Raw genomic sequence first — 72,089 nt, 5'->3', positions numbered from 1 at the left:
TGGTGCCCATGGGGCTGGATCTGGTGCTGGATCTGGAGCCCTTGGTGCTGGATCTGGAGCCTTTGGTGCTGGATCTGGAGCCTTTGGTGCTGGATCTGGTGCCCATGGGGCTGGATCTGGTGCTGGATCTGGAGCCTTTGGTGCTGGAGCTGGTGCCCATGGTCCTGGATCTGGTGCTGGATCTGGAGCCTTTGGTGCTGGATCTGGAGCCCATGGTCCTGGATCTGGTGCTGGTTTTGGAGCCCATGGTCCTGGATCTGGTGCCCATGGTCCTGGATCTGGTGCTGGATCTGGAGCCTTTGGTGCTGGTGCCCATGGAGCTGGATCTGGTGCTGGATCTGGAGCCTTTGGTGCTGGATCTGGAGCCTTTGGTGCTGGATCTGGAGCCTTTGGTGCTGGATCTGGAGCCTTTGGTGCTGGATCTGGTGCCCATGGTGCTGGAGCTGGTGCTGGATCTGGTGCTGGTTTTGGAGCCCATGGTGGTTCCAGATCTCACTTTGGTGCTGGTTCAGCTACTGGCTCTGGAACTCAAGTTGGTTCCAGCACAGGATTTGGATCTGGTACTGGGTTCGGTGCCCTTGGAGGTTCCAGTACTGGGTTCGGTGCCCTTGGGGGTTCCAGTACTGGCTTTGGCACTGGAATCGGTGGCCTTCCAGGTCTTGGAACTGGAGGCTTCAAGGGAGCTGTTAGTCACTTCAGCAGCGGACACACCAGTACGGGTCCTGGAAGCCTCGCTGCTGGTAGCTCTTTCAGACACGGTTCTTCAGGCTTCAGCTCTCAAGCGTTCTCATCGTCGTTCGCATCATCTGGAAGCTTCAGTACCGGCGGAACAGGTTAGTCTCGCTATCATATTACTATCACTAGTCCTTGCTGTCAACGTTGCTATTAAAATTATTATTACATGATTTTTCAAGCAATTTAGTGCATATAGTTCTTCCATTTCACACTACACTATAATGTATTGTGTTCTTCTCTCCGACTCTTGAATCATGGCACTGTACAGATTCTCTCTTCTACAGACTTAATACCTTTGGTGTTAAGTCTGTAGAAGTTAAGTTTCACTTATGGGGAACGCTAATATCTGAAATGATGCTATTCTGCTAATGTTCTCGAATGATTTTCGAAACCAGTTGTCTAGAGTATTAGGGAGACTTATTACGACTTTGATGCCTCTATCTCAAGGGTTTAGCTGCTTCTTTGGTAAATTTTTCGCTTCCCTTGTTGTGGTGTTGCATATGTCTTACATAGTTGTGTTCCATCTAAGGTACATTCCCTTCCTCGCAATCGATGAATACCCTCTAACCAAACCGGTGTGTTACATTCTCACAAACGACTAACAAACTTTGTGTGTTTCTTTGTCAGTAACGCTTGACGTCGTCTAACAAACCTAGAGTAAACAAACGATTGACTGTTACAAACGTTTGATTCTCACAAATACTATCACAAACGTTTGACATTCTTTGTGAACAGTTGCTATATATTTCCTCAAGCACACATATCGTCCAGCAACAACACCCATTCGCTAAAACTGTTTTACAGCCTCTAACACACACACATGTGATGCACCTTCTCTGTATACCATCTAACATGTTTCCCATCCCACCTCATTACTTACGTGTCAATGTTCTAGTACATAATTATATTTCTCATCTTCAGTTTTCACTGACCACTCTTCCCTCTGGCCCACAGTTCACGCCGGCTTCTGCCCCAACGTTACTGACAAGTGTCCTAGCAAACATGCAAAGAAGGCCACCAAATGCCTTAATGACGACACGTGCGCACTTACTGAGAAGTGCTGCTTCGACGCCTGCCTCCAGAACGGGCCGGTTGACCACTTCGTCTGCAAGCCGGCACTTACCAAGGCCCCCGCATGGTAGCAGCATGGTGGCGGCGATGGCAGTGGTGGTAATGGATGCTTGTGATGCCATATTTTAGTAAGGACTCGTGGGTAGTGGCACTTCGTAATTGCAGCTCCAGATTGCAGTGTTTATGATGATTGATGATGGTTCGCTGGAGAAAAGATACTCCTGAAGGTATAAAAGGGATAAGAAGGAGTCATCTTCTCTCAAATCTGATGATCCCATTACTCGTCAGGACGGAAACTAAACTGATAACTAAATTACTTCATCAACAAGCGAAATTTCAGGTCTGAAATCCGATTTAATAGTCAAGATTTGGTCATGTATTTGACTGTAAATTCGATATCCATGTTATTACGAATTACAGGTACCAAGCTTGTTTCCACAAAATTGTGGTAAACCAAACTGTTCGTGAATGATGCCATAATTTATCTGCCCTCCGTGACATTATATAATAAAAAAATAAGTATATTTATTGTTATTATTTTTGTAATAACTTGTATTCCCCTCAATTAGTACTAACACTGAGAAAGTGCATAATTTCCTGAATGAATGCTAGCAGAATGCACAAGAAAAACATCTGTTTTTGATATCCTAATTAAAAACCGAGCCACAGGTGAGATATTTATATCATGATACTACATGTATATTAAAAATCTTTCTTGCTCGAAGAATGAGCAATTTTAGTGGCTTTGGATATCGTGGTTAGTTTTTATTTGTCATCTTCCCATGAATACCGTGTGAAGTCATTCAGATAACGAAATATGATCACTGTAGTAGGCTGTAGTCCCATAAGACCGAAAAAGAAGTAGGGCTGTTGGTCCATACCTGATAGGCACAGATTACATCAAATTATTTTCACTGATGGTTCTCGGTATCGTAATTTCTAACTTCCAAGTAGATGACGTTACATGGAACTTTAGTACGCTCGCCAGAGACCCCACTGACTAGCTAATGGTTTCTTATATAAATAATTTTAACGAAAACTTGTCTAACATTTCTTTATGACTTCTTTCTTGACAGTTTAGCTTTAAAAACCAAGTTTATTTCCAAATTTTAATACCTTTCATTCATATGTAGTCTTCAGGCAAGAATCCCGTTGTTCCACTTATACGAAAATAATTAACCAATTCAAATTCAGATTAAATTATTAGTGTTTGAATTTATATTTAGGTTAGTTTACATAAACTAACATTTAATTATAGACCTAAGAGGAATAGTAATTGAATAACTCCATATTCTTAATACATCTTCAAAGAAATTATTCCTGAATCCGGGAATTACGTTTCTCTTCACACTGTATGTGTGTCTTGAGAATATAGATATACAGTGTGAAGAGAAAGGTAGTTCCCGAATTCAGGAATAATTTCTTTGAAGATGTATTAAGAATATGGAGTTATTCAATTACTATTAGTTCCTCTTAGGTCTATAATTCAATGTTTATATTATATATATATATTATATATATAGTATATATATCCATACTATAGATTAGGGGCCCAAGTGATACAGCGTAACCCAGGTGAGGTCTCATTAGCGCCAGGTAAATTGAAGGGGAATACAAATTTTACATTCCACTTAGTCTCAGAACCACTTATGTGGAGGAACAATAACTCTATATAGAGCCAAATATTGTGTTCACTCAATGAACTCCTCTTTATTGTCTTCGCCTCCTTCCCTTATCACAATCGACTTGAGAATGGTCCAGGACGGACCGAAACGTCGTCGTCCCTTAAATATCTAGTGTGTGGTCTGGTCAACATACTTCAGCCACGTTATTGTGACTCCTCGCCTGCACTGAGTTCACTCTATGTCGAAAATAAACTGTTGTAGATGTTCTAAATTTCCAAAAATCGATGCGAAACGATCCTTTGCTATTGAAGATCTGACATTAGACAAATTTATTGGGTTGATCAATTTTTTTGTTGCATTCGCTTCCTAAGTTACAGGTTATCGTTTCTGTACCATTATGTCATCACTCGTTAACAGTGAACACACTGTAGTGAAAATTAAACAAGAGTTAAGAATGGGGATGACTATTCAGGTCAACAATCTGTCACACTAGCAATAAATATGAATAAAAAGAGAAACGCTAAAAGAGAGTAGGGTAAGTAAAGATAAATCTTACTGGTTACCAGAGAGAAAACTATTAAAAACTGAAGAAATCAAACTATTATCAACTCAAGAAATCAAACTATTATCAACTCAAGAAATCAAACTATTATCAACTCAAGAAATCAAACTATTATCAACTCAAGAAATCAAACTATTATCAACTCAAGAAATCAAACTATTATCAACTCAAGAAATCAAACTATTATCAACTCAAGAAATCAAACTATTATCAACTCAAGGTGTCCTCAGGGCCTGACGAAGTATATACCAATGTTCTTAAAATAATTATAAAAGAGCTTAGTAAGCCCTCATTTTTTTTAAATATTTTATACTGAAGTCGTTATATACAACACAAATTACGAAACATCGAATATGAATTAGATAACACAAAATCAGTATATAGGAAATGGAAGTAATATTAAAGAGAAATTGTAAACACACAACTGAAGACAAGACAAAAATCACTGATTTACGAATCAAATACAAATGAAGGAGGAGAGGAAGATGGTCCTGGACAAGAAAGAAGATTCACCCACACGTCACGAAGACCTGAACCTTCACGCTCCAAGTAACTGTTAACATATGAGCTGTGTGTGAGAACATCACGTTTCTGGGTACAACCAGAGAGAGAGGGAAAGAGGAAGAGAGGACAGCAAGAGGGTCAAGGGAAAACAGGAACACCTCCCACCACGAAGGACAGAGTGAGGAGGAGGAGGATCAGGAAAATCCCACAGTCAAGGTCCGCCTTCCCCTGTGGTTAGGGAAAGCCTAATGGCAGACGTGATGGTGGTTGGTGGGTCTTCCAATTGAGGTGTAGTGTCAAGGGTGTGTGAGTGAGTGTAAGTGCGTGAGGGCATCGAATGGGTTAGGGCGAGTTTTGTAAATGAAAAATCATTCTGTTTATGATTGTGGGTGTGTCAAGAATTTCCATGGACATCGTTGTACATTGTATGAAGGGTATTTGAGGACATCAAAGAAAGGTTGAGCAAGTCTGTACGAAAGACTGTTTTTGGGGATATCAAACAAGACAATCGACTTGAGAATGGTCCAGGACGGACCGAAACGTCGTCGTCCCTTCAACTTCTAGTGAGTGGTCTGGTCAACATACTTCAGCCACGTTATTGTCACTCATCGCCTGCATATCAAACACAAGGTTATCTTGCGATGATTTCGGGGTTTTAGTGTCCCCGCGGCCCGGTCCTCGACCAGGCCTCCACCCCCAGGAAGCACCCCTTGACAGCTGACTAACACCCAGGTACCTATTTTAGTGCTAGGTAACAGGGGCATAGCGTGAATGAAACTCCGCCCATTGTTTCTCTCCGGCGCCCGGGATCGAACCCGGGACCACAGGATCACAAGTCCAGTGTGCTGGACACACTGGAAATGGGTAAATGTGAGAAATAAAACCCATATTTCGAGATTTGTCCGGAGTGTGGATAGGTGAGTGTATGAGGGTGTTCTGTATACAGGGTGTGGTACAGAGTACGGCTGTACCGCTATTAAAATATTCAGGTTTGCGACAGCACGAGTGTATTGTTATAAAGATTTTCAAGGGAAGGGAATTATGAGGGGAGAGCATAAGACCAATACGACTAAATATCACTGTAAAGGTGTCAGGATCAAGATTTGCGATGGGACGGGGGAAAGTAATGCTTCCCAACCAGTGCTTGGGAACTGGGAAAAATTAGGCTGTTTTCAGGTACTTCTTTTCCACAGCTCATGAAACTGAGGAAAGGGTCCTGAAAGACATTGTTAATAGGAACGTTATCCCTTACAGACAAAAATAAGAAAATACAATTGACAAGAAGTTGAAGGGACGACGACGTTTCGGTCCATCCTGGACCATTCTCGACTTGCGAATGGTCCAGGACGGACCGAAACGTCGTCGTCCCTTCAACTTTTAGTGTGTGGTCTGGTCAACAATTGACAATATACTATAAAACTAAAAAATGGTCAACCTACTCATGAAAAACTCCCCAGACACCGAACAGAACGCCTTTAAGGAAACCAACGTCGTCTATGCCTTCAAATGCCCACTTGGGGACTGTAAGCCCCAAAGAACTCAGTATATAGGCAAGACGACAACGTCTCTTTCTAGGCGATTAACAATGCATAAGCAACAGGGGCTCCATCAAGGAAAATATAATCTCTTCTCACAACCAGACCATCACCAGGGAAATCTTAACAAACAACACAGAAGTCATCGATAGATACAGAGATAGCAGAAGGCTCGACATCAGCTAGGCACTACACATCAAAAAGTCAACACCAGCAATCAACAGCCAATTAACGCATAACTACATTCTACCAATTTCAAGTCCCCGTATGGGCCAATAGGCCCTCGGCAGTTACTTTCATTCTTATGTACCCACCTCACCCAAAACGAATATAATAGTAAGATGTAGGTTAAATATATCATACACAGTGTATTAAGTGTATCATAAGTGTAGTGTTAAGTGAAAATAAGTCTTTGAGAATGTAGGAAGCCCTTACGAAACGCTTCTAGGCGTTAGACCAAAAATAAAAATGAATTTTGGAGAGTTGATATTTCAATTACCCTCGACAGTGCAGAAAAACACAAGAAATATTGAGAAAATTCGTGTTAAAATTATTATTATTACCTTTTCGGTCATATTCAACAACATATGTTTACAAGAAAGACTGCTACCAAAACATACGAATTTTATTATTATTATTGTGTGTATATAATATAATATAATATAATATATATATTATATATTATATATATATGGTTACTGTCAGAGGTAAAATCCCTCACTGCGACGTCACATAGATAATAACGTCACAGCTGAACATGTAAAAACAGGGAGGGAAAACAGGTTTTTTTTAGAACAAAGACCGTGAATGGGTGAGAGAGGGTGGGGGAGTAATGGGTGTGAGAGGGTGTAACAGTGTGTGTGTGAGAAGGTAACAAGGTGTGTAAGGGTGAAAAGTGTTACATAACGTAAGCACGAAATGAAATTTATCGAATTTATCAGCTACAGCCCCGTTCCTGTGCCAGGTAAGTCCACTACGGGCTCACCATAGCCCGTGCTACTTTGAAACATTTTGTTGCGAGTAGCTGAATCTAAAAACACCACCACCACCATGGAATTATTGTGTGGAAGAGGCGATCTGGAAACCAAGGTACAGAGGAGATAATGAGAAAGAGGACAGACGAGGAGGGGATAAGAGAGGAGGGGGGAAGAAGAGAGGAAAACTGAAGAGGCACAAGATGAATCAGCAAGACGGGAGAGCTCAAGGCTGTTCCCGGACCACCTGTGATTGTAATGAGGACCGGATCGTTAGGAAGATGCTGTAAGATAGTCGGCTTTTCTTAACACACCCATAAGAGGGTTTGGAAGTGCAGAGGAAGGCTGTGGCACAGGTTTGGGATAGAAGTTGAGGAGTCAGAGTTAGAGGTATCGAAGATGAGGGCGGGGCCACTTTATCACAGGTAAGGGAGAGAGAATTTTCTCGAGAGGGTGAGGGAGATTCCACAGTAGTAATGGGGATGGAGGTATCACTGGGTGAATGTGGGAAGACCTAGCAAGTGATTGGTAGGCAAGGTACCACAGGGGATGGGATGGAAAGGCACCACAGAGGGTGGGGTGGAAAGGTACCATAGTGGATGGGGTGGAAAGGCACGACAGGGGATGGGGTGGAAAGGCACCACAGGCAGTGGGATACAAAGGCACCACAGGGGATGGGGTGGAAAGGCACCACAGGCAGTGGGATGCAAAGGTACCACAGGGGGTGGGTATGGAAGGTTACAGAGGGAGAGGGTCGGGGATGTAGGATAGAGTTGAGGATAGACACTCGGAAGTGGTAATATATTTCACATATAATCGAGGTGGCTAGTTCTCAAAATGGCGATATTTTAGTTGAAGAAAGACTGACTTAAACTGTCTCAATACTCTAAGTATCCATATCACCAGTCACTTGAGTTGAGGACAAACTCGAGGTACATCCAGAGACTTATTCCTTGTCTCGTACTCACAATGATCAGGGTTCTGTCTTGAAATAAATTCTTAATATACAATAATAATTATTCCCATCAAAAGGACAACTTTCCTATACAGAAGAGGCTATAAGCGACATGGATTTGTTACTTCACCAGATGACAGTGTCAACTAGTAATTTGCAGGTCGATGCCAGATAGATAAATAGACTCCGGATCTCCCACTCTCTATCTCTCTCTAAGGTGACATAAATTAATAAAATTTCCCCTTCCATCCTGATAATATGTGCTGCTACCAGTGTCTGCCTGATTTTTCCCCTGCCACATCCTAATAATCCCCATCACATCTCACTGATCCCAATCACACCCAAAATACTCCCATTATTCCCTTAATACCCCATCCCTCCCCATCACTCCCCCCTTACTCATTATACACACCTTTGTGTTCATCATAACCTCATGCTCTTCACTTCCATACTCCCTAACATCCCCATTCTCCTTGTGAGATCCCCATTTCCCCCCACAACCTCATTACAACTCCCTTACCCAATTTCAACATCCCATTCACAGCTTTTGGTCTCGACAAGACTAGTTTTTGCTCCCAGTTTATATCCGTTCAGCCGTGATGTCATATGTGTGACGTCGTATAGAGTGACGTCTATATAATATGTATATATACATTTTATACTTGAGCAGCAGGCGTTCCATTAAGCATATTTAGTTATATATGACTACATTGCTGGCGTTATTAATCTCAGATTATAAGCTTTCTATACTTCAAACTATTTTCCAACACTCGGGGTTATGAAGAGCAATGAAGCTCCCGAAAATCATGATAAAGAAACTAATGATAAATGAAGGGAATATTTTTTCCAACGTTTCGTAACACACTCTGGATAGATCTTCACAAAGGCATGAATATGTAGGATGCAAATGTTTCGCAAATACACATGTGAGAGACGTGAAGTTGTGAGGGTGATATAAATTGAATTACCTATGGTGAAGTAATCACACATAGATAAATAAATAAGGAATGAGGTTGGAAGTCAATAAAACAATTAATAAGACGTTTATCTCGGTCTAATTGCTTAGTTGGGAAGGGATAATTAACGTATAGTTCGGGTGAGACGTATATAGAATAGTTGGGGAATGGAAACTAGGATAGGATAGTTGAATAGCGAAGTCAGATAGTGAAGCTGAAGCCAGAGTTGATTTGGGAGGGCCTGAGAGGGCAATTTTCTCGGGAATTCCAGGTCATTTCAGGTCATGTTCATGGCTTCGGTTCACTGAGAAGCGTACGGTGTGGAGGCTACGTGAACATGTAGATAGATAGCGAGAGAGAGAGAGAGAGAGAGAGAGAGAGAGAGAGAGAGAGAGAGAGAGAGAGAGAGAGAGAGAGAGAGAGAGAGAGAGAGAGAGAGAGAGAAACAGTCTACTACAGAATGATTGATAGACAGAAGAGAATGTGAGAGATAAAGATAGAGAGAAGACAGGGAAACAGAGAGAGAGAGTGAGAAAGAGAGAGAGAGAGAGAGAGAGAGAGAGAGAGAGAGAGAGAGAGAGAGAGAGAGAGAGAGAGAGAGAGACTGGTATGCTCTGTGGACAATGACATTAGTAATATATAATGAACTATAGTGATTTTTTTCCCCTTTCCAGTTAAAGGTAAACCTATACAAAATAAAAAAGATTCGAACCAAATCCTTTATATCAAATAAAAAAATGAATATCAACCATTACGACTGCTCCCAAAACAAATATATAATATACTTTGCAACAATCTTTCTTGCAAAAACGCATTTTTCTATGATACTGGAAGGCAAAATTACATTAATGATTCTGGCAGATCCAGTCTTCGTGTCTGCTCGAACTGGAAAAGTTTTCTAAGCAATCATATATTGTAGGAATAGTTAATTTAGTATTTGTTAATTTCATCTTTCTAAATGTCTTGTAAATTTCTAAATTTCTAAATGTGTTGTATTCAGTCGCTCGATACAATATGATTACGGCCATTCTTAAAGGCAAACTAAAATTCTAAATTTGGTAAAAAAAGGGGGACATGAAGCTCTGTAAGGTGTTTAGATTATTAACATTTGACCAAACACCTTAACCAATTTGGGAACAGAGATGAAGCCAGATTCATATTGGGGCTCTTGACTGTAATGGGAATCCCTTGTTTCACTTGCTCGTAAAATGGCTCATAAGAGGTAAGGAAATTTTTAAGAGAAAGGGCTAAACTATTACCACTTTATTAGCACTTGGTAGGGATATAAGGGTAAGGATTTAGGACAGGACTGAGAGAAGGAACGGTGCCTAACCAATTGGACAGTCTAGGATTGAACGCTGTCTTGCAAGGAGTTAGGTGGTTCGTCCTAACAATCGACTTGAGAATGGTCCAGGACGGACCGAAACGTCGTCGTCCCTTCAATTTCTAGTGTGTGGTCTGGTCAACATACTTCAGCCACGTTATTGTGACTCATCGCCTGCAGCATTTGAGTATGTACTGTAACAACCCGTTCTCGCACATGCTTATAGTCAATATTGGCTTATTTAATAAGTGCATATGTGACATACTAGTTGATTGTGAATTTTAGTTTACCTTGAAAAGCTTCATAGAAAACACCGACCTTACCTAACCTTCTTAGTATGTTAAGATAAGCATATTATTGCTTCGTAATTACAATTATTACTTAACCTATTATAGGTATAGGCTAAGTAATAATTGTAATTACGAAGCAATAAGATGCTTATCTTAGCATACTAAGAAGGTTAGGTAAGGTCGGTGTTTTCTATGAAGCTTTTCAAGGTAATCTAAAATATTCACAATCAATTATTAAAATTATAATTTATTAAATTAAATTAATTATTTATTAAATAAGCCAATATTGACTATAAGCAAGTGCGAGAACGGGTTGACTGTAAAAGGGAAGAGTTAACAGCCACAAAGCCAGGACTAAGGTTTATATTAGTTATGTTGTGAATTAACATTTTTCAGTCACATTAGTTTAACTTTTCATCTGCAAAATTGATTTTTTTTACAATTACAAATTGTTTTACAATGTATAGCTAACCCGAGATTACGTAAATTTTTTAAGATCATGTTGGCAAATATTTGTATTTGATGTAAGTGGATGAAACATTATTTCTGTTTTCAAATTTGGGGTTTCCAAAGCCACATTCTTAATTTTTCAACATGCTATGAATTAAAAATCCGTGTTTTCCCACAAATAAAGTTTTCTTAAATATTAGAATTGTATGAATAGTTAGGCCTAGGTTAGACAAGGGATCAAGGGTGTTTTTAAAATGTTTATATATGCAGTAGGTGTGTGAACCATGTAAAGAGGTGTAACTCAAAGTTAGGAATCGAGTGATGCACTATGAGAAAATTTGAACATGTTATTAGAGCTCATTAAAGTAATTTTTCATTCAGAAACGAAGGATTTGGGAGTTAGATTAATGAAAATTTGGTTATTGTTGATGAGGACGGGCTTAATTTATGAGCACTGGCTGTGTTTCTAGGGACACGTTGATGATAATATATGTAGAACATAGGTGAAGAATTTAGAGAAGTGCATTTCGAAAACAGAATCCTGGTTAAAATCTTCATTCAATAACAAATTCGAACAGGACACAGCTGCTTAATTTACAACATCTTGGTAGTAATGTGAGCCTCCTTGTGTAGGCAAACAGATATCCTGCAGTTTAATTTATTAGTTTCTTTTATTATTATTTTTCCTTTTCCATCGGAATTGATGAGTCAAAATATCACAAAATACCAGTAGATTTATTATAATAAATTCCTAAATTAACCGAAAATGGCGTGAATGAATTTGAGAGCCAATAGTTAAATTCACATATTTTTTATCTACATAGTCCCGGAACTATTGGCTAATATCTTTGTTGTCTTCAAAGGAACGATGCAGTTTAGATCCGGGTTGAAATCGGACCAACACTCCTGCCTCTCTTTATGGGGTTCCAGGCGCTGCTCTCCACCCTTTCTTCTGCTGTTGCTTATTCCTCATTCTTATCTTCCTCCTGTTCTTAGATTTCTCATTATGCATTCAGTGTTCAAATTGGATTTTTTTTTTCGTTCCTTGATGTGTTGTGTTTTGCCTTAGTTGTTCCTTCTCACAGTTTTTCGCATTCATCATTCAAGCGAGACGGACGAGTAAATCACTGCTTTGGGGTGTTGCCTTGATGGGGAAGTGTGTGTGTGTGTGTGTGTGTGTGTGTGTGTGTGTGTGTGTGTGTGTGTGTGTGTGTGTGTGTGTGTGTGTGTGTGTGTGTGTGTGAAAAAAAGTTAACAGTAGATTGACTCACAATCGAGAGGCGGACCGAAAGAGCTGAGCTCAACTAGGTGAATACAACTAGATGAACACACACACACACACACACACACACACACACACACACACACACATTTGTTCCACGCTCTAAAACTCACTACCCCATCTCATACCCTCATACGTTCTGCCCATCTACCCCTACCCTCCACCCCATCCCCCCATGCCTCCCTCTTCCCCTAATAGTACAAGTCACGCGCGGTCACTTAAAAGGAACTAAATAACAGGGGAGAAGGATGATAGGGAGGAATGGGGCAGGAGATGAGGGATAAAGGGGGGGGGAGGGAGAGAGAACAGAGGAGAAGAACAGGTGGATAACTAGAACAGTGGCCTATTGGATAACTAGAACAGTGACCTATTGGATAACTAGAACAGTGACCTATTGGATAACTAGAACAGTGACCTATTGGATAACTAGAACAGTGACCTATTGGATAACTAGAACAGTGACCTATTGGATAACTAGAACAGTGACCTATTGGATAACTAGAACAGTGACCTATTGGATAACTAGAACAGTGACCTATTGGATAACTAGAACAGTGGCCTATTGGATAACTAGAACAGTGACCTATTTGATAACTAGAACAGTGACCTATTGGATAGCTAGAACAGTGGCCTATTGGATAGCTAGAACAGTGACCTATTGGATAACTAGAACAGTGACCTATTGGATAACTAGAACAGTGACCTATTGGATAACTAGAACAGTGACCTATTGGATAACTAGAACAGTGGCCTATTGGATAACTAGAACAGTGGCCTATTGGATAACTAGAACAGTGACCTATTGGATAACTAGAACAGTGGCCTATTGGATAACTAGAACAGTGGCCTATTGGATAACTAGTCCAGTGACGTAATTCATAACGTTAACTAGCTTCATAATATTACTGGCTTTGGTAATAACATACATATGTAGTTTACTATAAAAAAGTACTTTTTATGCTATTATGTGATTTTTTTGTAAATATTTAGATAATTTATATACTAATATCTTTGCTCACTAAATTTGCGCGGTCGATCTGAGAGTAATTCAGTAATGGACGGTTTATCAGCTAATAATTCGGTATGTTACATTATTATATTTACCACAGATGTGGTTATACATTTAGCATGATAACTAGCCTAGGGGAGCCGGTCGGCCGAGCGGACAGCACACTGGACTTGTGATCCTGTGGTCCCGGGTTCGATCCCGGGCGCCGGTGAGAAACAATGGGCAGAGTTTCTTTCACCCTATGCCCCCTGTTACCTAGCAGTCAAATAGGTACCTGGGTGTTAGTCAGCTGTCACGGGGCTGCTTCCTGGGGGTGGAGGCCTGGTCGAGGACCGGGCCGCGGGGACACTAAAGCCCCGAAATCATCTCAAGATAACCTCAAGATAACCTATGTTAATTGTGTCCTTAATGGGGAAAGTTAATGTCAACCATCAAGCAGTTGTGCGGAATTGAATGGTTCTTTATCCAGTCGTCCAATTATCGACGGTCATTTAGTCAGTAATTCGGTAGTTAGACGGGCCTTTAGCCTGTGGTTCGATAATTAACGTTTTTTCAGTAAGTAATCCGGTTATGAGCGTCCATTCAGCTATTAGTCCGGTAATGGACGTCCTTTTAATTCAGGAGTAATGTAACAGGGACAACCTTTCTCCCAATGGTCCGATTATGTGGCCATTTATTCACTGGTTCGGTAAGAGGGGCCCTTTAACCAATGGTCCGGTAAAGAGACCCTCTATACATGTGCCCGAGAATAGTGTCCTTCAGACATTGGGTCCGGTAATGGGACCTCTTAGCAGGTGGCCGGTTAAGGAGCCTGGCTTTAAGCAAAGTCATGGACAACGAGGTGCAGCCAACCCTCCTTGACCTGAAACCTATGCAGGTCAAAATTACAAAAATAATCGGTGATAATCCGGATTTGCCCAGCAGGTGGATGGCTGTGTCCTGGCCCTCTGGCGGTGGGTGTTGCCCAGCAGGTGGATGGCTGTGTCCTGGCCCTCTGGCGGTGGGTGTTGCCCAGCAGGTGGATGGCTGTGTCCTGGCCCTCTGGCGGTGGGTGTTGCCCAGCAGGTGGATGGCTGTGTCCTGGCCCTCTGGCGGTGGGTGTTGCCCAGCAGGTGGATGGCTGTGTCCTGGCCCTCTGGCGGTGGGTGTAATAACTTAGTAATGGAGAGCCTTTATCATAGGAACATAAGGAATTATCAACGGAAAGCGCCAAGCCATTACGACTATATGGTACTGGGAAGGGGTCAGGATAAGGATTTGGGATGGGACGAGGAGAAGGAATGGTGCCCCGACCACTTGTGGACGGTCGGGGATTGAACGCCGATCTGTATAAAGCGAGACAGTCGCTCTACCGTCCAGCCCAAGTGGTTGGGTAAGGATAATTGGAACTTTAGAAAGCCTAACCCAACCACTTGGGCTAGACGGAAGAGCGACGGTAGAGTTTCATGCAGGTCGGCGTTCAATCCCTGACTGTGCGAGTAGTTGGACACTATTCCACACACAGAGATCACACTAACGTGATGCATCAAATGAACAAATCCACAAGGGCCGTGACGAGGATTCGAACCTGCGTCCGGGAGCATCCCAGCCTTAATCGACTGAGCTACGACAGGGTTAAAAGGGTTGAAACCGAAGTTCTACTGAACTTACTGGATCCCGTAGTAAGTTCCAGTAAGTTCAGTAGAACTTCGGTTTCAACCCTTTTAACCCTGTCGTAGCTCAGTCGATTAAGGCTGGGATGCTCCCGGACGCAGGTTCGAATCCTCGTCACGGCCCTTGTGGATTTGTTCATTGGACACTATTCCTTTCCCCTGTCCCATCCCAAATCCTTATCCTGACCCCTTCCATGTGGTATACAGTCGTAATAGCCTTGTGTTTTCTCTTGATAGTTCCCTCTCGTCTAGAAAGCCTATAAGCCAAAACGATTCCGCTCCTAATTAAATCCACAGACAAATAATAAGAAAACTTTCCTTATTACGACCACTCAATAGCTCGGTCGATTGAGCTTCGGCCTCACACTCGTGGGCTCCAGGGTTCGAGTCTCCTACAACCCAGCTGAATGGAATATCCACTGAAACTCATATATTCGTTTAACTTACGTTCGAAACAATAAAACTGAGGGTTGACATATGTGGGGGGAATTCATTCAAAGATGATGATCAATTACATGTAAGATACTGCGGGAAGGGACTAGTTACATAGTTTTCCTTTCACCTAATGCCTCTCTTTACCAAACAATAGGTGCTCGGATGTTACGTAAATGATGTGGAGTTGTTTCCTGGGAAGATGAACGCATGGACATCACATCTTCAGTTGCGTCACTGGAGATGTGACCATGGGAAGGGGTCAGTAGTTCGACATTGGAGTGACTTCAATAAACTACTGAAGTATATTTATAAACACAGACTTCTTATTTCTCGACAAATCGAATTAATCTATTAGAATTTTTAAGTAGAAACATACTACTTCAGTGCTCAGAAAGGCATTTAGGCTATAAAGCTTCTTCTGTAGTAAATAACTCAATCCTTCTGACTCTCTTCATAACCTGAGTAAGTACAAATTTATATAGAAAAAATGTGATCACCCAGATACACTGATACATATCTCAGAATTAAGACCCTTAATATGTGATGCATTGATATAAATAGTTGCAATTGAAAATTTAGTCTTGCTATTTATTTTTTTTGGTTACATATCGAATTTCTTAGATACAGTCACAAAAGAATGTAAAATGTCGAAAGCAGAGGAGTTAGTTATCTAGTATAGATTAATATTTTTCTTCTAAATGAATGAGCTTTCTTCAGTCTCTTAAAAAAAAAAAATTATATAAATTTTTACTTTTTAGTCTTATGACCGTATCGGTACTCTCAAATTTTATTAAATATAATGTAATCACATGTCATTCATATCCTTTAAAAGTTTATTATTCAGAATTAAGAATAAGGTCATCACTTGTGTACATGATCAAATAAGTTAATTACCATAATAAACGGTAACCATTGTTTTCAAGGTAATGTCAGATTTATATAAAAAATAATATGAAGAAAAACTGTAAAAGTGTTCTACTAGAACCAACATTTTACACTATGAAACACACTGTTCTTGCCCTGAAGAACAATGTAAAAACTATTAAATTCAGAACAAAATACGTGAAATGTTTGAGGTTGACACCATGGACAGCTAAATAAACAATGATAGATGCTTCAGCATCATCCTCCTCCATCTCTTAACCCCAATAGACCTCGAGTGACTTGCTCTCAAAGGGTGTTGTAAGACGATCTGCGCGCATATATTCCCGGAACCGGTCCGCTAACCGGAGTGTTCGCTGAAATGGTCTGGAAAATCCGACATCCTGCTACCATTCAACCCAGGAGAGGGGCTATATAAGCTCTGGTTGAGCCCAGCGAGTGCACAGTTGACCAGCGGCTTCATCTGGACCACCAGACCGGTCCGTTGTACCATTGTTGTGGACCTGAAGCTGTCATAAACAGTGGTACTTAAAGTACCTCTGAATTTTTGGTTTTGAATCTAGAGACCTTCCGGCTTCTGATTGGGGGAAGAGTCTTGCTGGCTAACTAGAAAGTCGACATCAGCATAGCATCATCAGTGAGTGATTTTGATTCTCCTTTTCATTTAGAAGTTCATTATTCGGTAATTTTTTTTTTTTGTCTCATTACTAATGAGGCAATGACCTCTAGCATAGTTTGAGAGAGGAATGATTATTACTGCCTTTGGGCAGTAATTTAACTACATTTATTATTTAAATACATTACGTATTTAAATACACTTAAATACATAAAGCTAAATACATTAGCTGTATTTAAGCATTTAGCTGCATTTGTTAAGATTTCTTTCTCATAGGTAATTAGTTCTTTAACACTCTTAAAGGAGTCTAATAACCGAGTTACCTTCATCTTATCTGCATCAAAGCCACGTTTAGAGCAAAAAGATCAAAGCTGGATTACAAACAGGGTTTTTAAAGCATTCCATTTATTGTACACACACACACGTTAGAAAGAACTTTTTCAGTGTCAGAGTAGTTCACAAGTGGAATGCATTAGGCAGTGATGTAGTGGAAGCTGACTCCATACACAGTTTCAAATGTAGATATGACAGAGCCCAGTAGGCTCAGGAATCTTTATATCAGTTAACTGACGGTTGAGTGACGGGACCAAAGAGCCATAGCTCAACCCCCGCAAGCACAACTAAGTGAGTACAACTAGGTGAATACACACACACACACACACACACACACACACACACACACACACACACACACACACACACACACACACACACACACACACACACATTGTAGCACATCAACACTTAGCAATAATGATAATATATTTCTTCAGTGCGATCAACGGTTGTAATGTTGGTGTTCCTGGTGGGTTCCTGCTGCGCAGACTGGCCGGCCAAGAAGGTGTACGCTGGATCCAGGTCGTCTGCGTCTGCCCAGGCCCAAGCCCAGGCAGCAGCCTCTGCCTCCAGCTTCTCGTCATCGTCTGCTTTCAGCTCTGCTGGCTCCTCAGGGTAGGTACAAAATGTCTGCTTATGTCTGCCCGAACTCATGCAAAAATATGCGTGTATACGTACAGTTGAGAGGCGGGACCAAAGAGCCAAAGCTCAACCCCCGCAATTAACATGAAATATTGACCAGGAAAATATGCAGGCGATGAGTCACAATAACGTGGCTGAAGTATGTTGACCAGACCACACTAGAAGTTGAAGGGACGACGACGACGTTTCGGTCCGTCCTGGACCATTCTCAAGTCGATTGAGTCCAGGACGGACCGAAACGTCGTCGTCTCTTCAACTTCTAGTGTGTGGTCTGGTCAACGACCAGGAAAATACTTTCCTATGACCGTGCCTTAAGATTTTGCACAAATTTATGCTTAATTATTGAATGTTTCTGCTAATCAACATTTATTTTACAGATCTGGTCATGGATCCTCCGGAGGCTTCGGAACCAAAGGAGGCTTTGGTGCTGGTGGTTCTGGAAGCCTAGGATCTTCAGGAGGCTTTGGTTCTGGTGGTTCTGGAAGCCATGGTTCTTCGGGTAGTTTTGGCTTCGGTGGCTCTGGGTCGAAAGGTAGTCACGGTTCTGGATCCATAGGCCTCTTAGTTTCTAGTGGTACCGGAGGATTGGGTTCTTCAGGCGGCTTCGGAGCTGGTGGTTCAGGTGGTGGCTTTGGGGCAGGTGGTTCCGGAGGCTTTGGATCTGCAGGTGGTTTTGGTGCTGGTGGTTCAGGAAGTCATGGATCTAAAGTGAGCTTCGGTTCAGGGGGTTCTGGAGGCTTTGGATCTTCAGGAGGCTTTGGTTCTGGTGGTTCTGGAACCCATGTGACTAAAGTTAGTTTCACTTCAGGTGGCGCTGGCGGTTCAGGAAGCCATGGATCAGCAGGAGGCTTCGGTGCTGGTGGTTCTGGAAGCCATGGATCTGCCGGTGGCTTTGGAGCAGGCGGTGCTGGAGGCTTTGGATCAGCAGGAGGCTTCGGTGCTGGTGGTGCAGGAGGCTTTGGTTCTGGTGGTTCTGGAAGCCATGGGTCTAAAGTGAGCTTCGGTTCAGGGGGTTCTGGAAGCCATGGATCTGCTGGCGGCTTTGGTTCTGGTGGTGCTGGAGGCTTTGGATCAGCAGGAGGCTTTGGTGCTGGTGGATCAGGAAGCCATGGATCCGCAGGTGGCTTTGGTTCTGGTGGTGCTGGAACAAAGGTGACTAAAGTTAGTTTCACTTCAGGTGGCGCTGGGGGTTCTGGAAGCCATGGATCTGCCGGTGGCTTTGGAGCAGGCGGTGCTGGAGGCTTTGGTTCAGGTGGTGCTGGAAGCCATGGATCTGGCTTCGGTTCAGGTGGTGCTGGAAGCCTAGGATCTGCTGGTGGCTTTGGTTCTGGAACCCAGGTGACTAAAGTTAGTTTCACTTCAGGTGGCGCTGGTGGTTCTGGAAGCCCTGGATCAGCAGGTGGTTTCGGTGCTGGCGGTGCTGGAAGCTTCGGTGCTGGCGGTTCTGGAGGCCATGGGTCTAAAGTGAGCTTCGGTTCTGGTGGTTCTGGAAGTCTTGGATCAGCCGGTGGCTTCGGTGCTGGTGGTTCAGGAGGCTTTGGATCTGCTGGTGGCTTTGGAGCTGGCGGTTCTGGAGGCCATGGGTCTAAAGTGAGCTTCGGTTCAGGTGGTTCTGGAAGCCTAGGATCTTCAGGAGGCTTCGGTGCTGGCGGTTCCGGAGGCCTTGGATCAGCCGGTGGCTTCGGTGCTGGTGGTTCAGGAGGCTTTGGATCTGCTGGTGGCTTTGGAGCTGGCGGTTCTGGAGGCCATGGGTCTAAAGTGAGCTTCGGTTCAGGTGGTTCTGGAAGCCTAGGATCCTCAGGAGGCTTCGGTGCTGGCGGTTCCGGAGGCTTTGGATCTGCTGGTGGCTTTGGTTCTGGTGGTTCTGGAAGCCTAGGATCTTCAGGAGGCTTCGGTGCTGGTGGTTCCGGAGGCTTTGGATCTGCTGGTAGCTTTGGTTCCAGCAGTGCCGGAAGCCACGCCTCATCTGGAGCCTTTAGCTCCAGTAGCTCCAGCAGCCATGCTGGAAGTTCCAGCAGTGCTAGCAGTCATGCTGGAAGCTCGGCTTCGGCCCAAGGGTCCTCAGGTAAGATTAGGGACGAGATTTAATTGTGTAACAAAAACTGAAATGAGATGCAAATATATTGCAAATATCTGAAGAATTTTATTCACTAGAGTTCATTTTCTCTTTCCTCCTTTCCAGGGCTCCCTGGCGGGTGTTCCTCGTGTTCCGGAGGCTACAACAAGAAGTGGTAAACTACAAGACGGTGCTACTTTGAACTCTACACAGGTTTACACAGTTGTAAACCTGTAAACCAAGCAACACTCTGGATATAAAAACATGAAGACTGTTTCTAAGCTTTAGAAAACAGGTGCTTGCCGTTGTAGAACTAATGGTCTCTGAATTACTGTTCCAGGAGTTATTTCAGACGAATAACTTTACTCTGACGTCTGAAGACAGTCATTCAGTCGCCCTATTTATGTGAAAAATAAGCTATACCTAGATCTTTGAGAATTTCAAGCAAAATGGTAATAAAGATGTTTTGAACAACATTTAAAACAAAATGTATAATTTATGTATTTGCATTTTTCCAAGCTCTTCATCCTTGTACTCTGCTTATATATACTGTCCCGACTCTAATTGTTTACGTGTAAACATTGCTTGAATTCCTTAAGTGTCGAAATAAATGAGAGGCTCTAAAAAATTGTGATTTTAATAACATTAAAAAAATAGTCGGGAACTCTTGAGTTTATTCAACAAATATATAGTGTCCTCACGTAAGTAAATTGCTCAGACTCAGCTTGATTGATACCGGAGTGAGTTGTTTACAACAAACACAACATCTACACACGTGAGCTGCAACAAACCTTCACATTAATATATGTTCTTTTGCAACAAACACCGTAAGAAAACATCTAAGTTAAAACACCTGTTTTATGGCCCAAAAAATCAGCAAGTAAACACCTGTGTGAGTTACAGCAACAAACAGCCCTTGGAACACCTGCGTCGGATAAAGAAGAAATGGAGTAGAGCCACAATGTCTCTAAGAAAACTTGTTTACTAAACTTGATTGCCTAACTTGTGGGCAAAACGTCTTCTTTTAAATACAGACTTCATAAATCTACGTCAGTGAACTTAAATGTATTTTTTAGTGCATTTCCCCCAAAAAAATCTATCTAAATTCTTATTCATCAGAAAAGGGTATATTCTAGTATAGATAAAGAAGTATATCAAGTATTTACACACAATTATACATCGTAATGTATACACTAAAACGAAAAACATATCCTATATATATACACGAATATACTCGTTAATGTATATATTTCCTATGGATATATAAAATATTATGCTTATGTGCTATTGTTTAGCGCAATTGAGTTTAACATTTTATATCCAGTCATTTTTATAATGAAATTTTACCATAAGTGAAAACAATTTTAAATATTTTAGCCAAATTTACATGCAGTTTCAAAAATACCTTGGATATATAAATTATTATGCTTCAGTGGCGTTTTTTATCGTAATTGAAGCCGATTGGACATATTTGAAGATATAAATCGAATCATTTTATAAGGAAACTTGTAATTACAATACTGGAATAGCCAACAGTAAGCCATACCAACCTCTTTCTATCTCAGGTTATTAACACTTATAGTTCCCTAGAGGAAGTGTGACTAAGTCTGAGGTCGAGATAATCTTCCTTAATGTTCAGAAAATTGTCTCTAGTTTAAGATAAGTATCCGCATCCGGCTCCTCCTTGTCGAAGACGGAGGAGCCGGACACTTGACAGTGTCCGGCTCCTCTTCAAAATATAAACTCGACCCTCTTCAAAATTTAACAATAATGATATCATTAAAGCTTGAAATATAATTGAATCCAAAATCTTTAACCAGAAGTATTTTTTACACTATAGAAATATCAGCTGACAATTGCATCCATAGGTACGTATAACGAATTGAGTTCAACGTTCAGGGATATGCAGGTTTAATGATAACAGATTACGTGGAATTTTGTCCCTGTGGCAGGAGGCTTGGACGATTCGAATTTGTTTATCGAAAAATATCTAGGCACTTAGTTGTAAAGAGATTTGCAGGCTGTGTCCCAGGGAAAACTATGACTTCCGGTTTTAGTTTTCTAGAAAGCTCTCTAGAGTGTTATAGAAAACTCCTCACTCCTGAAGGACTCGAACCCAGACAGCCAGGGTTCCATGCATAGCTTATCCAGCGTATCGCGTATTTAGCCCGCTAGACCACACTGACTGTTCAAAAGGATTGGAAATCGTCAGACCCTTAACTCGACCTCCGACAGCACTCGGTGGTCAATTTTGGGGACAAAAATTTTATCGAATCAGCTCGCATGTTGGGGCCACTTGAGCAACATAAATAACACCATCTATAGACAATCAAACCCGCTTTACGGAGCTTAGAGGATCCGCTGCTTTTTATAATTTGGGTTCGTATCCTGGCCGGGGAGGATTTACTGGGCGCAATTCCTTAACTGTAGCCTCTGTTTAACGCAACAGTAAAATGTGTACTTGGATGAAAAAACGATTCTTCGCGGCAGGGGATCGTATTCCAAGGACCGTAGGATTAAGGACCTGCCCGAAACGCTACGCGTACTAGTGGCTGTACAAGAATGTAACAACTCTTGTATATATCTCAAAAAAAAAAAATAATAGTAGTGAATCCTACCTAAAATGAAATGGAGTCGACCCCTATGACTCTGGCGAAAAAATCACAGTTGACCACGGGAAAGTGCTTGAGGCCAGACGCAAATGTCTGGCCTCCAATCCTCGAACAGATAGACAGACATATAGAAATTATCATATAGATCCGGATAGGTAAAGATATAATATTTTGTTTTTCTAAAGTTGGGGACAGGAAATGGGTTTGACTTAGTCCCTCTAGGCCAGAGATTGTTGGTCTTCCCCAGGATGCAACTAACAACAGTTGCCTGAGTCACGGCTACATGTGTTCTGCTTAGTGAACAAAGAGACATTAAACTTGTGATCCACGGCTCTAAGTCAAGGTCGTTGATAACTGCACTGTAGTTCTCACATAATTAAACACATATAATTAACCAGTTAAATATATTAACAAAGGTGTATCCATTCTGGAGATTGACTTAAGTGCAAAAGAAGTAATTTTTTATTGTTTAAAGATGTTTTCTACTTTACGCAAGAGGAGATTCCGTTTTGAAAGGGTATACCCTTTAAAAAATTGAAGACGAGTTTTCTTTCACAACGGAGAATGTCAAGGTGAACTAACCTAATGTTTACTTCATGAGGTTGAACTTCAGCCCTTTTACTCGAATTGTGAGCTTTCAGTCAGCTGGTTAATACAGTCAAAAGTCGTCTGTGACTGGTCTTATTTTAGTCTATACATGGTATCTGCCTCTATCAATGTCTCTTTGGATTAAATCGGAAATATGATTCCATTCGAGTCATCTTCAAGTGTAGCTTATGACCCATTTCAGATCTTTTCTCCTTTCTGTTAATTTGATTTTTTGGTGCTTATCGTGTCTCCCGTGACTCTTCAACCGTCGAGTGATATGAGGTTTAATTTCTTTAGTCTCATCGCAACTCATACCTCAGCCCTGGGGCCAGATTCACGAAGCAGTTACGCATGAACGAACGTGTACATCTTTCCTCAATTTTTGACAGCTTTGGTTACATTTATTAAACAGTTTACAAGCATGAAAACTTGCCAATCAACTGTTGATATTGTTATAAACAGCCTCCTGGTGCTTCGAAGGTCATTAACTGTTTAATAATTGTAAACAAAGCCGCCAAAGATTGAGAAAAGATGTACAGGTTCGTAAGTGCTTGCGTAACTACTTCGCGATTCTGTCCCCTGGAATCCTACTAGTCCGGTGTCGATCATATCTGTACTTCAATGTTCTAAACAAGACTTACATTTTACGTATGTAAAAATCCTTGGCAGATTTGCCAAGATACATAAGTATCTTGGAACACAAGTTTTTAATACTTGTGTGTGTGTGAGTGTTTCATTAAGGATAACAGCAACCATATGTTAGACTGCGAGCTGCGAGGTCTAACAGCCTGGCTGACCAGATCACCATCAAGGCCATGTCTTAGACCACACTGCCGCCACGAGGACATTGATCTTCAGAACCATCTCAATAAAACCTCAAGGTAGGTAAAGTTTCACAGTATTTCCAATTAACTGCTAATATAATTAATATTTAACTCTGGCACAGATAATATTTACCAATAACATGACCCGTTTTTCGTGAGAATTTGTATCATTCTAGTGTTATCCCCAGAAATTTCTTACAAGTACAGAACTGATCGAAAAATTATACTCAGCTGAAGGATGATGAGTCACAATAACGTGGCTGAAAAATGTTGACTAGACCACACACTAGATAGTGAAGATACAACGACGTTTCGGTCCGTTCTGGACCATTAACGACTTGAGAATGGTCCAGGACGGACCGAAACGTCATCATTTCTTCACTTTCTAGTGTGTGGTCTGGTCAACCTACTCAGCTGAAGCAGATGTTAAGTATGAGGGGTGTTGTCAACATTGGGTGAGTATGTTTGGTGCAATAGTCTGACGGTTGATTATGCGACATATTTCCATGTGGGCAGAGGCTCAAGGACCCAAACTTTCGTGGGATTATTGCAATGTTCACAGATCTTTGTATTCTCCGTCAACCACTGAAACGTATCATTTTACAGGTGAGGAGGTGGTCATATAGGAGCAATTTGATAATTAACAGCATATATTATAGAAAAATGTCGACAGTACGACTATGTTTGATAGTTTTACTCTCGCTCTTTTAAACGTATAGAATCTTGAGATTATCTTGAGATGATTTCGGGGCTTTTTAGTGTCCCCGCGGCTCGGTCCTCGACCAGGCCTCCACCCCCAGGAAGCAGCCCGTGACAGGTGACTAACACCCAGGTACCTATTTTACTGCTAGGTAACAGGGCATAGGGTGAAAAACTCTGCCCATTGTTTCTCGCCGGCGCCTGGGATCGAACCCAGGACCAGAGGATCATAAGTCCAGCGTGCTGTCCGCTCGGCCGACCGGCTCCAAAAAAATTGCAGTAAACAAAAGTAGAATTTAAGATAATAAGGCTTTTGAATGCTGAGCCCCTGGAGAGGTACTCCAAGGCTCTATCTTGATATTTTTTATCTACTTTATACATAAATGACCTGGGTGCTGGAGGGAGCAGCATCTTAAGTACAGTTATCTATTTCACTATTCTTGTGTCACTGATAACATAAAATATACTATCAACAGTTGATCAAAGACATTCATACCTACGACTCAGAACATCAGAATTCAGAGGGCGATCGTGGCCCTCCAAGTGACTAAATTACCGGTTGAGAATGGAAGCTACATCAAACAAGCACAAAATCCCATGCAGCCAATCTTCGAAAATTTATACCTCAAATATCTATCAAATTATATTTATTCTATCACTGGAAACATCTATCCATTCAAATCCTCTCCACGTGGCTACCTTTGCTATGCATTAAATTGTATCTATTAACAAGAGCGCCGGCCCGTGCAGACTCCGCATCCGCCCCTCTTCGCTGGAATTACAAAGGGTATCCTTGCCTTTGCAGATTGCACACGGGTGTGGCTGTTGCAACCACCCACCCGGCAGGAACGGGTTTGTGTTGTGGTCGAGAGTTCGAGGAAGCAAAAGGAATCCCGCTGGACTAACGCAATGGTCGGTTTTTTTTCTTCAACGTCTCGCTTTACCACGATAAGTTTCCACGAATATTTTACAGTCCTCCCATGTAGGGAAATCACATGGATGATTGCAAGGGGAAGAGAGAGACACAGACAGACAGAGAGACAGACAGACAGAGAGACAGACAGACAGAGAGACAGACAGAGAGACAGACAGACAGAGACACAGACAGACAGAGACACAGACAGACAGAGAGACAGACAGACAGAGACACAGACAGACAGAGAGACAGACAGACAGAGACAGACAGACAGAGAGACAGACAGAGAGACAGACAGACAGAGACACAGACAGACAGAGACACAGACAGACAGAGACACAGACAGACAGAGAGACAGACAGACAGAGACACAGACAGACAGACAGAGACACAGACAGACAGAGACACAGACAGACAGAGAATATAATAAAAAAAACAAAATACAAGAAAAGCCATTTCTAACACACATAAGCGTGCTATAAATCACCAATTACACGACACAGTGTTCCCATCTAATTACTTGTACCGTTAGCGCGATACTAAGTATAAACTAAGGTTCAAGTATCAGGTCAAACCGGTCTCCCAACACTTTAATGACGCAATGTTTTGGGGTTTACCAAGTTACTGGACCATAATATATATAAATTTATATAAATATATATTGGAAGCAATCTTTCATGTAGACATTGTATATTATTGAATATTGAAGCGTGGCAAATGCCTCGCTGATGTCAAGGCTTCGATTGTCGCTGTGTCTGTCGATTATTTTGCCGATGTATTTGAGGTTATTTCAAGTGATAATCTGGTTATGTGTAGTGACTATATGTTCCTTAATAATAGCTGATGGGGAATTGTTAGGCGCCTTGAAAGGAAGGTTGCTGTCTTGCCTATACTTTTCCACTTAGATTTTCAGAGAATGTGATAGAATAGATAAAATGGTTTAGCACGGTGATAAACGTAGAAAGGGACACAGGGGGAAATGGGGTACAGAGAATGGCTCAGAGAGACTTTAGAACAAACTTTTCTAGTGCCAAAGTAGGTAACAAATGGAATGCATTAGGCGGTGATATGGTAGAGGCAGATTACATACACAGTTTCAAATTTAGATATGATAGAGGCCAATAGGCTCAGGAATCTGTACACCAGTTGATTGACGGTTGAGAGGCGGGACCAAAGAGCCAGAGCTCAACCCCCGCAAGCACAATGAGGCGAGTATTAACCCCTCTCTCACCTGCCTTTCCATCATTCCTTATAGTGACTCATACTTCCTCCTCACGACTTGATAAGGGTTCAAGGACGGACCGAAACGTTGTAATTCTCATTTCATCTCATAAATATGAGTTGGGTTTTACATTACACTTCTTAATGTCGGAACTGAATTACTAGATCTAGTAAGTATGGTCCTATTTTCCCCCCCCCTCCCTGCTGAACGATCTTCAGCAGGGGGGGGGGTGGAGTCGGTTCGAAAGGGACTACAGTCCCTGAAGGTTACTCAATGGCAGAGAAACTGTCCCGTGTTCGATCTAAAATGTCGTCATATCGATCACAAACAACCCCACATCAAAAAATATTAATTATAAAATCATGCATTTATGATCTGGGTCGTTACCTATTCCTAGAGGTAGTTAGCGGTTCAGCATTTCCTGGGAGAAGTTTTTGCTCTGTGATGATTGCTTGACCGTACCTCAGCTCCGCATACAGGCGGAACTCTTTAATAATAATTCGTTCGTATACCGAAGCTTCGAAAATTAAATATAACTGAATTAGATAACCCTCATTTGCGTATCAAAGGAGATTTTTCATGAGATAATGAATTAGACAAATAACGGGTTTAATTGGAAAGTTTTAAAATAATTTTCGACGTCAATAATTGGGGGCAATTATTTTTAGCTAATAGCAAGCCGTTAAGAGAGTTTGTTAGTACACTACACGCAGATATCACAATAACGTGATGGATCAAATGAACAAATCCACAAGGGTTTAGGCAGATGAAGGCAGCGTCTGGGATGCTCCCGGTCGCAGGTTCGAATCCTCGTCACGGCCCTTGTGGATTTGTTCAGCGTTTGTCAATCTTCGTTACAAATTAATTAGTGGACATGAATGGCTTGTCTGCAATTGGTTTTACCATTAGGCAATCTTGAGATTATCTTGAGATGATTTCGGGGCTTTTTAGTGTCCCCGCATCCCGGTCTTCGACCAGGCCTCCACCCCCAGGAAGCAGCCCGTGACAGCCGACTAACACCCAGGTACCTATTTTACTGCTAGGTAACAGGGACATAGGGTGAAAGAAACTCTGCCCATTGTTTATCGCCAGCGCCCGGGATCGAACCCGGAACCACAGGATCACAAGTCCAGCATGCTGTCCACTCGGCATTGATTTTGACTAAGACGGAAGAATGAATAGATTCTGCAGCTCCAGTCCACTCAGACTCCTGATAACACAGGACTACACACATATGACTTCATAACCTGTGAATATGCAAGTATGACTTCATAGACCATTCTCGCAATCGACTTGAGAATGGTCCAGGACGGACCGAAACGTCGTCGTCCCTTCACCTTCTAGTGTGTGGTCTGGTCAACATACTATAGCCACGCTGAGCTAAATAGCCGACCGGCTTTGGGAGCCGGTCGGCCGAGCGGACAGCATACTAGACTTGTGATCCTGTGATCCTGGGTTCGATCCCGGGCGCCGGCGAGAAACAATGGGCAGAGTTTCTTTCACGTATGCCCCTGTTACCTAGCAGTAAAATAGGTACCTGGGTGTTAGTCGGCTGTCACGGGCTGCTTCCTGGGGGTGGAGGCCTGGTCGAGGACCGGGCCGCGGGGACATTAAAAGCCCCGAAATCATCTCAAGATAACCTCAAGATAAGATAACGTTATTGTGACTCATCGCCTGCATGTTGATAGACCATTACTAGACACTAACGATTTCATACCTTAGGACTCAATATATACGACCTTCTTGATAAGGAAGGCAAGCGTGTGCAGCCCTACGTCTTGGGTACGTCATAGCTCGCGATGGAAATAGACAATTCGGTGCTCTTATCATGCACAGCATTGAAATGTGAAAAGCTTGAATATGATAACACGAAGCTTCCAGCCGCAGGCTCAAATATTTTCAACCCTGCTTATTATTTAGATTCTCATTAGTGTGATTTCATTATGCATACATGTACAGTATATAAATATATAAATTATATATTATACACGAGAGAATGTCTTTATGATATCAAAGGGATATGTGGTGAAGAAGGGCACCATGTATCAAAGATATCTATGATATCTATGATATCTATGATATTGATATCTATGATATCAAAGGGATATGTGGTGAAGAAGGGCACTATGTAAACTGAATTGAATATGTCGGATTAAGAAGAGTGGAGGATGTGAAAGACGTCTGTGAAAGAGGCGAGTAGATAACATGAGGAAAATCTGCAGATACTGGTGACTTACCTGCTTGTAATGGAGGAAAATGACTGGAGTGGACGAGGAAAATGATTAGACAAGTGGTATGGGATACTGACAATGTTTACCCGAGGACTATCTGTTTAGACGCACTCAGTCTCTCTCTCACTAAATCAATCTATATTTATCTCTATCCCTTCATCCCTTCACGTTAATATCTCTTGTTTATAACTTTATCTTCCTCTCCCCCATCCTTCAATCCAATACCACTGACACTGATATTCTGTGGAACGAATGTTATTCACAGCTAAAAATAACAATGACGCCATGTTCTTCTACCTAGCGGCAGCTAGCGGTGCTGTGCTTCCTGAGGAGTACTTGTTCAATTAAGATTGATCTTAGCATAGCGCCGCTGGCGGGCTTAACTCATATATTAGTTAATTCGTGAATTAAAGCTGTCAAAACTGAACTTGCCACCTAGCGATTTGTGTAATCATAAAACATTAATTTGAGATCTAGAATGAATATATCTTTGAGTGTGTAATCCGTATTAAACATTCGAAGAAGGACTTTTTCAATTATATACTTTGAGAAGAGGCAATGCCAACAAGAACCTTATGGCCTGAAGCATATCTTAAGAAACGGACTCGGTAGCTTAAGTGTGAGTGAGACGGTGAGTGACTCAGGCCTCTACTGGGGCGACCTTCGTGATCTGCAAGATAAGTATCGACCTTCCTACGTGTAGCTACGTCATGGGTGAACGAGGCAAAAAACTGATTCCGTGATGTCATCTTGATCTATGAGGATCTAAGGTAAGGGTATAGTGTGTGTACTCGCCTATTTGTACTCATCGATTTGTGCTTGCGGGGGTTGAGCTTTAGCTCTTTGGTCCCGCCTCTCAACTGTTAATCAACTGGTGTACAGGTTCCTGAGCCTACTGGGTTCTATCATATGTACATTTGAAACTGTGTATGGAGTCAGCCTCCACCACATCACTGTCTAGTGCATTCCTTCCGTTGGAGGATGGCATGGGAGTGAGTGAGTGTGTGAGTGTGTGTGTGTGTGTGTGTGTGTGTGTGTACTCGCCTAGTTATACTCGCCTAGTTGTGCTTGCAGGGGTTGAGCTCTGGCTCTTTGGTCCCGCCTCTCAACTGTCAATCAACAGGTGTACAGGTTCCTGTGTGTGTGTGTGTGTGTGTGTGTACTCGCCTACAAATTGCTTTGATATTTTTGGTGCTGTTTGATATTAAACAAGTAAAATAAAATTCAGTTCCTGTATGATGACAAAACCACACATCATAAGGTGAAAGAAATAACTACGTTTCGATCCGTTTTGAACCATTATCATGTCACTCAGTCCTCTTTACTTCAAGAAAAATCTCTAATAAAAAGAGTCTCGGAATTTATTAGGACTTTCAATCTATATCTAGGGTAGGCTAGGGGGGCCTCGTAGCCTGGTGGATAGCGCGCAGGACTCGTAATTCTGTGGGGCGGGTTCGATTCCCGCACGAGGCAGAAACAAATGGGCAAAGTTTCTTTCACCCTGAATGCCTCTGTTACCTAGCAGTAAATAGGTACCTGGGAGTTAGTCAGCTGTCACGGGCTGCTTCCTGGGGGTGGAGGCCTGGTCGAGGACCGGGCCGCGGGGACACTAAAAAGCCCCGAAATCATCTCAAGATAACCTCAAGATATCTATAAGACAGCGTATCTGTCTGTATGACTCCTGTCTGTCTGACAAAGACTGGAAGCTATAGGCTCTTGGTGCTAGTCCCACCCATCTTTGCAGAGGTGAACGGTCTGAGGTAAAGGAGGAACAATGGCTGGCTGAGATCGTCAGAGTATCACAGGGAACAGCGTGCCAGGGTCACAGTCTCATCCCCACACCATGACGTTTGGGCACTGTCCGCAGACAACAATTTATAATTTGTATACAATAATATACACCATTATTAACTATTCTTGGGGATAAATTGCATAAATTGGGTCTGCTATTCATACTTTGGCCGTTGTACAATAAAAGTTTGCATTTATATATTTTGAACATAAACAAAATGACTATTAACAGGTAAAATTACATTTAATAGTTTCTCAAAAATTCACGAGGAAGTGTACATTATGCGATATATATTGTTCAGGTTGTGGGTTTATCCTGGATCCGGGTTAGGAATCTGAAACATTTTCATGTGGCCAAGCTTACTTTACATTCTGCCCAGGAAGGGATGGACCTTGGGGGCTTGCTTGCTACACCCGCGTGTGTAGGTGTATTGTGCGTCTCTCTCTCTATCCCTCCCACGGTATCTGCGTTGTCATTCTTGGCTTCCTCATCATGTCACTTTCACTAGTTTCCCCCTGTAGTGATCATGTCACTTTCATTCGTTTACCTAGTAGTCATGTCACGTCACCCCGATAAACTATTTCAAACCCTATAAAGCTTTCATTTTAACTTTTAATAATAGCAGCATAAAAATGCTATGTTTTCTAAATAAAAGCTATAGCAAAGCTCCGGTTTTCTTTAGTAAGGGGAAAAATTAGAGCTGGGGGTCTTCTCTAATATTTAGAGTCAAGTCGTGTATCACCAGCCATTACATGAGCCAGAATGAATAGCGATAAATCTAAAGGAATTTCCAGGGAGGGACAAAGACCTATAGGCAAGGAATATATAATATTATATATATATATAATATATATATATATATATATTATATATAATATGCAATAAAACATATTAAGGGTACTCAAAAAATATCAGTAACGTGATATATCAATGAGAACAATTAGGAAAGCAAGATGGGAATCGAACCAACGTCCTGGTGGAAGTTTCAGATGCGCATTTGAACCCATGGACCACGTAATGATGTTATTGTGGTTAATATTATAACGTAATCATGTTTTTTGCGACTTCACTGTGTATTTGAAGGAAGATTATGATGAACTGCATTACCATTACCGGAGAGAATACGAATTACAGACTCCTGGTGGATTCGGGAGGATCTGAAGGAGGCTTCTGACTGCTAGTGGATCCAGGCGGATCCCAAGTGGAATAATTAGAATATTGTGATCCGTGGAGGCTTTCCAGGAGTCTGGCTCGGTTTCCCTGTCCTGTTCTAATGATTTTATCCACTAAAGGTGCTTATTAACCGTAAAATTATCAATGTCTATCATAAAACGAAAATCCATCCATCGTATTGTAACCAATTACTGTAACTTAAATATAAGCTTAAGGCTTTAATAACACTATTACATCCAAAAATCAATTTCATGTCAGCACAAAGGATAACAATATGTAAGGTGCTTGAGTTCAGATGCCACAGTTGCAGCTGTCTACCCACCTTAACAGTCAGATGGATCCTACATATTTGACAACGGAACCCGAGTTAAGAATAATGAATCAAGTCAAATTATCTACACGCAATACATAATTTTAATAATCCCAAAGCTGAGTGCATTTCAAAGGCCTGATTCAAAGTTGCTTCACACAACAGGCGGATGGATCTTGGATATGTAAGGGCTATTAAACTTATCGAACATGATGAAGTACTTTGTAAATCCCAAATATTAGTAATTAATAAACGCTCAAATATTTTTAATTCTACCTGAGAGCATCATCTCTTCTAACTGAAATAATTGCTTCAACACAGTTGTAATAAGATGCTCTTCAGTCTTCCAGTCATTCTCCGAGCTCATCTGAGCGTCGCCGCGTTCATACACCAGCCATACACCACATACACCAGCCATACACCACATACACCAACCATACACCACATACACCAGCCATACACCAACCATACACCACACTGAAATCATTTACAAAGGTTTACCCTGGTATACCATTAGGAAACCCACTTAACCTCTCCGCCAGTCGTCGACTCACCCTCTCCCATTGAGTAGGGTTTAATAGCTGAGAAAGTTGTCTACCACTCTACGTCATCGCTACTCTTGAAGTAAACCTAAGTAAACCCAATCCGATCCTACCAAAATATGATTTACAAAACTGTTTTATATATAGTACGCACATGATCTGTGACGTCAATGTGACGTCATTGTGACGTCACCATGTCGTCCACTTTAATCTAAACAAAATCTATTTTTTTCTAACCAAACACTTTGAAAAATATATAATTAAATATATCCTACGTAATCTAACTTCATTATATCATTAGTAAATTTATTTTCAAATAATCATAAGTTTAACTAATATAACATCGGCCCTAACATACCCTAATTGTGGTTAAATTATGCTATATTCACCTAGATTAGCTAATATTCCTCTAAGACGTCGAATGATGAAAGTTATCTTAAAATATGAAGCACAAGTATGGTGAAGCTGTATGCAGACGAGGAGTCACAATACCGTGGCTGAAGTATGTTGACCAGACCACACACTAGAAGGTGAAGGGACGACGACGTTTCGGTCCGTCCTGGACCATTCTCAAGTCGATTGTGAAGCTATATGTTAAGTTTCGTTAGAACTAAAGTGCTTATGAGAATAAGAACATGACTTGGGGAATCTGTAGCAGGTCTTTTGGTCTATAAGTGTCAACTCCCATTATACAACCTGCCAACCACCCCAAGTCATAGACATTGGTCCACCCAATGTCTATGATACCTGTCTCTAACCAGCGCTTAAAACAATGATCTCATGTCTGTTTTTGTACAGCATGGGTAATGATATGGACCAAGGTCCCCTGAGAGTAACCCTGCCCCGTGGAGGGGTTCCAGGACATTAGGAAGGGATTCATGACGTGTGTTGAGGAGTTATTCAAGCCACGAACAGATGAAGATTAGCAATTTGGATTCATGACCTGTTATCAAGTCTCGCCCACCTCTAAGCTATCCTAGGGGAGTCGTGTATATAAAGCTCTTGAGAGTGATTCTCGTCACAGTTCACTCTCTGCTGTTCTCTCCTAGAGGCCCCTAGCAGTCTTCACAAGTAAGTTGTGACACAGATACATCAATGGCAAAGTTTCTTTCACCCTATGCCCCTGTTACCTAGCAGTAAAATAGGTACCTGGGTGTTAGTCAGCTTTCACGGGCTGCTTCCTGGAGGTGGAGGCTTGTTCGAGGACCGGGCCGCGGGGACACTAAAGCCCCGAAATCATCTCAAGATAACCTCAAGATAACGGGATATACAATGCCCCTAAAGTTTCCACCTGTATTATGGGAAATCAGTAAAGCACTTAGAGGATAAATAGTGTTATGTGCTCTCATGATGTTGGGAATAATACTCAAGGATCCGTGGGAACTTTATCCCATACAATGTACTTCTGTATGTTGTATTACGGGTTCACCATAGCCCGTGCTACATGGACACTGCGTTCTGAGTAGCTAAATCTGAAACAACATGGATGTTGTACTCTCAGAGGTAGGGTGCTTCTGAGTGCTGTGCCCATCTGAGTGAGACCGTGTGTAGTGATCTTGAATGTTGTGCACCTCTGATTGAGACTTCTCTCCCACAGTGACTGGTGCTGGTGTGATGTTTCTGGTCCTGGTGGGAGCCGCTTGTGCCTGGCCGCAATTCAACACTTCCTTGACATTTCCATTCTTTCCTCGAGAGAACGGAGGGTCCTTCCAATCCAGCTCCTCCTCCACCAGTTCCTCCTCGTCCTCGAGGTCCTCCTCCTCGACCTCCAGCTTCGCCTCGTCTGCAGCGGGAACAGAGTTCAAGAATTCATCTGCCAGTGACAAAGATTCTGCGTCAAACAGTTCGTCTACCTCCTCCTTTTCCGGGTAAGTTGTCACTCTCCTATACATTATCATCACGAAATTCTTTCCATATAGAATTCACGTTTTTGGCGCGAGATAAAATGTAATTCACGAGAACTTCAAGATTAGCAATTGCAACCGGGAAATCATCCCGATTTACCACAGTTCATGCAGTCTCTCCGAGATACAAACCAGGGTTTTAAGCAATTCCTCCCATTCAATCACGGGGGGATTGCGTAAAACCCTGGTTAGTGCCTTTGAGAGACTGCAGGAACCGTGTTAAATTAGAATGATTTCCCAGTTGCAATTCTTTTAACCATGTCGTAGCTCAGTCGATTAAGGAAGCTATTGGGATCCTCTCGGACGTAGGTCCGAACCCTCGTCATGGCCCTTGTGGATTTGTTCACTTAAAGATTAGCAGACTGTTAAGAGTTGCACATCTTGCAGATTATAGATGCATTTGGGTAAAAAAAACATTATTTCCTCTTGATATGATTGTCGTGTAATAGTTTGGGTCAAGTGTTAGAGAAGTTGTAAGTGTCACAGTTCTGCGTTGATCTCGTGTTATTCGAATCCGATTGTTAAGAATGCAAGTTAGATCGTGTATATATTGGTGATCAAAGTTCCAGTTGGAAATGTTTATTGACAAGTCAACCCATAAATCGTGGTGATGCGGTTTTCCGAGTTATAAAATTTGCATATTGTCCTTGATGTGTTAAGTGCGTGCGTGTGTGTGTGTGTGTGTGTGTGTGTACTCAGCTAATTGTGCTTGTGGGGGTTGAGCTTTGGCTCTTTGGACCCGCCTCTCAACTGTCGACTGGTGTACAGATTCCTGAGCCTACTGGGCTCTATCATATGCACATTTGGAACTATGTATGGAGTCAGCCTCCACCACATCTCGGCCAAATGCATTCCACCTGTTAACTACTCTGACTCTGTGTGTGTGTGTGTGTGTGTGTGTGTGTGTGTGTGTGCGCGTGCATGTATTAGAGTGTTTATGTTTACTTCCGTGCATATGTGCGTTTGTGTTTTCATATGTGCGTATGTTTATGAATATGTAGGTTTGTTTTGTATCTTTGTGCATTTGAGCACGCACGCGCGCGCGTGTGTATGTGTATTCGCCTAGTTTTATTTTCCTAGCTGTGCTTGCTAAGGTTGAACTTCTGCTCTATAGTCCCGCCTCTAAACAGTCAATCAACGATTGTGTGTACTCACCTAATTGTACTCACCTAATTGTGCTTGCGGGGGTTGAGCTCTGGCTCTTTGGTCCCGCCTCTCAACCGTCAATCAACTGGTGTACAGATTCCTGAGCCTATTGGGCTCTATCATATCTACATTTGAAACTGTGAATGGAGTCAGCCTCCACCACATCACTTCCTAATGCATTCCATTTGCTAACTACTCTGACACTGAAAAAGTTCTTTCTAACGTCTCTGTGGCTCATTTGGGTACTCAGCTTCCACCTGTGTCCCCTTGTTCGCGTCCCACCAGTGTTGAAAAGTTCGTCCTTGTTTACCCGGTCGATTCCCCTGAGGATTTTGTAGGTTGTGATCATGTCCCCCCTTACTCTTCTGTCTTCCAGTGTCGTGAGGTGCATTTCCCGCAGCCTTTCCTCATAACTCATGCCTCTTAGTTCTGGGACTAGTCTAGTAGCATACCTTTGGACTTTTTCCAGCTTCGTCTTGTGCTTGACAAGGTACGGGCTCCATGCTGGGGCCGCATACTCCAGGATTGGTCTTACATATGTGGTGTACAAGATTCTGAATGATTCCTTACACAGGTTCCTGAACGCCGTTCTGATGTTAGCCAGCCTCGCATATGCCGCAGACGTTATTCTCTTTATGTGGGCTTCAGGAGACAGGTTTGGTGTGATATCAACTCCTAGATCTTTCTCTCTGTCTGTTTCATTAAGTACTTCATCTCCTATTCTGTATCCTGTGCCTGGCCTCCTGTTTCCACTGCCTAGTTTCATTACTTTGCATTTACTCGGGTTGAACTTCAACAGCCATTTGTTGGACCATTCACTCAGTCTATCCAGGTCATCTTGTAGCCTCCTACTATCATCCTCTGTTTCAATCCTCCTCATAATTTTTGCATCGTCGGCAAACATTGAGAGGAACGAATCTATACCCTCTGGGAGATCATTTACATATACCAGAAACAGTATAGGTCCAAGGACTGACCCCTGCGGGACTCCACTTGTGACGTCTCGCCAATCTGAGACCTCACCCCTCACACAGACTCGTTGTCTCCTGTTGCTTAGGTATTCCTCTATCCACCGGAGTACCTTCCCTCTCACTCCAGCCTGCATCTCCAACTTTCGCACTAGCCTCTTGTGTGGCACTGTATCAAAGGCTTTCTGACAATCCAAAAATATGCAGTCTGCCCACCCTTCTCTTTCTTGCCTTATTTTTGTTGCCTGGTCGTAGAATTCAAGTAACCCTGTGAGGCAGGACCTGCCATCCCTGAACCCATGTTGATGCTGTGTTACAAAGTTCCTTCGCTCCAGATGCTCCACTAGTTTTTTTCGCACAATCTTCTCCATCAGCTTGCATGGTATGCAGGTTAAGGACACTGGCCTGTAGTTCAGTGCCTCCTGTCTATCCCCTTTCTTGTATATCGGGACTACGTTAGCTGCTTTCCAAGTATCTGGCAGTTCCCCTGTTGCCAGTGATTTGTTATACACTATGGAGAGTGGTAGGCTCAGTTCTCTTGCTCCTTCCTTTAGAACCCAAGGGGAGATTCCATCTGGGCCTATAGCCTTCGTCACGTCCAACTCTAGTAAACACTTCCTTACTTCCCCACTGGTAATCTCAAACTCTTCCAGTGGTTCCTGGTTAGCTATTCCCTCACTTACCTCTGGAATTTCTCCTTGTTCTAAGGTGAAGACCTCCTGGAATTTCTTATTCAATTCCTCACACACTTCCTTGTCATTTGTAGTGAATCCTTCCGCCCCTATCCTTAATCTCATAACCTGTTCCTTTACTGTTGTTTTTCTCCTAATGTGGCTATGCAACAATTTAGGCTGAATCTTTGACTTGCTTGCGATGTCATTTTCGTATTGTCTTTCTGCCTCTCTTCTCATCCTGACATATTCATTCCTGGCATTCTGGTATCTTTCTCTGCTCTCCAGTGTCCTGTTATTCCTATAGTTTCTCCATGCCCTTTTACTTTGCTGCTTAGCTAGCCTACATCTTTGATTAAACCATGGGTTTCTCATCTTCATTTCTCTGTTTTCCTTTTGGACTGGGACAAACTTGTTTGCTGCGTCCTTGCACTTCTGCGTGATGTAATCCATCATATCTTGGGCCGTCTTTCCCCTGAGCTCTGTTTCCCATGCTATATCTGTTAGGAATTTTCTTATCCCCTCATAGTTTCCCTTTCGGTATGCTAACCTTTTGGTTTCGGTATCCCTCCTCGAGTTCAATAACCCTTCTTCAATCAAGTACTCAAACACCAGTACACTGTGGTCGCTCATTCCTACTGGGTCCTCAAAACCGATGGGTGTGTGTGTGTGTGTGTGTGTGTGTGTGTGTGTGTGTGTGTGTGTGCTCGCGCCTCATTAATAGTCAATCACAGTATCATCTCTCTGCCCAGGTTCGTGTCTGGAGAGGACGCAGAAGGCGCCTGGAACCATTTTGCTGCTGCTTCAGGAGGTCTCTTCCCCGGGGTCCATGGAGCTGGAGTGGGATCCTCCAACCAGAGCTCCGGTCCAGACGCTCAGGGATCCACTGCAGGATTTGGAGCCGTCAGTAACGATTCTTCTTTAGGGAATCTGAATTCGAGTACAGGGTTCGAGTCTGGCACTCCGGGTTCTGCGACAGGTATTGAGGTAACTACTTCAGGCTTCGGATCCAGCACTCAAGGCCCTGCTTCAGGTATTCATGGATCTTCAACAGGCTTCGGATCCAGTACTCAAGGTCCGCCTTCAGGCTTCGGATCCAGTACTCAAGGTCCGACTTCAGGCTTCGGATCCAGTACTCAAGGTCCGATTTCAGGCTTCGGATCTAACACTCAAGGTCCTGCTTCAGGTATTCATGGATCTACACCAGGCTTCGGATCCAGCACTCAAGGCCCTGCTTCAGGTTTTGGATCTAACACTCAAGGTCCGACTTCAGGCTTCGGATCCAGTACTCAAGGTCCGACTTCAGGCTTCGGATCAAGCACTCAAGGTCCGACTTCAGGCTTTGGATCTAACACTCAAGGTCTGACTTCAGGCTTCGGATCCAGTACGCAAGGTCCGACTTCAGGCTTTGGATCAAGCACTCAAGGTCCGACATCAGGCTTCGGATCCAGTACTCTAGGCCCTGCTTCAGGCTTCGGATCCAGCACTCAAGGTCCTCCTTCAGACTTCGGATCCAGCACTCGTGGCCCTGCTTCAGGTTTTCATGGATTCAGAACAGGTTTCGGATCAAGCACTCAAGGCCCCGCTTCAGGATTCGGATCCAACACTCAAGGTCCTCCTTCAGACTTCGGATCAAGCACTCAAGGCCCCGCTTCAGGATTCGGATCCAACACTCAAGGTCCTCCTTCAGGCTTCGGATCAGATACTGAAGGTCCTTCTTCAAGCTTCGGATCCAGCACTCAAGGTCCGACTTCAGGCTTCGGATCCAGCACTCATGGCCCTGCTTCAGGTTTTCATGGATTTAGAACAGGCTTCGGACCAAGCACTCAAGGCCCTGCTTCAGGCTTCGCATCAAGCACTCAAGGCCCTGCTTCAGGTTTTCATGGATTTAGAACAGGCTTCGGACCAAGCACTCAAGGCCCTGCTTCAGGATTCGGATCCAGCACTCAAGGTCCTACTTCTGAAACTCTTGAGACCACTGGAGAATATAGATCCGACAACCGTGATTTTGGACCAGTGCACCAAGGATCATTTGCTGATGACTCAACCACCCAAGAATCCCTTAGAAACTCTTTTGGATCTGTCCCCCAGGGTACTTCTACTGGCTCTTTTGGATCCGTCCCCCAGGGTAGCTCTACCGGCTCTTTTGGATCTGTCCCCCAGGGTACCTCTACTGGCTCTTTTGGGTCTGTCCCCCAAGGTACCTCTACCGGCTCTTTTAGATCTGTCCCGGAGGATGTCTCTGATGGCTCTTTAAGACCCGTCAACCAGGGTGCCCCTGATCACCCTTCCAGACCCGTCACATATGGAACCTCTAACGTCTCTTTTCAACCCGTCCATCAGGGTACCTCTATTCGCTCTTCTAGACCCGTTACCCATAGTGCTTCTGGTGACTCTTTCAGCCCCGTCAACCAGGGTGCCTCTGATGGCTCTATTGGATCCGTCCCTCAGGGCGACTCTAACGTCCCATTTAGATTATCATCCCAGGACGAATCTTTAAGCCAAGGGTCTAGTGGCTTTGGACCAACCTCCATCGAGGCCTCAGAAAGCCAAGTAACTGATGGCGAATTTGGAGCTAAGCTTCACAATGCTTCTGGGAGTCAAGAACCATCTGTTGAATTCAATCCCGAAGCCCGACACCCATCTGGACCCCAAGGATCTTCAACTGCATTTCGATCTGGAGCCCACGGTCCATCAGGGGGTCGAGGATCTATTTTCTTTGGATCTTCAGCGCATGGTGCGTATGGTAGCCATGGATCTTCCGTTGTATTTGCATCTTCAACTGAAGGGGATTCATCCAACGAGATATCTGCTACAGATAACTCGTCTATTAGCAATAGTTCGTCTATTGGTAACAAAGATTTCGCAGGTTTTGTTCCAAGAAGACCAGGGTCAACTGACGGATCATTATCGAACACAGACGATTCCTCTGCTGTCATATCGTCAAGCAGCGGGTCACATGCAAGAGTCGTCAGTCAAGATTACATTCTTCCACCAGCCACCCTGGAGTCATCTGGCTCTGGTTTCGGTGTCAAGGACTCCAGTGTCACTGAAGATATCAGCAGCAATAGCCCAGGTAAGGGTTATTGATACCTTACGTCCTACCTCCCCAAAAAAAAAGATATCTTCCGTAGAGAGTACCACAATTTTAATCGACTTAACTCTATTGCCACCAGTTGAACAATGTATTTTCCAATAAATATTTTAACGTAAACTATCTAAAAATATAGTTAATGAAGCTGAATGCTGCTTTTCACACTCAAGTGTCTTTATAACTAATGTTTTAGGTTTCTAATTTGTTTTTAATTTGTGAATATAGTGTGGTTTTTAAATACCATTTTCCGGAAAATTTTGTATATTCTGTTAAACTAAAAATATCGCGGTGTTTGTATACAGTTCACGCAGGCTCTTGTCCGGACTTTCCGAATGTGTGCGTCTTGACTAAGTCTAGAAGAACAGTCAAGAAGTGTTCGAACGACGGCTCTTGCCGCGCCTTTGAGAAGTGCTGCGTCGATGCCTGCCAGTCCGACAGCTGGGTGTGCAAGCCTGCCATAACCTTCCCTGTCGTGTGGGGCTCCCCAGTTATCGTTCAGCCCCTTAACTGGTGATAATCAGTCTCCACTCAGCCCCTTAACTGGTGATAGCCAGCCCTCACTTAGCCCCCTAACTGGTGATAACCAGCAATCACTCAGCCCCTTAACTGGTGACCATCAGTCCTCACTCAGCCCCTTAACTGGTGACCATCAGTCCTCACTCAGCCCCTTAACTGGTGACCATCAGTCCTCACTCAGCCCCTTAACTGGTGACCATCAGTCCTCACTCAGCCCCTTAACTGGTGACGTCTAATTACATCACCAATTATTAAAATATTTCTACAGCACATAAAGACTAAGTCATAAAGTGCTTGTATGTACATAGTTATCTGAATTAATTTCATTCCATTTTGCAATCAAAGTGATGCAAAAAATGTGTTCATATTAAATTAAGACAATTATTCAGGTTTAATAAATGTAGGAACTACACTCTTTTAAGCAAGTAATTATCATATTACACTCCCCTATTTTTAAGTATATTTATAACATAGTAACTGAGACCTCCTGTCAGAAGTCTCTTTTACGACAACGTTGATTGGTTGATGTCGAACCAATTTCATTGTCTATATGTATACAGTGATAATTTAATATATTATTAAATATACAAATATTGCAATTCTTTTTCTCGAGCCTTTTTTTAACCACATATAGAGTAGAAATATTATTTTACCTAATATTTTTCATATTTTCTATGGTATTAATATTTTTAGCAATGCATTACTATACATGTTATGGCTAAATCCAACAGCAGGAGTGATTAGTTTTTATGATTTCTAAATATATAGGCAGAGCAGTTATTTGGTGATACAGTTATGACTAACTTTGACATATATCCTTGTATTGAAATTGCCTCAACCACATTGGCAGTTATATATTCCTCCGATGGCTTGTTAATATTGGTCATTTGTTCTTATATAAGAAAAAAAATATTATATTAAGTTTGGTACTAAAGTAATAATTTACAGATACTAAAGTTATGAAGCATAGTTAAAAGAATTCCCAACTTTCTTAACAGTTAAAAATAAACTTCTTTTCACAAAATTTCAAGTCATTGGGAATGCTCTGAATCTATACTTCTTATCAATTATTTATTGCTTAAAATATACGAGGTTTCATCACAAGATATTTCGTGTTTTGTCAAGTGCTCAAAACTTGTGAAACGAATTTAACTTCAGCAGCTGACACATACTCAGCTGACAGTACTGAAATTGGTAAAAACATTCCCTGAACAACAAAAAAGACTTCACAATCTTGCCACCTTTCAAAGAATTTATGAAGACAGTTTTCTGTCTCGACAATACTATGAGATTTTTTAGACCACATTACGCTAACTATATATTAAACCTCAAGGATGGGATAAGAATTCCTTTGTAAATTACGAAAGATAATAAGACTTCTTCGAGGACCTTATCAGGAGAGGGAGGCAGAATTGGGTGGTTATTGTGTCAAATGATAAAGCAAATGTTATTTAGTCAAATGTCCTTACGGCCGGTCAAGGTGGACAGAATCCTCGCGAGGAGTAAAAAGGGGCAAATGCTCGCTTGATTCTGATTTTCATTATGGAAGTCGACTGCCAAAACAGGTCTGTTGATCTTTCCGACTTCTGAAGTTTTAAGCAAGAGATGTCAGAGAACTTATCATAGGGATAACTGCCTTGTGGTGGCCATCTCTAACGGGACATTAGTAATTATGTTTATGTTCGTTGATAATGATATGTTTATATATATAGTGAGAAATACAATGACGAGAATAAACATTAACTACCTGTGGTTGATTCACGGGTTTTTCTATTCACACTTTCCACTAATACAATTAAAATCTCGCAAGGAGACATGATACATATCCTCACCCCAGCCAATAGGCTGCTCTAAAACTCTAACTATTTATACTCTACCTTTGATAATGTTGACAAGGGCCAACGAAACGCATCGTTTAGTGTTATAATAGCCACCAGTCTCCGTGGTGTAGTGGTAAGACACTCGCCTGGCGTTCCGCGAGCGCTGTCATGGGTTCGTATCCTGGCCGGGGAGGATTTACTGGGCGCAATTCCTTAACTGTAGCCTCTGTTTAACGCAACAGTAAAATGTGTACTTGGATGAAAAAACGATTCTTCGCGGCAGGGGATCGTATTCCAGGGACCATAGGATTAAGGACTTGCCCGAAACGCTACGCGTACTAGTGGCTGTACAAGAATGTAACAACTCTTGTATATATCTCAAAAAAAAAATAAATAAAAAAAAAAATAAAAATAAAACTGTAAAATTAACTTTTGTAAAGTTAATTTTTCAACTACATTCTCAAATGAAGAAAATAAAAGAACAATTAAGAAGCCTCCTGCTAGAACAGTAGATCTTACCCTCTGTCACGTTCAATAATATATACGTTTACAAGAAAGAATGCTCTCTAATATATATAATATATAATATATATATATTATACCTAAAAGGGGTACCACCTCTTGTGCTAGTGTAGGGACCCTTAACCTCGGAGAAGAAAATAAAGAATAATCAGTGAAGACCTTGTGGATCTTCACTGATAACTATGATATTTCTTCTACCACCCTTATTCTTATACCCGGCTACGACGAATTTTCTCTCCCCCCCTTCCCCTATTACTTCCCCCCTCTACTTTTTTCATCTTTCTTTCCCTATCCCTGCCTCTCTTCAATTCTCCTCCATCTTCCCCCCTCTTCATCTTTCTTAACGACCCTCCTATCCACCTTTCATCCCTTTTTCTCCTTTTATCTCCTACCTCTCTTTCCTTTTCCACCCTCTCTTCCAATATTTCCCCCTCTCCCTCCCTCTTCACCCTTCTGCCCCCTCTCACCTTTCCCTTATTCAAACATCTCAACCCCAACCCTCTTCTTCACCCTCTCTTTCCTTCCTCCCCCGTTCTGTTCTCAGAAAAATTACATAACAAAGTACTGAAACTGATAAATAAGTCTACGGTTAAGACATCCTATTTTCAATATCTACTCCACGAAAATCTAAGAGGTTGGGCCGGGGGTGGGGAGAATTACATGCCAATATTTCTTAAAGTATTTCACTATTGCCAATCCCGCCTGGCCTATGACACTCTTATACCCCACATGCTTCATGTATAAAAGTTTGGCGAGACTAGCCACAAGCCTCTGAACTCTAACCCTGGACAAGTTGACAGGCATTCGCTCCTAGAGATATAGACTGGGTAGATTAGGGATTCGATCAAGGTACTAGAACCCATTAGATTACGTCTTGTCTACCCTAGGGCACGATTCACAGATAATTTTCTAAAAAAAAATGGGTTCTACATGAACAGGATTCTCAGGAGGGAACAGTAAGGGAATGGAACAAATTATCCCACCATACCCAGGGCTCAAACCTGATAGTTCTCGCTAGTGAGTCGAATATTTAAAGACCAAAGCCACTATAAAATAATGCTGCTTGATGTGAATAATACAGTAGAAAGAGAATCATTTGAAATAATGCAATACACGAGTACATCCAGCTGCATTTGTTTCACTTCTCAGATAAATGATATCATGCATTATGCATAAAACATGACAAGCAATAGAGTATTGGACACATTTGAACCCTCAGAGCCTCCATACACGAGTCCCCAGGTGCCCTACAGGATACAATGTAACGCTGGAACACCGGAATGACGACACATACACCTCTCAATATTACCGGCTCATGTACAGTATTCGTGGAAATGTGTGGTAAATCCCGTCCACTGGCCAGACATCCAAGGGGGAAGGTTGGTATATAAAGGTCACGAGAGCGATCACCGCTACACTTCACTCGCTGCTGTTCCTTCGTAAGGACATCTGCAGTCGTCATAAGTAAGTTCAGGCGCAGATACAGCACAGGGCTTTGGAAATTGAAATAAGTTTATTGAAGTAAAATACACACAAAGGGATGAGGTAGCTCAAGCTAGCACAGGGCTTAACCATTCCTTTAGAGGTTCAAACTATCTTTATCTATAGAATAGAATGCCTGTTCGAGGTTGGAGTTCAAACACTTGTGCTTCATCTTAACCTTTGCAAGATTAATGGCGATTTTATCATGTTATACGAGGACTCTGCTCCTCACCTCTCCTTCACGAAATCTGTGAGAAATGTTCATGCCTTTTAATATTCGTTTAATAATGAATTCAGAATTTGATTTTTAAAATATATCTTTAGAGGACCGATTTGGTTTTTGGGTTCATCATTTTCGTTACCATGATGGAGTATAGGAGAATAGGTGCAGGGAGGGAGAGAGAGATGGAGAAAGGGCATGTATGTGAGCAGAGAGGAAGGAGAAGAGTGTATATGGGCAGGGAGCAAGGAGACAGGAACTGTATGGGGAGGACATAGGGAGGATTTGTATTAGGGATATGGGGAGTATGTGGGAGGAAATGAGAGGGAATGTAGGCGAGGGAGGCTGTGTGTTGGGGAATGTTGATGGTGTGATGTTTACACTGAACAAGAGAGTGAGCATTGAAGAATATTACAGCTATGAGGAGAGATGGGGAGGGTGTTTGTACAGCAAGACGAAGGAGTGAGTTTGGAGGGTGATCTGGGAACCGGGTCGTCCCGGGCACCACCTGGTACCCATCAAGTATCATAAAAATAACACATCATTTAATCTGTATATATGAACAGTTTGCATTTTTGGCGATCAGCCTAACCCCACTATCATATAGAAAAGACCTTTCCAAGTGTATTTGCATTAATATGAAAATTAACGCAAAATTAATATGGTTTGGTCAACAATATGAATATTATTTTCCTAGACGCGAAGATCGCGAAATGTAGTGATCTTCACAGTGTAAGTTCACAAGACAACGTTAACACAAATGCTCAGTGTTGCTACCCTGTAACAACTGATGGAGAAGACTTACATATTAGTTTATATTCTCACGGTCCCTGACCACCTGTACCTTGGGATGTACTCCTATATGTTACACTTCCGAGCGATACAGTGTACTCCGGTGTTTTAAACCCATCATAGCCGGGCATTGTACATCTGAATTTTGTAATTTACTGGAGATATTTCCCCCACAGTGAGAGGTGCTGGTGTGGTCTTGGTGGTGCTGGTGGGAGCTGTTTGTGCTTGGCCACCAAACAAGTCTTCCTTCAAACTGCCTGTCTTTCCTCAAGGGCATGCGGCATCCTTCCATGCCAGCAGCTCCTCCTCCAGCTCCTCCTCGTCCTCGAGTTCCTCCTCCTCTGCTTCCAGCTTCAAAACGTCTGCAGCAGGAACCGAGTTCAAGAATTCATCTGCCAGTGATGCCTCCTCTTCCGCAGACAATTCTGCTTCCTCCTCCTCATCCGGGTAAGTGCTTGTTCCACTATTAATGGTCCTTATAGAGAATAAGTCCTGCCTTCAATGAACTTAATACCTATGTACTTAAAGATAATATGTTAATTTTGTGCACCGTTCAACTCTTTGATGCACGGGAATCAAACTGCGAAAGTTAATCGGATATAATTTACATATGTAACAGCTTAATAACTGTCTTTTGCAGTTGTCAGAGTATTTTATTCCTATCACACAACGTAGATCGACTAAGATCCAGTTTGCTTGATACAATTAAGGATGGCAATGTACTTAAACGAATGGAAACCAGATTCATTGCAAATCAATGGAAAATAGATTAATTGCCAATGGTTTTCCGATGTTAAAAGATTTTACATACGCTTTGATGTGAATAGGTTTGGTGTGTGTGTGTGTGTGTGTGTGTGTGTGTGTGTGTGTGTGTGTGTGTGTGTGTGTGATTAATATGACTCACAGCATCACCTCTCTCCTCAGGTTCGTGTCTGGAGACGCTGGGGAAGACATCTTGAACAGTCTTGTTGCTGCTGGAGGCATCTTGTCCGGGATCCACGGAGCTGGGGCAGGATCCTCCAGTCAGAGTTCCGCCTCAGGAGCTCAGGGAATCAATAAAGTATTTGGATCTGGCAGTCACAGTTCAGCTTCAGGGATTGATGGATCCACAGCAGGATTCCAGTCCGGTGGTCATGGTTTTGGAGCCGTAAGTCAAGGATCATTTGGGCATGGATCTGCCGCCCAGGGTACCACAGGCGGATCTTCTGGCTCCTCCAGTTTCGACCAGCATAAAAATCAAGGCTCCGCTTCTGGTTTCGGAGCGATCACACACAATTTCTCAGGAAAACAACAAACTGACGTTGGACTTGGATCTACAATTCATGGGGCCTCTGGAAGCCATGGGTCAACTACTGGATTTCAATCTGGAGCCCGAGGTGTGTCCGGAAACCAAGGTACTTCGGTTGGTTTTGGATCTGGATCCCATGGTGCGTCTGGTACCCTGGGTGAATCTGGAATCTTAGATGTGTCAGCTGGATTTGGAACTGCAACCCACGGTGTAGCGGGTGGCCATGAAGCTTCTACTGGATTTGGATCTGCAGTCTTCGGTACATCTGGAAGCCAAAAGAGCACTGTCGGATTTGGATCTGGAGCCAATGGTGCAACTGGAATCCAAGTGTCTTCTGGTGGATTTGGATCTGGAGAACACGGTGCATCTGGAAGCCAACAAGCTTCTATTGGATTTGGATCCGCAACGGACGGTCATTCTAGCGGCGAAATATCATCATCAGATAAATTATCTGGTAGCAGCGGTTCATCCATTATCAGCGAAGGTTTTACAAGCTTCGCTTCAGGAAACCAAGGCTCGACTGGAGGGTCCTCTTCAGACTTACATGATTCCTCTGCAGAGTCATCGTCCGGTAGCGGGTCCTCTATTGGGGTCATCAGTCAGAGTTATATTCCACCAAGAGCCAGCTACTAATCACCTGGTTCTGGCTATGTTGTCAGGGAATCCACCATCAAAGTCTGAAGCAGTGATAATCCAGGTAAGTGATGATAGTGAATTACGTTTTTCGTAATCATTTTAATTTTATTAATCACATAATCCCATTAATATCTCAATACAGTAGTTTTGTTAGCTCTTAACGAGCCACACATAATATTTTACATGATTGTATTATTATTATCCGTATCTTTAACAGTTAATGAAGCTTTACACTTTTCTTATCAGAATTTCTTCATTGAAATATTTTACTACTCAAACCTTCTACAAGTAAAGCTAGATATATATAATTAAGTGCTTTTTTTCAAAATTTATATATATATATTTAATTATTTTTTTTGTAATAAAGTAGATCGGAGTAAACTAAATACATCATTGTGTCTGTGTTCAGAACACACTCGCTCCTGTTCGGAACTTCACTCACCAAAGTCAAGAAGGACAGATAAAGAGTTCGAACGACGTCTTAATTTTTCACGCCTCTAAGAAATGCTGCATCGAAGCTTGCCAGTCCAGCAGTTGGGTCACCAAGTCATCTCCTACTCAGCCCATAGACTGGTGACCACCAGCCTTCGACTCCAAGACTGGTGACCAGGACTCCTCCTAGACTCCTAGACCTTCTTTAATCACCAGATGTTATCACTTTCCTACAACTGTTGTGTGTGTATAAATGCTCGTGCATGCATAGCTTATTTGCTTATACTATTGTGTGTTATTTTACTAATAGATTGTATTTAAAGTGATGCAAAAACACTAAACACATTGAACTAGGACAATAAACTGGCGTGTTATGCAAATGCATAATTTGCATTTCATAAATAAATAATACATTATATATAAAGATATTATGAATTATCATGTTTAGTGAATCAGTTATTGAAACCTATTTAATTACACTTTTTACTGTGATAATAAAATTAAGTAATTGAAAATGCAAAACTTATTTTCCTTCGATGACTAATTCTAATATAAACATTTTAAAAGAATATTTAACTTAATATTTTATAAACATCTGATTTATTTTCAATATTTATCCGATATATTTACAAGGTTATTTACAAATATATTTACAATTAAACACTGTATAGCAAAATTCTACTATATAATTATTAGCTGCTTTGACATATACGACTAAAGCTAAATCAGTTACAGTATATGACAATATAGGAGAGATAAATCTTCCAATTATCTATGATATCTTTGACATTGTATTGTAATTAACTCAACCACAATAGATAACAAATATCCTTCCTGTGTCCACATTATATTTTAATTTTAATTTTCTGCAGCGATCTTAAAATTCTAGTGATTTTGGTCATGTAGTAAAAATGGAAAAATTAGCAAAGAAAATTTTAATGAAATTTTGAGTTGCTTATCAGTGTATGAAAGTTAGGTCAGAGGTCAAGACAATGTGAATGTTATGCAGCTGAATTTCTTTTCAGTTATTTATAGTTTAAAACATTCACAGTTTACTCTGAAAATATTTATGAATTCTGTCAAATGCTCGAAATTTACAAATTAATTTGTTTTTCCTTAGTGGCTTACCATGGGTGAAATGCATAACAATACTAAATATGACGAACTTTAACAAATAAAAACAGAGAAGACGTCACAAGTTTGCCACTAGTGAAGGGCTTGAAGATTTTTTTTACAGCAACTATGGGGAAGTAGAAATCAAAAACTGAGAGCAACCTTGCAGCAAATCACCAAGATGTGATTTGTTTTGTATATTTCGTAGGAGTCAATAAATCCTCTAAAACTAACGCCTATTCTCATCTTGGTATATCCTTATATACATAAACATTATTACATGTAGAGAGTTCATTGCTTTCCCTTCCCCACCTTCCCCGAAATAGATCTGGTCACGTATTTACACAAACCACCCAGCCTCCCTTCCCACTCTCAATTCTTACCCTAATTCACTCTCAATCCTCTACCCCCAGCTTTTTTGACTCATCAACTCCAACCCCAGCCCACAGCCTCTTGTTCTCTACCTTCAACTATTTCCACCACCCATCTCTCTTGCCACAATTTGCAATTCATGTAATCAAACAAGACCTATCCCCTTTTCGCTATGGAGTCATTAGTCAATTCCTTACCATTTATCATGCCTTACCTGTATTGTTAAAGAACACATTACTCTCATCTAATCAGAACTCTTACCTAAACACCCTAAGTGAGCTAATAGATCAAAAGCTCCCTGAAATACGATCATAGTTGTTAACTAACAAACTCACACAATATATAAACTCCTGTATCAGAATTCAGGAATTAATTGTATGCAAATAAAAAATGTAATGCGAATGCCTCTATGAAGAAAATAAATTAATGTTCAACACTTTGACAACAATTCCAGAAAATTACTACAAATTATATTCTTTAGAACCAGCTTTTACGTTCCCAATTACATTGAACGTCTAGTCACATAGCTGCATTATTTGTTCAATAAATCCCTGAACTATATGTTTAACACTTCTCTAACCCTGTCCATGGAGGACAGAAGAAAATGTATACATGCTGGTTAGCATTGTAAATGTGTGGCCACGTCTGTGGTGGAAAAAAAAGTTGCCATTACCTAAACTACTGGATTTGTAAAGAAGAAATAACAAATTTACAACATTTTCAGGCCAATAATATATAAGTCATACATATATGTGTATATATATTATATATATGTACACCTTACCCCCACGTTTTGGGTAGGGTCTCCATGTAGCTAACTTTCTTTAGGTAATTATTAGCTTGAAAACTTTATGAATTATTGACGTTTTGGACCTTTCCAGATTATTATTACCTTGGTAATGGTCCAAGAGGGACAGAAACGTCACTTCCATTATTTTCAGAGGTGTGTGTTGGGTGTCTAAGTTTCAGCCCCCGTTAGTGTTACTCGTTGTCTGTGTCAGATGTGTCTTATGCAATTTTCCTCCATTTTTGGGCAACACGTCAACGTTAGTCAGATCCTTTCAGCTGCCACAGGTGCAGGTCTTCACAAACTTACGTTGAAAACACAACATCTATTTCATTGTCATGACTCTTACTAAAAGTTTCCTCGAAATTTTTAGTAAGATACATACACGTAGCGATAGGAATAAATATTTTTTTATAATTAACTATCGAAAAGAGAAGAAAGAGAGAGGATATGATCCTAACATACAAGATACCGAGCTGAATAGACAAGAATCACAAGTGCATACGAGTCAAAGAAACGTAAGGTTTCCTCCTAACCAATCAGAGGACCCAAAACTTGCTGTTATGGGTCCCATTTCATTTAATTTTATTGATTAATTATGTGAACGAAACTTGCAAATAATCTCGAGTGGCAAGTTATTACATATGTTTCAAATTCACGAAAAATAGCAAATAACATTCAATTTCGTGATAATATTCCATACTAGTGATCAGAGACTAGCAAAATATTATCTTTAAAAGCTCACTCTTTAATTGGTTAATCTATAAGGTTTATGGAATACTCATAATATATACTTTGAACAAGCTTTACTTGATCAGAATATTTTAGAAATAACTTCCTACTCCAAAATCTATTACGTGTGGACTTATTATTTTTTTCATGAATGCACAAAAATGTTCACTTTCTTTTTAATTACTTCTGAATACTCTTTCACTATTTTTAAGGATATTAACTAATGGGAAAACCAATAGAGTGATAAATACATATTTTTGTCTTGACAGGAGACCGGCAAACTAATTTACATTTAACGATCTAGAGAGTGGAAATTAGGTAGATCAATGTTAAAGAATTTATCATTCCAAATAATTTATTAGTTCCCCAGTTATCATTATAGAAATAACGCTAACAGCATTATTTGTTTGGCGAGTATTTATGTGAAAAAAACATAGACAATTAATTGCTGTCCAATTCCAGTCTGATATTGACAGTTGGGTGACGTTTGTCCATTAAATTGCAGAAATAATGATTGTTTAATCTGCCAAAAGTTTGAAGCATTTCGTCAACATGACCAATAAATAATTTAGTTATGTTTTAATGTATAAACACGCAGAAGCCAGCTTCCCCACACTTAACTCGATAAATAGTATGACTTCAATAGGAGTAGTATATTATTGTATGTATTCATTCAACAAATATATTTTCTGCACACTCCTTATTTGTAAATTTTTATGTTTTATTTGTATTCTGTATCACTTCGTATACTAATAGATAGATTCACATACTTTATTTAAGAACAATAACTTTAGTGATTTTGATTAAAAACGTTATGCTCAGAATTTGGTAATCAACTATACTAACAATCTTTTGAAATTTCATCATTTGGAATTGACACGAACAATGTCAGTTCGTAATGATGAGTTATTATGGTGAAGACGTAATAGTAATTGACCTTTGGCTAGTTAATAGCCAAACTACTCACGTAAAATAATTATATGGGTGACAGTGTAACAAGTTTAAAAAACAATTACTCTGCTGTCACGCAATCACTTAGTTCTTACTTTTCATTTAGAATTGAACGTCCTTAGATAAACATTGTGAAACGAATGAGCTGTGTTTAACGTAAAATTATTGTCTCCCCCTTTTTATAATGCATTTGGAATTAGTTAAACCTTTGCATTGTAACGCATCTAGGCTTAAGTTGGAGAAATGACGATAGATGGTAATTTGCCAGAAGTAGAAATAGACTCGTTTGGGTACTTTTGGGAGAGTTATAAAAGGCCCATAATGCGAGTTATGAGAGTGGAGGAACTAGTGCATGAGCCACCTCATTGCATCAGTCTTCAAACTCATGGTTGTCAGAACATTCTGTAGCATAGATCATTTATTATGATGCGAGGAACACTATCTTTTGTTAACTAGGACTTGACATATTGCGTTTAGTTAATTATCCTTATTGCTAGAATTGCTATATTTTCCTTACTAAAGAAGAACAATATTCAGTTAATTATTTTACTTTGCCAATCAATGTTAATTTGCCAGGGTTACTTTGTCAAATAATGACATTCAATGTATTGTGTATTGGCTAATTTTAAATTCTAATTTTAGAATTAGAATTTAATCTAAAGAATCTAATTTTAAATTCTAATTTTAGAATTAGAATTTAATCTAAAGAATCTAATTTTAAATTCTAATTTTAGAATTAGAATTTAATCTAAAGAATCTAATTTTAAATTCTAATTTTAGAATTAGAATTTAATCTAAAGAATCTAATTTTAAATTCTTATATTCTGAAAATATGTATTTTTTTTATTAATAAAGTAATGTTATACTTAATTGTCTCTACATCTCTAATCTTCTCTCAGCATCGGACATTTTTTACTGGGTATATTTCCTTAAAATTTAACTAACGTAACAACTCTGATTTTTTAAATAAAAGATGATTACCTAATCCGTTAAATATATCAAGCATACTAATTATGAAACGAGCAAAAAAAAATGTCACACTGTACTAAAGAAACGTGATATACTCTGACTCATACTTGCATGTTTTGCTTAGCTAAAGTTAGTATATTATTAGTTTTTCTGCATTTTTTATAAAAAAAAATATGCTAAATTTCCGACCTTCAAGTAAAGCCAATCACATTGACCAATAACTTTCGTATGAACATTATCCTTAAAACGCGTGAAACAACACAATATTGTACACTTGAAACTTCACAGCCTTCAGGAGCGCCCCAGAAACCCCCAAGAGCGCACAGAAACCTCCAAGAACCTCCAGGAACCCCCAGGAACCTCCAGGAGTTCCCAGGAACCTCCAGGAACCCCCAGGAGCCCTCAGCAACCCCCAGGAGCCCCCAGCAACCTCCAGGAGCCCCCAGCAACCTCCAGGAGCCCCCAGAAGTTCCCAGGAACATCCAGGAACCCCCAGCAGCGCCCAGGAACCCGCAGCAACCCCCCAGGATCGCCCAGGAACCCCCAGGAGCTCCCAGGAACCTCCAGGAACCCCCAGCAGCGCCCAGGAACCAGTAGCAACCTCCCACGATCTCCCAGGAACGTCCAGGAACCCCCAGGAACCAGCAGCAACCCCCCCCAGGAGCTCCCAGGAGCGTCCAGGAACCAGTAGCAACCCCCCCCCCCCCACGAGCTACAAGGAACGTCCAGGAACCCCCAGGAATTCGACAGGAAACAATAGGACGCTGGAACGCCGGTGTGACGTCAGGTGTCAGACTCAAGTACAGTATACGGGGAAGTGTGTTAAGCCCCACCCACCGCCCAGACACCCTGGAGAGGCCCGCTATATAAAGGTCACCAGAGCCATGACTGCCACAGTTCACTCGCTGAGGTTGCCTCGTAAGGACGTCTGCAGTCGTCATAAGTAAGTTCTGACAGACGTAGCATAGATAAACTATTCCTATAAATCTCAAACTTCATTCATATAAAAACAATCAGTGAATAGTTTTGGAGAGTTATAATATCCTACCTTGAACTTTGGCATTAGCAAAACGACATAATTTTATTTATAACTGTGCGAGGGATGAGTTAATAACTTGCCAAGTGTGTTGGATTTGTGCTCTGGTTAAATAAGTTTAATTATTTTGCGACAGTGTAAGATCATGATATGTGATGTCTTCAGTGTTGGTTTTCATAGTAATGTCAACACAAATGCTCAGTGTATCCGCCCTGTAATATGACAACTTATGGAGGAAACTTGTGTATTAGAATATATTTTCTCACTGTCCTTACAAATCCTATCCTACAGTGTGCTCCTGTATGTTGGACATACCTAGGTGATACAGGGTACTTATAAAATTTTGTATACATCAAAGCGAGTCAGTGTTCGCATGAGTTTTGTACATCTCTGAGTGAGACATTTCTCTTGCAGTGAAAGGTGTTGGCGTGGTTTTGGTGGTGCTGGTGGGAGCTGTTTGTGCTTGGCCGCCTTACAAGTCTTCCTTCAAACTGCCTGTCTTTCCTCAAGGGCATGCGGCATCCTTCCATGCCAGCAGCGCCTCCTCCTCGAGCTCCTCCTCGTCCTCGAGTTCCTCCTCGTCTGCCTCCAGCTTCGCCTCGTCTAAGGCAGGAACTTTCTTCAAGAACTCATCTGCCAGTGATGCTGCAGCTTCCGCAGACAGTTCTTCCTCCTCTTCCTCCTCAAAGTAAGTTCTCGTTCTCCTCTACAATGTCCTCAAGCAATAAATTTACAGGATGAAGTCTACTTAAAACATAATTCCTTGTAGCCGACAGTTTTCAGATTCTGAGAGAGTTGCTCACTCCGCAGCTCTTCAGTTCACGGGGATCAATATTCGCAAGTTAATGTGATGCATTATTTAACTGGTTTCTATATCTGTCAACTGTATTTTCCACTTTTTTCCGTTCCCATCGCGCTTCTAATAAGTCCAGTTTACTCGTTTAAATGACCAAAGTTCATTTTGATTAATTCATTTTGTTCCAATGCTTAAACTGATTGGAAAAAGATTAATTTTTCAACGGTTTTCTGAAGTTAAAACCTTGCATGTGGCCTTCTTGAGTATTAGTTTACTGAATGTGTGTCAGTGTGTACTGTATTTACTATTTGTTTCTGCAAAATCGAGTTATTAGCTCTTGGACCACGCCTTTCTTGCCAATCTATTTTTCCTCTATTATATCTGCTATATATATTTCTCTCTAACACACACATCCCCAGGAAGCAGCCCGTAACAGCTGTTTAGCTCTCAAGGACTTATTTGCTGCTAGGTGAACAGACGCATCAGAGTGAAAAAAACTTCGCCTATTTGTTTCCGCCTAAGTTGGGAATCGAACCCGGCCATTAGGACAATGACCTCCTAGCGCTATTCATTCAGCCGCGAGGCCCCTATGTGTGTACTCGCCTAATGTACTGTGTGTGTGTGTGTGTGTGTGTGTGTGTGTGTGAGAGTTTGTGAAGCATTATTGTGAATCACAGTATCGTCTCTCTGCTCAGGTTCGTATTCGGAGACGCTGGAGGACACATTTTGAACAGTCTTGCTGCTGGTGGAGGCATTCATCTCGGGATCCACGGAGCTGGGGCGGGATCCTCAAGCCAGAGTTCCTCCTCAGGAGCTCAGGGAATCGGCGCAGAATTTGGATCCACCAGTCACGGTTCTGCTTCGGGGATTCACAGAGACACTACAGGCTCCGGATCAGGAAGTCATGGCTTTGGAGTTGCAAGCCAAGAATCAGTTGGACATGGATCCGTCAACCTGGGTACCTCAGGTTCTTTTGGATCCGTCACCCAGGATACCGCAGCAGGCTCTTTCGGATCCGGTACCCAGGGTGTCTCTGGTGCGGCATTTGGGTCATCCATCCAAGACGAGAATAAAATCCAAGATTCGGCTGCTGGTTTCCAAACAACCACTCAAGATTCTTCTGGAAATCGAGAAACTGACGTAGAGTTTGGATCAACAATTCATGGTGCCTCTGGAATCCAAGATACTTCAGTTGCGTTTGGATCTGCAGCAAACGATGCTTCAGGAAGCAAAAGAACTGAAACCGGTTTTGGATCCCAAACACTTGATACGAGTGTAAGCCAAGGTGGTTCTTCTGGCTTTGAGACTGTAGCGTCCGGTGCATTTGGAAGCCAAGGATCTTCCACTGGTTTTGAACCTGCAACTTATGACGCCTCTGGAAACCAAGGATCTTCAACTGCCTTTCAATCTGGAGTCCACAGTGCATCTGGTAGCCAAGAGGTTTCTTCAGGAATTGGATCTGGAGCCCATGGTACATTTGAAGGCCAGGAGACATCTGTTGGATTAGGATCTGAAACTCAAGGTGCATCTGGGACACGAGACGTTTCTTCTGGAATTGGATCTGGAACCCACGGTGCATCTGGAACGCAAGAGCCTTCTGTTGCACTTGGATCTGGAAGTCACGGTACATCTGGAACCCAAGACGTCTCTTCTGGAATTGGATCTGGAGCCCACGGTACATTTGAAAGCCAAGAGAAATCTGGTGGATTTGGATCTGGAACTCTCGATGCATTTGCAACCCAGGAAGCTGCTTCTGGAATTGGATCTGCAGCCCACGGAACATTTGGAAGCCAAGAGACTTCTGTTGGATTAGGATCTGGAACTCACGGTGCATCTGGAATACAGGAAACTGCTTCTGGAATTGGATCTGGATCCCACGGAACATTTGAAAGCCAAGTGAGTACTGTTGGATTTGGATCTGAAGCCCACGGTGCATCTGGAAAGGAAGAGGCTTCTGTAGGATATGGATCTGGAACTCACGGTGCATCTGGAACCCATGATGCCTCTTCTGGAATTGAATCTGGAGCCCACGGTGCATCTGGAACGCAAGAGACTTCTGTCGCATTTGGATCTGGAGCCCACGGTGCATCTCTAAACCAAGACGCTTCTTCAGGAGTCGAGTCTGGAATACAAGGTGCATCCGCAGGGCAAGAGTCTTCTGTTGGGTTTCCATCTGGAACCCAAGAAGTTTCTTCTGGAATTGAATCTGGAGCCCACGGAACTTTTGAAAGCCAAGAGACATCTGGTGGATTTGGATCTGAAACTCACGGTGCATCTGGGACCCAGGATACTGCTTCTGGAATTGGATCTGCAGCCCACGGTACATTTGAAAGCGAAGTGAGTTCTGTTGGATTTGGATCTGGAACCCAAGAAGTTTCTTCTGGAATTGGATCTGGAGCTCACGGTACGTTTGAAAGCCAAAAGAAATCTGGTGGATTTGGATCTGGAACTCTCGATGCGTTTGCAACCCAAGATGTCTCTTCTGGAATTGAATCTGGAGCCCACGGAACATTTGAAAGCCAAGAGACTTCTGTTGGATTAGGATCTGGAACTCACATTGCATCTGGAATCCAGGAAACTGCTTCTGGAATTGGATCTGGATCCCACGGAACATTCGAGAGCCAAGAGAGTTCTGTTGGATTTGGATCTGGAATTCACGGTGCATCTGCAACCCAAGACGTCTCTTCTGGAATTGAATCTGGAGCCCACGGAGCATCTGGAAAGCAAGAGACTTCTGTTGTATTTGGATCTGGAGCCCACGGTGCATCTCTAAGCCAAGACGCTTCTTCAGGAGTTGAGTCTGGAATACAAGGTGCATCCGCAGGGCAAGAGTCTTCTGCTGGATTTGCATCTGGAACCCAAGAAATTTCTTCTGGAATTGAATCTGGAGCCCACGGAACTTTTGAAATCCAACAGACAGCTGGTGGATTGGGATCTGAAATTCACGGTGCATCTGGGACCCAGGAAGCTGCTTCTGGAATTGGATCTGCAGCCCACGGTACATTTGAAGGCCAACAGACTTCTGTTGGTTTAGGATCTGGAACTCATGGTGCATCTGGAATCCAGGAAACTGCTTTTGGAATTGGATCTGGAGCTCACGGTACGTTTGAAAGCCAAGAGAAATCTGGTGGATTTGGATCTGGAACTCTCGATGCATTTGGAACCCAAGATACCACTTCTGGAATTGAATCTGGATCCCACGGAACATTTGAAAGCCAAGTGAGTTCTATTGGATTTGGATCTGGAATTCACGGTGCATCTGGGACCCAGGAAGCATCTTCTGGAATTGGATCTGGAGCCCACGGTGTATCTGGAAACCAAGAGGCTTCTATTGGATTTGTATCTGCAGGTCACGGTGCATCTGGAAGCCAAGAAGGTTCTGATGGAATTGGATCGGTGGTCCATGGGGCCTCTAGTATCCAAGAGTCTTCTACTGGATATGGATCTGAAGCCCACGGTTCATCAGGAAGCCAAGGGTCTTCTTTTGGATTTGAATCTAAACCCCACGGTGCATCAGGAATTCAAGACGCCTCTGCTGGATTTGGATCTGCAGCCAACGGTGCTTCGGAAAGCCAAAAGTTTTCTCTTGGATTTGGATCTTCAACCAGCGGTGCATCTGGACCCCAAGTGGTTTCTGTGGCATTTGGATCTGCAACACACGGCGATTCTAGCGGTGAAATATCTACAACAGACAACTCATCTGGTAGCCACGGTTCGTCCTTTATCCGCGAAGACTTTTCAAGCTTTGCTTCAGGAAGCCAAGGCTCAGCTGGAGGATTATCAACGGGAATACAAGATTCTTCTGCAGAGTCATCGTCCGGTAGCGGGTCTTCCATAGGCATCATCAGTCAAGGTTACATTCCTCCATCAGTCAGCCTCAAGCCATCTGCTTCTAGCTTTGGTGTCAGGGAGTTCATCTTCAAAGTCAGCAGCAGCAACAATCCAGGTAAGGGATGCTGAGAGTTTGCTTCTGTCTTCAGCATCAATCCCATTAGATTATTTCAACGAAACCACTTATGTTCAACACATTATTTTATTGCTGCTAAATTAATTAATAAATAGGATTTTCTTCGTTAGCATTAACCCATTAATCTTAAATATGTAGTTAGTGAAACTACGAATTTATTACAAATCAGAATTTCTTTAAGAAGATATTTTACTTCGCAAGTTTTTTCTGAACTAAAAATCAGAGCCATATGCAGGCGATGAGTCACAATAACGAGGCTGAAGTATGTTGACCAGTCCACACACTAGAAGGTGAAGGGACGACGACGTTTCGGTCCGTCCTGGACCATTCTCAAGTCGATTGTGACTGATCCAGGACGGACCGAAACGTTGTCGTCCTTTCACCTTCTAGTGTGTGGTCTGGTCAACAAAATCAGAGCCATTTTAATATTGTGAAATTTGCTTCTAGGTGTATATAGTTTTTAATTATATTAATAAAATGCTATAGGTAAGGGAATTAACAATGTTTTGTGTCTATGTGCAGTTCATGCAGGCTCTTGTCCGGACCTACCAAGCGAGTGTGTGCAGACCAAGACGAAGAGGACTTTTGAGAAATGCACAAACGATGGTTCTTGTGGTGCCTCTGAGAAATGCTGCTTCGATATCTGCCAGTCCCCCTACTGGGTCTGCAAGCCTGCGGTTACTCAGCCCATTGCTTGGTGATCATCCACTCTCACCCAGCCCCATGACTGGTGATCATCAGCCCTCATCCAACTCATCACATCGTTCCATCACTAGTTATTAAGGCTTTCTTAGAGGTGTATACTTGAATGCTAACTCATACATCTCGTATGTGTTGACATGTTTCAGTATTATTATATAGTTATAATTTATACTCATAACAATGTATAATCTGTGATTATTTTGAACCGAGACAATGGGTTAGCGAGTTATTAAATGCAGGAGTTGCATGCCTTAATTATTTAAACATTGTAGCTGAAGTGACACGCTGAATGGTTCAGTTATTTAAGCGCAATTTATACCCTTACATGCTGAGATAATACATTATAAAATAAATGAAATGGACAATATTATTTTTCCTTAAATCACTTTAGAAAAATTCTAACAAAAAGCGATGAACAACGATATATTTGTCTTAACATTTTTTTTCTTTCTAATATTTCTAAATGTATTATACATTTACATCCAAGTATAATTAAAAATTACCCGCTTTGATTTGAATAAAAAAATGGTATATGAGGATACAGTAGAGAGCAATTTTCAGAATATGTATTAAGTCCTTGAAATGTTTTTCCCGTTAAATTAATTAACATTTAATTAATTTAATTAATTATCTAATTAGTTGTGAACTATTCGTACATCACTGGGGTTATTTATGTATCTTAATGTAAGACTATAAGTAGTATAGACCACTTTAAGAATTATATTTCAAGACAATGAAGAAGACTTCGGTAATATCAGGAGTTTATCCTCACTTTGCAAAACTTTTAAAACTTAAAAATGTAGTCACTATGAATTCTCTCTTTTTTCAGTTTTTATTTTCAGGGATATTCCTGCGCGGGCCCTAAGCCTCTGGCTGGCCCACTGGGCGGGCCCTAAGCCTCTGGCTGGCCCTCTGCGCGGGCCCTAAGCCTCTGGCTGGCCCACTGGGCGGGCCCTAAGCCTCTGGCTGGCCCACTGGGCGGGCCCTAAGCCTCTGGCTGGCCCACTGGGCGGGCCCTAAGCCTCTGGCTGGCCCACTAAGTGTTGCTTGTTTCTGTTTTACTTGGGCGGAGTATGAGTATTTATGACTCGTATGGTCGCTTCAGTAAGATTTTGCCATATGTGTTTAACAACCTCTTCTGCTCTGTTGAATCTAAGTTGAAATCTTAACGGGTTTGTAACTGTGCACTGTGTTAGATAATGTTCCTTTTCAGTTATTTTCTGTTTAACATAACAGCAGATTTTTCTGAAAACATTTCTTGCTCTGCCAAATGTTCGAAATTTTCGAGAAATAATTTTTCAATTGAGTAGCTCACCTTTGGTTGGGTGTTGGGCTAAACGCCTATCAGCCTCTAGAGGGCTATTAAGGCCACCACAACAGTTTACTGACCAACCAGCTGGTTCACGCATCCGAGCAGACCATCGTTGTCACCAATATTATTAATCACACCGCACGCGTGCCCCTCTCGGGAGTCACGAGAAAAAATATTTGTATAAAATCCATTTATTATCCGATCAACTTGGGAATAGTTTACAAATGTTTGCCATGAAATTTACGTTTTCTCTAATAGCCGAACAGCTTATTAAAGAGAACGACGTGGCAGTGAATCATCGTGGTAAAACAATTGTATTATTGACACGACAAGTATAATCGACGTAGTTTTTATATATGTTGCCGGTCGAACGCATCCTTATGTGACCTTTAATACATATGTTCTTATAGAACATTCTATTGCGAACACATTGGTACAAAAATGAAATACATACATCAACAAATAAAGTCAGGACAGTGAATTGAATATACACTTTTCAAAACTAGTTTCGCCGATATGCCGCCGCGGGTAACACTTCGGCCACTTCCCACACTGTTTTGGGTAGGCTACAACATTCAATCTATATTTATATGCATATGTCCGTGTAGAGAATTTTATTGCGATTCCAATGATACCACAGTTAGCGATGTAGGATAACTGTAGTCTTCGTAACCATTAAGAGAGTGGAAACATTTTGTTGCTGTTTGGCGCTCTCGGCGAGTGATCTGAATAGTTTTTTATTTGGTGTTGATAGTCCTTATGCTTTGGCGGCATTTTATAGGTATGTTCTTATAGACAATTTTATTGCGAACACAGTGATACCAAATTTAAATACGTGCGCCTTCAATTATTGTCAGGACAGTCAAAAGAGTGTACACGAAAGCGCAAAGGGTATGATTTTTTTTTTAACGCCGAGAGCGCGAAAGTGATAAAATCTTATTTTTAAATCAAAATGATTTATATGGAGCGAGCGAATAGTTGGTGTATTCAAATCGCCACGTTTCGCGAGCGATTTGGCCTGGGTTCGTATCCTGGCCGGGGAGGATTGACTAGGTACCAATCCTTAACTGAAAGCCTAACATCACCAAGCAGTGAGTGGGTACTTGGTTGTTAAACGATTTGGCGGGTCGAATTCCAGGGAAAATTAAGATTAAGGCCCTGCCCAAGACGTTATGCGTGCTTGTGGCTTTGCAAAAATGTAAGAACTCTTGTATATATAAATAAAAATATGTTGACCACACCACACACTAGAAAGTGAAGGGACGACGACGTTTCGGTCCGTCCTGGACCATTCTCAAGTCGATTGCACCACAATCGACTTGAGAATAGTCCAGGACGGACCGAAACGTCGCCGTCCCTTCACTTTTTAGTATGTGGTCTGGTCAACATACTGCAGCAACGTTATTGTGATTCATCGTCTAAATAAATATGAAATTTATTTGTTCCAAAGCAAAATTTTAGAGTCGGTCTCTAAAATTTTTATGCAGCCGTTCTCTATGACGTCTGGTTGATCATGAAGAGGAGTAACTAATGTATAAGCACCGCGAGCGGCCCGGCCCTCATATAAAGAGGAATTTAAATATTTATATGACGTATTTATCTCTACGACTGTGTGTTATACGATGACTTGTAATTGTAACACACGGTAAATACGATAGGTAATATTTGTGTTAGCGGATGAGCTTATTTTTGGAGTACTTAACTAAAAAATTAAACGGACTTCAACCTCTGGTGGAACACAATTAGTTGAACTGTACACGGCAATGTGGGCAGAAAACTAATTAGATAACAGAAAAAATCAGCAAGAGTTACCAAAGTTGAGTAATTGATTACGCAACGTATCATTTTATATTTGGTCGATTTTTATGTCACAAAAGAAAAGTAGCTGTCAGAATTCTTATACTTTTCCCTGAGCCTAGTGGTCCTTGGCCGGGCTCAGGGAGTAGAAAAACTTCCGAAACTTTATTCCAGGTAAATTCCAGGTAGCCCGGGTCATAAATTGAGCTCTGCTGGTTTTTGGATATCCAGGTAGCCGATACCGACATCCTTATCATGGCTACCAGAGACTACCTAGCATCACACACTATAAGGCTCAGGGATTAGGCAGATTAATAGGGAAATCTACATAAAAAACTACATGTTTGAAAATACATATGAATGTGAAAACTACATAAGAATGTTTTACATGTTGTAAGCAGCTTGCGCTAACCATTTTCACCCAGATGTTAAAACTATATTGATTTTTTTCCAAATTTCAAACATTTCTTAATCTGAGAGACTGTAATTGTCCGAACAAAATTTGACAATATATATTTCACTCAAAATTGGCGAAATCTTTCAATAGCCAGCACACGTACTTTTATTTGTGTATTTACTATTACAAATTTAATATTGTTACCTTTGTTCATTGTTCTTTCTGTTGTACCGTGTTCTATATAACTGACGAATAACACCAGAGAGCTGGTCGGCCGAGCGGACAGCACGCTGGACTCGTGATCTTGTGGTCCCGGGTTCGATCCCAGGCGCCGGCGAGAAACAATGGGCAGAGTTTCTTTCACCCTATGCCCCTGTTACCTAGCAGTAAAATAGGTACCTGGGAGTTAGTCAGCTGTCACCGGCTGCTTCCTGGGGGTGGAGGCCTGGTCAAGGACCGGGCCGCTATCGTCTATTTATAAATGTTGAATCAACGTTTATAAACGTTAAGTTATTCGTGGATTTTGTGTCCACAGGAAAGTGATTGGCCAATTTTTCCTCTCACCTCATGCATCCATTTACCTAGCAGAAGATGGGTACCTGGGAGACAAGCAACTGATGGGTTGTATATTGGAAAAAAAAGACGACCTCGATTTAAGCATAGGTATAGTCTTCCAGTCCCCGAAAAACGGAGGTATTAATTATTGTTTGAGGACAAACTGATGAGGAAGAGTATACTTTAGTCGGTCCTCTTCATCACAGAAAACTAATAATAGAAAACGGCTCTGAGATCAATTTTTTAGAGACTAACTTTTACTTTCTTGTATAACTCATATTCGTATCTTTAAACCATTCTTGCCTACATTAATTGACATGAAAGATCCAACATCAAGTGTTCTCGAGGAGAAGAACAAAGCCGACGGATATCAAAGTACCTCCATATTAATATGGGGGTCTCATATTTAATTCCAGAACCCATTATTTCTTTTGCTTATGACATTTGTTCATTTTCCTTTTGTTCATTTGAACAGGGAACCATTCTGATGTGGACATATTCTCCTCAGATTTAATTCACCTATGCATGGATTTCAATCACCATTAACTACCTTACTTCAACTATTATCCATTACAAATTAGTCATTAGAACCATAATTCTACGCCTGATAATGGACCTACAGCACCATTGTTTAATAATTTACTAAATAACTAGTTTCTAAACCTTGGCTTTTTAACCTGACTGTTGAAAACTTTATACATTATCCAGGTCTGTTAAGCTCTTCGTCTCAAAGGTATACACACAGAGGTGTATCTTGCTTCTCGGGTTACGTATACTTTGAGTATACTTGTAGTGTATTAAGACAGTTGGGTACTGCAATATATTAAAACACTTTGGCGCATTCCTGCAGACCGTCGTTGTCACCAATATTATTAATCACACCGCACGCGTGCCCCTCTCGGGAGGCGTGAGCAAAAATATTTATATAAAATCCATTTATTATCCCATCAACTTGGGAATAGTTTACTAATGTTTGCCATGAAATTTACGTTTTCTCTACAAGCCGAACAGCTTATTAAAGAGAACGGCGTGGCAGTGAATCATCGTGGTAAAACAATTGTATTATTGACACGACGAGTATAATCGACGTAGTTTTTATATATGTTGCCGGTCGAACGCATCCTTATGTGACCTTTAATACTTATGTTCTTATAGAACATTCTATTGCGAGCACATTGGTACAAAAATGAAATACATACATCGACAAATAATGTCAGGACAGTGAATTGAATATACACTTTTCATAGCGAATTTCGCCGATATGCCGCCGCGGGTAACACTTCGGCCACTTCCCACACTGTTTTGGGTAGGCTACGACATTGAATCTATATTTATATGCATATGTCCGTGTAGAGAATTTTATTGCAATTCCAATGATACCACAGTTAGCGATGTAGGACAACTGTAGGCTTCGTAACCATTAAGAGAGTGGAAACATTTTGTTGCTGTTTGGCGCTCTCGGCGAGTGATCTGAATAGTTTTTTATTTGGTGTTGATAGTCCTTATGCTTTGGTGGCATTTTATAGGTATGTTCTTATAGACAATTTTATTGCGAACACAGTGATACCAAATTTAAATACGTGCGCCTTCAATTATTGTCAGGACAGTCAAAAGAGTGTACACGAAAGCGCATAGGGTATGATTTTTTTTGAACGCCGAGAGCGCGAAAGTGATAAAATCTTATTTTTAAATCAAAATGATTTATATGGAGCGAGCGAATAGTTGGTGTATTCAAATCGCCACGTTTCGCGAGCGATTTGGTCTGGGTTCGTATCCTGGCCGGGGAGGATTGACTAGGCACCAATCCTTAACTGTACGCCTAACATCACCAAGCAGTGAGTGGGTACTTGGTTGTTAAACGATTTGGCGGGTCGAATTCCAGGGAAAATTAAGATTAAGGCCCTGCCCAAGACGTTATGCGTGCTTGTGGCTTTGCAAGAATGTAAGAACTCTTGTATATATAAATAAAAATATGTTGACCACACCACACACTAGAAAGTGAAGGGACGACGACGTTTCGGTCCGTCCTGGACCATTCTCAAGTCGATTGCACCACAATCGACTTGAGAATAGTCCAGGACGGACCGAAACGTCGCCGTCCCTTCACTTTTTAGTATGTGGTCTGGTCAACATACTTCAGCAACGTTATTGTGATTCATCGTCTAAATAAATATGAAATTTATTTGTTCCAAAGCAAAATTTTAGAGTCGGTCTCTAAAATTTTTATGCAGCCGTTCTCTATGACGTCTGGTTCAACATGAAGAGGAGTAACTAATGTATAAGCACCGCGAGCGGCCCGGCCCTCATATAAAGAGGAATTTAAATATTTATATGACGTATTTATCTCTACGACTGTGTGTTATACGATGACTTGTAATTGTAACACACGGTAAATACGATAGGTAATATTTGTGTTAGCGGATGAGCTTATTTTTGGAGTACTTAACTAAAAAATTAAACGGACTTCAACCTCTGGTGGAACACAATTAGTTGAACTGTACACGGCAATGTGGGCAGAAAACTAATTAGATAACAGAAAAAGTCAGCAAGAGTTACCAAAGTTGAGTAATTGATTACGCAACGTATCATTTTATATTTGGTCGATTTTTATATCACAAAAGAAAAGTAGCTGTCAGAATCCTTATACTTTTCCCTGAGCCTAGTGGCCCTAGGCCGGGCTCAGGGAGTAGAAAAACTCCCGAAACTTTATTCCAGGTAAATTCCAGGTAGCCCGGGTCATAAATTGAGCTCTGCTGGTTTTTGGATATCCAGGTAGCCGATACCGACATCCTTATCATGGCTACCAGAGACTACCTAGCATCACACACTATAAGGCTCAGGGATTAGGCAGATTAATAGGGAAATCTACATAAAAAACTACATGTTTGAAAATACATATGAATGTGAAAACTACATAAGAATGTTTTACATGTTGTAAGCAGCTTGCGCTAACCATTTTCACCCAGATGTTAAAACTATATTGATTTTTTTCCAAATTTAGAACATTTCTTAATCTGAGAGACTGTAATTGTCCAAACAAAATTTGACAATATATATTTTACTCAAAATTGGCGAAATCTTTCAATAGCCAGCACACGAACTTTTATTTGTGTATTTATTATTACAAATTTAATATTGTTACCTTTGTTCATTGTTCTTTCTGTTGTACCGTGTTCTATATAACTGACGAATAACACCAGAGAGCCGGTCGGCCGAGCGGACAGCACGCTGTACTTGTGATCTTGTGGTCCCGGGTTCGATCCCAGGCGCCGGCGAGAAACAATGGGCAGAGTTTCTTTCACCCTATGCCCCTGTTACCTAGCAGTAAAATAGGTACCTGGGAGTTAGTCAGCTGTCACGGGCTGCTTCCTGGGGGTGGAGGCCTGGTCAAGGACCGGGCCGCTATCGTCTACCGTTTATAAATGTTGAATCAACGTTTATAAACGTTAAGTTACTCGTGGATTTTGTGTCCACAGGAAAGTGATTGGCCAATTTTTCTCTCACATGATGTACCCATCTTCTGCAAGGTAAATGGATGCCTGGGAGACAAGCAACGGCTGGGTTGTATATTGGAAAAAATGAGGACCTCGATTTAAGCATAGGTATAGTCTTCCAGTCCCCGAAAAACGGAGTTATTAATTATTGTTTAAGGACAGAACCCATTATTTCTTTTGCTTATGACATTTGTTCATTCTCCTTTTGTTCATTTGAACAGGGAACCATTCTGATGTGGACATATTCTCCTCAGATTTAATTCACCTATGCATGGATTTCAATCACCATTAACTACCTCACTTCAACTATTATCCATTACAAATTAGTCATTAGAACCATAATTCTACGCCTGATAATGTACCTACAGCACCATTGTTTAATAATTTACTAAATAACTAGTCTCTAAACCTTGGCTTTTTAACCTGACTGTTGAAAACTTGATACATTATCCAGGTCTGTTAAGCTCTTCGTCTCAAAGGTATACACACAGAGGTATACCTTGCTTCTCGGGTTACGTATACTTTGAGTATACTTGAGTGTATTAAGACAGTTGGGTACTGCAATATATTATAACACTTTGGCGCATTCCTGTAGACCGTCGTTGTCACCAATATTATTAATCACACCGCACGCGTGCCCCTCTCGGGAGGCGCGAGCAAAAATATTTATATAAAATCCATTTATTATCCGATCAACTTGGGAATAGTTTACAAATGTTTGCCATGAAATTTACGTTTTTTCTAGAAGCCGAATAGCTTATTAAAGAGAACGGCGTGGCAGTGAATCATCGTGGTAAAACAATTGAATTATTGACACGACGAGTATAATCGACGTAGTTTTTATATATGTTGCCGGTGGAACGTATCCTTCTGTGACCTTTAATACTTATGTTCTTATAGAACATTCTATTGCGAGCACATTGGTACAAAAATGAAATACATATATTGACAAATAATGTCAGGACAGTGAATTGAATATACACTTTTCAAAGCGAGTGTCGCCGATATGCCGCCGCGGGTAACACTTCGGCCACTTCCCACACTGTTTTGGGTGGGCTACGACATTGAATTTATATTTATATGCATATGTCCGTGTAGAGAATTTTATGTCGATTCCAATGATACCATAGTTAGCGATGTAGGACAACTGTAGGCTTCGTAACCATTAAGAGAGTGGAAACATTTTGTTGCTGTTTGGCGCTCTTGGCGAGTGATCTGAATAGTTTTTTATTTGGTGTTGATAGTCCTTATGCTTTGGCGGCATTTTATAGATATGTTCCTATAGACAATTTTATTGCGAACACAGTGATACCAAATTTAAATACGTGCGCCTTCAATTATTGTCAGGACAGTCAAAAGAGTGTACACTTTTTCGGTCTTACCGCGTAGGCGCGCGAACCGCCGAAAGTGCATTGGGTATGATTTTTTTTTGAATGCCGAGAGCGCGAAAGTGATAATTCAAATCTTATTTTTAAATCAAAATGATTTATATGGAGCGAGCGAATAGTTGGTGTATTCAAATCGCCACGTTTCGCGAGCGATTTGGTCTGGGTTCGTATCCTGGCCGGGAGGATTGACTAGGCACCAATCCTTAACTGTACGCCTAACATCACCAAGCAGTGAGTGGGTACTTGGTTGTTAAACGATTTGGCGGGTCGAATTCCAGGGAAAATTAAGATTAAGGCCCTGCCCAAGACGGTATGCGTGCTTGTGGCTTTGCTAAAATGTAAGAACTCTTGTATGTATATAAATAAAAATATGTTGACCACACCATGCACACACACTAGAAAGTGAAGGGACGACGACGTTTCGGTCCGTCTTGGACCATTCTCAAGTCGATTGCACCACAATCGACTTGAGAATAGTCCAAGACGGACCGAAACGTCGTCGTCCCTTCACTTTCTAGTATGTGGTCTGGTCAACATACTTCAGCCACGTTATTGTGACTCATCGTCTAAATATGAAATTTATTTTTTCCAAAGCCAAATTTTAGAGTTAGTCTCTAAATTTTCATGTAGCCATTCTCTATGACGTCTGGTTGAACATGAAGAGGAGTAACTAATGTATAAGCACCGCGAGCGGCCCGGCCTCATATAAAGAGGAATTTAAATATTTTATATGACGTATTTATCTCTACGACTGTGTGTTATACGATGACTGGTAATTATAACACACGGTAAATACGATAGGTAATATTTATGTTAGCAGATGAGCTTATTTTTGGCGTGCTTAACTAAAAAATTAAACGGACTTCAACCTCTCGTGGAACACAATTAGTTGAACTGTACACGGCAATGTGGGCAGAAAACTAATTAGATAACAGAAAAAATCAGCAAGAGTTACCAAAGTTGAGTAATTGATTACGCAACGTATCATTTCATATTTGGTCGATTTTTATGTCACAAAAGAAAAGTAGCTGTCAGAATCCTTATACCTACCCCTGAGCCTGGTCCCAGACCGTGCTCAGGGAGTAAAAAAACTCCCGAAACTTTATTTCAGGTAAATTCCAGGTAGCCCGGGTCATAAATTGAGCTCTGCTGGTTTTTTGGATATCCAGGTAGCCGATACCGACGTCCTTATCAAGGCTACCAGAGACTACCTAGCATCACACACTATCATTCTCAGGGATTAGGCAGATTAATAGGAAAATCTACATAAAAACTACATGTTTGAAACTACATAAGAATGTGAGAACTACATAAGAATGTTTTACATGTTGTAAGCAGCTTGCGCTAACCATTTTCACCCAGATGTTAAAACTATATTGATTTTTTTCCAAATTTCAAACATTTCTTAATCTGAGAGACTGTAATTGTCCAAACAAAATTTGACAATATATATTTTACTCAAAATTGGCGAAATCTTTCAATAGACTTGAGAATAGACTTGAGCCAGCACACGTACTTTTATTTGTGTATTTACTATTACAAATTTAATATTGTTACCTTTGTTCATTGTTCTTTCTGTTGTACCGTGTTCTATAACTGACGAATAACACCAGGGAGCCGGTCGGCCGAGTGGACAGCACGCTGGACTCGTGATCTTCTGGTCCCGGGTTCGATCCCAGGCGCCGGCGAGAAACAATGGGCAGAGTTTCTTTCACCCTATGCCCCTGTTACCTAGCAGTAAAATAGGTACCTGGGAGTTAGTCAGCTGTCACGGGCTGCTTCCTGGGGGTGGAGGCCTGGTCAAGGACCGGGCCGCTATCGTCTACTGTTTATAAATGTTGAATCAACGTTTATAAACGTTAAGTTACTCGTGGATTGTGTGTCCACAGGAAAGTGATTGGCCAATTTTTCCTCTCACCTGATGCATCCATTTACCTTGCAGAAGATGGGTACCTGGGAGACAAGCAACGGCTGGGTTGTATATTGGAAAAAAAGAGGACCTCGATTTAAGCATAGGTATAATCTTCCAGTCCCCCAAAAACGGAGTTATTAATTATTGTTTGAGGACCAACTGATTAGAAAATAAATACTTTAGTTTGGCCTCTTAGTCATTGAAAACCTATTACAGAAAACGGGTTTAAAATCAACATTTTAAGAGACTGACTTTTCTTTTTTTGTATAACTCGTATTCACTTCTTTAAACCGTTCTTGCTTACATTAATTGACCTGAAAGATCCAACATCTAGTGTTCTCGAGGGGAAGAACAAAGCCGACGGATATCAAAGGTCCCCCATATTAATATGGGGGTCTCATTTAATTCCAGAACCCATTATTTCTTTTGCTTATGACATTTGTTCATTCTCCTTTTGTTCATCTCAACAGGGAACCATTCTGATGTGGACATACTCTCCTCAGATTTAATTCACCTGTGCATGGATTTCAATCACCATTAACTACCTCACTTCAACTATTATCCATTACAAATTAGTCATTAGAACCATAATTCTACGCCTGATAATGTACCTACAGCACCATTGTTTAATAATTTACTAAATAACTAGTCTCTAAACCTTGGCTTTTTAACCTGACTGTTGAAAACTGTATACATTATCCAGGTCTGTTAAGCTCTTCGTCTCAAAGGTATACACACAGAGGTATACATTGCTTCTCAGGTTACGTACACTTTGAGTATACTTGTAGTGTATTAAGACAGTTGGGTACTGCAATATATTAAAACACTTTGGCGCATTCCTGCAGACCGTCGTTGTCACCAATATTATTAATCACACCGCACGCGTGCCCCTCTCGGGAGGCACGAGCAAAAATATTTATATAAAATCCATTTATTATCCGATCAATTGGGGAATAGTTTACAAATGTTTGCCATGAAATTTACGTTTTCTCTAAAAGCCGAACAGCTTAATAAAGAGAACGGCGTGGCAGTGAAACATCGTGGTAAAACAATTGTATTATTGACACGACGAGTATAATCGACGTAGTTTTTATATATGTTGCCGGTCGAACGCATCTTTATGTGACCTTTAATACTTATGTTCTTATAGAACATTCTATTGCGAGTACATTGGTACAAAAATGAAATACATACATCGACAAATATTGTCAGGACAGTGAATTGAATATACACTTTTCAAAGCGAATTTCGCCGATATGCCGCCGCGGGTAACACTTCGGCCACTTCCCACACTGTTTTGGGTGGGCTGCGACATTGAATCTATATTTATATGCATATGTCCGTGTAGAGAATTTTATTGCGATTCCAATGATACCACAGTTAGCGATGTAGGACAACTGTAGGCTTCGTAATTATTAAGAGAGTGGAAACATTTTGTTGCTGTTTGGCGCTCTCGGCGAGTGATCTGAATAGTTTTTTATTTGGTGTTGATAGTCCTTATGCTTTGGCGGCATTTTA

General features: G+C 41.4%; 4 protein-coding genes across 6 annotated transcripts in view; all 4 read left to right on the top strand.

Moving 5' to 3' along the window:
* Positions 1 to 2,331, top strand: part of LOC123764529 (fibroin heavy chain) — a 12,105-nt gene extending 9,774 nt beyond the window's left edge. For both annotated transcript variants that reach the window (XM_069314536.1, XM_069314535.1), the window contains 2 exons: positions 1 to 833; positions 1,690 to 2,331. The exon at positions 1 to 833 is cut by the window's left edge. In XM_069314536.1, coding sequence (XP_069170637.1) covers positions 1 to 833; positions 1,690 to 1,877 — 1,021 coding nt within the window. In that variant the 3' untranslated portion in view covers positions 1,878 to 2,331. The remainder of the gene's footprint in view (positions 834 to 1,689) is intronic.
* Positions 2,332 to 16,672: 14,341 nt separating this feature from the next.
* LOC123764528 (uncharacterized) lies at positions 16,673 to 20,267 on the top strand. Of its 2 annotated transcripts, XM_069314534.1 has the most exons (5): positions 16,673 to 16,878; positions 17,631 to 17,808; positions 18,213 to 19,663; positions 19,748 to 19,900; positions 20,018 to 20,267. In XM_069314534.1, coding segments are annotated over exons 1-5 (1,836 nt in total). In that variant the 5' UTR covers positions 16,673 to 16,877; the 3' UTR covers positions 20,071 to 20,267. The 2 variants fall into 2 exon arrangements, with proteins under 2 accessions (XP_069170635.1, XP_069170634.1); XM_069314533.1 differs by having other exon boundaries at positions 18,213 to 19,900.
* Positions 20,268 to 33,820: 13,553 nt separating this feature from the next.
* On the top strand, positions 33,821 to 41,694 carry LOC123764577 (sericin 1). The gene is made up of 4 exons (XM_045752566.2): positions 33,821 to 33,871; positions 34,398 to 34,668; positions 38,242 to 40,565; positions 40,886 to 41,694. Coding segments are annotated over exons 1-4 (2,808 nt in total). The 5' UTR covers positions 33,821 to 33,870; the 3' UTR covers positions 41,098 to 41,694.
* Positions 41,695 to 44,834: 3,140 nt separating this feature from the next.
* On the top strand, positions 44,835 to 60,074 carry LOC123764527 (hornerin). The gene is made up of 7 exons (XM_069314650.1): positions 44,835 to 44,905; positions 46,112 to 46,382; positions 46,860 to 47,854; positions 53,504 to 53,902; positions 54,666 to 54,939; positions 55,743 to 58,993; positions 59,537 to 60,074. Coding segments are annotated over exons 1-7 (5,370 nt in total). The 5' UTR covers positions 44,835 to 44,904; the 3' UTR covers positions 59,716 to 60,074.
* Positions 60,075 to 72,089: the final 12,015 nt, after the last annotated feature.

This window comes from Procambarus clarkii, chromosome 79, assembly GCF_040958095.1.
Source record: "Procambarus clarkii isolate CNS0578487 chromosome 79, FALCON_Pclarkii_2.0, whole genome shotgun sequence".
NCBI classification, from domain to species: Eukaryota; Metazoa; Arthropoda; class Malacostraca; order Decapoda; family Cambaridae; genus Procambarus; species Procambarus clarkii.
The sequence above is the reverse complement of the archived record's forward strand: the minus strand, read 5'-3'. Positions and strand labels throughout refer to the sequence as shown.

Excerpts from the sequence above, each read along its gene's own strand:
- LOC123764577 (XM_045752566.2), top strand. Across the intron at positions 34,669-38,241 it reads TCTACCTCCTCCTTTTCCGG|GTTCGTGTCTGGAGAGGACG; the intron begins GTAAGTTGTCAC and ends CTCTCTGCCCAG. Across the intron at positions 40,566-40,885 it reads TATCAGCAGCAATAGCCCAG|TTCACGCAGGCTCTTGTCCG; the intron begins GTAAGGGTTATT and ends GTTTGTATACAG.
- LOC123764527 (XM_069314650.1), top strand. Across the intron at positions 46,383-46,859 it reads GCTTCCTCCTCCTCATCCGG|GTTCGTGTCTGGAGACGCTG; the intron begins GTAAGTGCTTGT and ends CTCTCTCCTCAG. Across the intron at positions 53,903-54,665 it reads CCAGGAGCGTCCAGGAACCA|TGAAAGGTGTTGGCGTGGTT; the intron begins GTAGCAACCCCC and ends TTTCTCTTGCAG.
- LOC123764528 (XM_069314533.1), top strand. Across the intron at positions 17,809-18,212 it reads AGCTCTGCTGGCTCCTCAGG|ATCTGGTCATGGATCCTCCG; the intron begins GTAGGTACAAAA and ends TTTATTTTACAG. Across the intron at positions 19,901-20,017 it reads TTCGGCCCAAGGGTCCTCAG|GGCTCCCTGGCGGGTGTTCC; the intron begins GTAAGATTAGGG and ends CCTCCTTTCCAG.